Source organism: Dasypus novemcinctus, chromosome 2 (genome assembly GCF_030445035.2).
Source record: "Dasypus novemcinctus isolate mDasNov1 chromosome 2, mDasNov1.1.hap2, whole genome shotgun sequence".
NCBI classification, from domain to species: Eukaryota; Metazoa; Chordata; class Mammalia; order Cingulata; family Dasypodidae; genus Dasypus; species Dasypus novemcinctus.
This window is the reverse complement of record NC_080674.1, coordinates 46,775,995-46,848,083: the sequence shown is the minus strand read 5'-3', so window position 1 is coordinate 46,848,083 and position 72,089 is coordinate 46,775,995. Positions and strand designations below refer to the sequence as shown.

Sequence of the window (72,089 nt, the reverse complement as noted above, 5' to 3'; positions counted from 1 at the left end):
AGCTATTCTGTGGCTAGAAGTAGAAGCTCCACTTCCCAAAAATGAGGGAGAAAGAGACAGTTGAGCATCAACTTCAGCTACTGTTAAGTAAATTCAGTGAGTTAAAGTATAATCCTAAGAACAGCTAAAAGTTTGAAACAGTCCAAGTTAGAAAGAGGCCAGTAGCTGCCATTTTAACTTTGTCTCCAGCATGAGGGGAAGCAGGGCAGACTGAAAATCACAGCACTAGTAGTGCCCAGCTCCTTTCCATTCAGATTGGATTGCATCTCTAGCCTAGGTCCAAGTCTCACCTCTGGCAGGGAGGAAGCTGAGTGGACCTGCACCAGCCTCTCTAGAAAAATACAGGCCATGCAACATATGCTAGTGATCATCCTCCTCTGGCAGTGGCACAAGTCTCCTCAGGAGCTTCTCCATGGCTGGAGTTGGAAACTCCATTTCCCAAAAACAGGACAGGAAGAGACAGTTGGCCACTGACTTCAGCTACTGATTAGTAAATTCAGCTGGCTAAACTATAACCCTAAGAAGGGCTAAAGTTTAAACCTGTCCAAGTCAGAAGGAAGCCAGTAGCTGCCATTCTGACTCTGCCTTCATCATGAGGGGAAGCCCAACTGATTGAAAATCACAGTGATGGTAAGGACAGGCTTCTTTTCACCCAGGTAAGACTGTAGCCCTAACCTAGGCTTCAGTCCCACCTCTGGCAGAGAGGAAGCTAGCAGAACCTGCACCAGTCTCTCTAGGTAACTACAGGTACATTTTGCTGGCATAGACTGAATGGTCAGAAGTCTATCAGGGCAACGTGGTCATTTTGGACTCACACTGCATAGATTACTGCCCACACCTGCAGCTCCATCCCTGCCCCAGGGAGGGGAGGAAGGGAGGACTGTGAAGCTTCATCAGTCTCTCTGGTCAACTACAGTCTAGGCCTGCACAACTTGGATTATTATACATGACTGTGGCTCTGTCCCAAATGAGAAAGGTGGGGGAAGCTTCATCCATCCCTGGAGCAATGCAGCAGCTTCAGCCTCCACAGCTTACAGTACCAACTATATCCTCATCCTTGGCTACTCCTATACAACCAGCAAGGGAAAAAGGGCAAGAAAGTCCTAAACTAAAAAAGAGAAACTGCACCCAGAATAAATACATTGAGTAAGCCAGATGCCAAGACACCACCAAAAATTACAATCCACACCAAGAAACAGGAAGATATGGCCCAGTTAAAGGAAGAAAATCAGCCTCCAGATGACAAAAAGAGTTGAGAAAAACCCTGAAAAGAAACCATTCTCCACCCTCTGCCAGACCCCTCTTCTTCACAGGGAACATTTCCTCCCACTCAGTTGATCACAGTGTCAGGGGCTTTACCGAGGCTATTTGCCTTGAGGGTGGGGTATATATGCCGTTTCCAGTCACAGGGATGAGTAACTCATGGTTTTCCTTTGGCTTCTTTATCTGTCTAGTGCCCTCCTGGGTGATACGTAGCACTTCTCTGTTCCATGTATCTCCAAAGCAGCTTTCTTGGATATATTTTTGTCCTTTCTCTGTTCTTTTTTGTGAGAGAGCTTGGCTCTGCCTTCCTACTTTGATGCCATTTTCCTGGAAGTCCCTCCCAAGGAGCACATCTTTTCAAGAATGAATAAAACTCGTTTTTTAAAATATTCTCCTATAATTAGTTTGTATGTGTTTATTTTTTCAAATATTATTTTATTTTTTTAAAATGTTTTCTTTTTCTTCTTCTTCTTTTTTAAAGATTTATTTATTTATTTATTTCTCTCCCCTCCCCCCCCCCACCCTGGTTGTCTGTTCTCTGTGTCTTTTTGCTGCGTCTTCTTTGTCTGCTTCTGTTGTTGTCAGCGGCACAGGAATCTGTGTTTCTTTTTGTTGCATCATCTTGTTGTGTCAGCTCTCTGTGTGAGCGGGACCATTCCTGGGCAGGCTGCACTTTCTTTTGCACTGGGCGGCTCTCCTTATGGGGCGCACTCCTTGCGCGTGGGGCTCCCCTACGCGGGGACACCCCTGGGTGGCAGGGCACTCCTTGCACGCATCAGCACTGCACATGGGCCAGCTGCACACGGGTCAAGGAGGCCCGGGGTTTGAACCGCAGACCTCCCATGTGGTAGACGGACGCCCTAACCACTGGGCCAAATCTGCTGCCCTCAAATATTATTTTAAATCTTTAATCTTATAAAACTTAAATAATGTAATCATTTGACTTTTTTCTGTAGTGAAGACAGGTAGGTAGCCACTTTTGTTTATTCCCACCCACTACGTGCTAGCTAAATTTTACACGATATTACTGAATTGATATTTTTAAATTATTTTGAAATATATCACTATTGTATGCATTAGAAGATGCTCTTTAGTTTATTTCACATGAAAATTAAGTTCAAAATCAGTAATAAAAAATAAATGAAGTATCCCAAATATTTGGAAATAAAACTGCAATTTGTTTTTAAATACCTGAGTAAAAGTAGATGGAGTGGCAATTATAAAATATCTGTATTGAATTATAATGTGTCTACAGTCTAAAGCTTGAGAGACTTATCTAAAAGTCATGCCTACAGATAACTTTTTGTCTATAAAAAAATACCTGCAGTATGAATTGATTAAGCATCTCCGTAGCTGTTTGATATTATTGATGAATTAAAAAAGAAATATTGGATTATGTTTGTAAATTGTTTGGACTCACGTGATTAATATAACATATAAAGACATACATTATGGTGTTTGTACTTGGCAATGATGAAGAGAGTCTTACCAATTATATCTTATTTATAAAACGAGTAGATGTCTGAGCAGATAATCTCTTAGGTTTCCTTCAATTCTAAAATTTTATTATTTTATTGTAAAAGTAAAGTAACATGACAGCTAATCTGAACGTCTGACCTATATATTCTTGGACAAGAAAATTATGATTTATTTTACAATTTTTGGCATAAAGAGTCTTGGATGCTTGGAAAATTAAAGAGCCGATGTTATATAGAATGATAATTTGCTATTTGTTTCTTGACATTTTGTACTTATTTGTACTTTCATTTTTACCCTAGATTTTTCAACAGTAATGGAAATTTCTAGCCATTACTGGGGTATGCTGTGAAAGTGACCAAGATGTTAATATAGCTATTCATTGAAATTCAAAAAGAGAGAAAATATTACTAGATGTAGCAGTTAAAAATTATTGATGAATTCCAAAAAGAAATATTGAATTATGTTTGTAATCTGATCTGTACCTGTGCATGACTGAGTTATGATTAGGGCATTGAGTCCCCACTCCTTGGTGGGGCATGACAAAGAACAGTGATAAGGGTTTCTGATGTTGGAGTTTTGATGCTGGAGTTTGATGCTGAAGACTTAAGCTGGAGCCCTGGGAAGTCAGCATGCAGAGGAAAGAGAAGGCAGCCCCAGGAAGAAAGGGACCTTGAACCCAGAGAAAAGCAAGCCCCAGGAACATAGGAATGCAGGAAGCCTGAATCCTCACAGATGTCTGCAACCATCTTGCTCCAAATAGACTTTGGTGAGAAAGTAACTTGTGCTTTATGGCCTGCTATCTGTAAGCTCCTACCCTAAATAAATACCTTTTATAAAAACCAACCAATTTCTGGTATTTTGCATCAGCACCCCTTTGGCTGACTAATACACTGGATAATTAAACTATTTACTAGGTTTATAATTTCCTATTTTGATATTTTAGAGGACAATCTCGTGAAGGCAGAAATTTTAATTTTCTGTTTTCTTCATTGATCCACAAAAAAGCATCCCAATTTGTTCTAACTGGAATAGACACATCTGCCAGATATGGTTTGCCTTCTCTGCAAAGCGTCTTACAAAACTACCACTGTGGACTTACCGAATATCTTCTCCATCTCCATGGCATTCTACACAGCATTGCTCATGATCAAGGGACCCACTTCACAGTAAATCATGTGTGGGAAGGGGCACATGCTTATGGAATTCACTGGTCTTACCATGTTCCCTATCATCCTGAAGCAACTGGATTGTTAGAACGGTGAAATGGCCTTCTGAAGACCTTTATGGCACCAACTAGGTGGCAGTACCTTGCAGGACTGGGGCAATGTTCTTCAGGAAGCCGTATATACTCTAAATTAGCATCCACTCTATGGTGATGTTTTTCCCATAGCCAGGATTCATGGGTCTAGAAATCAATGGGTGGAAATGGGAGTGGCACCACTCACTATTACCCCTAGTGATCCACTAGGAAAATATTTGCTTCCTGTCCCTGCAACCTTAAGCTCTGCTGCTCTAAAGATCTTGGTTCTAATAGGAGTGTGGTTCTTGGCTGCTGGCAGATTGGGCACTCAGCAGTGGCTGTAACCAAGTCAGCCTTGGTGAGGGGAAGTCCATGTTGCTGAGCTTATGCATAACCTCCATCCCTACCACCATTGGCCACTTCATACATGAACCCATTGGGCAATGACAGGAGTGGCTGGAAAAAGAGGCTGAGTGCTAGCCACAGAGCAGATCATCTTATCCACTCGATTGTTGAAATCTTCCTCTGCCGAAGTCATTCTCTGGTAAGCATTTATGTGGAACACAAATATTTTCATGTTTGTTGTTGTTTTTTTTCCCCACTCAGAAAAGTCTATCCATATACCTTTTCCTTAGACCTCTTTGTCACCAATTTTCCAATTTTGTTCCTTTCAATTCCTTGACCATCCAGTCAAACCACTGGCAACAGCCCATGAATCAGTGTACAAATGCACATCCATTAATTTCTCCTTCCAAGCATAATGTACAACCAGGTGCACTACTCAAAGTTCTGCTCACCTGGAGGATTTGCCCTCACTACTGTCTTTCAGGGAGGTCCCATAAAGGGGCTGCAGTGCTGCAGCTGCCCACTTTTGGGTGTTACCTACAAATCCATCTGTAAACCATCTGTAAACCAGGCCTGAGTTTTCTCTTTCTCAGTCAACTTATTGTAAGGAACTCCCCAAGAGGCTATAGATGTGGGCTGGAAAAGAGAAGGTAATGTGGCAGGAGTGATGACCAGGGGCATTTGGACCACTTTCCTCATGTAACTTACTTTTGCCTTCAGGACCCACTTGAGCCCTATCTCGTATATACCACTTCCACTTTATTATAGAGTGCTGCTCTGCTGTGCATGCCCAACTTTATGGTTTTGTGGGTCAGACAATACTCAGCTCATGAGAATTATATTAGTCAGTCAAAGGGGTGCTGATGCAAAAACCAGACATCTGTTGACTTTTATAAAGTGTATTTATTTGGGGTGGAAGCTTATAGTTACCAGGCCATAAAACATAAGTTACTTCCCCATCAATGTCTGTTGCCACGTGTTGGAGCAAGACGGCTGCCAATGTTCAGCCTTCCTCTTCCTCTTAAAACTCCATGGTCCCAGCTCCTTCCAATATCAGCTGTAGATTGGGATACGTCTCCACTCTCTCCTGGCTCAGCTGCTCTGCTCTCTCCCATGTATTTATTTCTCAGGCTTCAGCTCAAACTCCAACCTCCCTACTCTAAAGTGCAGTTTCCCTGTGAGTCCCCACCCATCAAGGGGGTGGGGACTCAACATCCTCCTGACATGGCCCAATCAAAGGCCTACTCATAATTTAATTACTCCCAGAGGAACAGACCAGTTAACAAACATAATCCAATATCTATTTTTGGAGTTCATAAACAATGCCAAAGTGCCACAATAGGCAACTCAGGTCTCATGGTAGCTTGGTGGCCCATGGTTAAGCATTCAGTCTCTACTAAGCCCAGTAGCAGGCCAAAAGCTGTTTCTCAAAAGGAGAGTAGTTATCTACAGAAGACGGCAGGGCTCTGTTCCAAAATCCTAATGGTTTGCTTTGTGATTCTCCTACAGGGGCCTACCAAAGGCTCCAGACAGCATCTCTATTTACTACCATCACTTCAAGCACCATTGGATCTGTGGATCATATGGCCCAAGTGGCAGTTCAACTTGCACAGCAGCCTGAACCTGTCACGGAGATTCCTCTTGTTCTAGTCCCCACTCAAAATTAGTAGATTTTCTAGTCATTTGGTAAATGGATCAAAGTAGCACACCCATATGAGGAATATGTTGTCTCCAAAATCCAAGAGACCAAATAAGCCTTTTGTCTCATTTTTGTTCATAAGAGGGTCCAGATGCAACAGCTTACCCTTCACTTTAGAAAGGATGTCTCAACATGCCCCAACCCTGAACACTTAGAAATTTCACTGAGGTGGAAGGCCCTGTATGTTTCTTGGATTTATCTCCCATCCTCTCTAACACAAATGCCATACCAATAAGTCTAGAATAATTTCTACTTCTTGCTCACTAGGTCTACTCAGCAGGATAATATCACTAGAATGGACCAGTGTGATGTCTTGTAGGAGGGAAAGATGGTCATATTGCAGACAATATTATGACATAGGGTTGATATGCCCCTGAGGCAGAACAGTGAAGGTGTATTGCTGGTCTTGCCAGCTGAAAGCAAATGCTTCTGGTGGTCCTTATTAATGGCAGTTGAGAAAAAGGCATTTGCCAGATGAAAAAGTCATTTGCCAGATGAATAATACACCAGGGGATGTGTTGATTTGCTCAAGCAATGACACCACATCTGGAACAGCAGCTGCAATTGGAGTCACCACTGGGTTAAGTTTACAATAATCTACTGTCAACCTCCAAGATCCATCTATTTTCTGCATGGGGCAAATATGAGAGTTGAGTGTGGATGTGGTGGGAATCACAACCCATGCATTCTTGATGATGGCACTGTTCTCTGCAACCCCTCCAGGAATCTGATATTTCTTTTGATTTACTATTTTTCTAGATAGGGGCAGTTCTAGTGGCTTCCACTTGGCCTTTCTTACCATAATAGAAAACACTGTATTTTCTGCATGATTTCTCTGTAAATCTACAATCTCTCTAATTAAAAAAAAAAACAGAATCTGAACTTGAAGGTAAGTTAGTTAAAATCATTCAGTCTGAAGAGCAGAAATTAAAAGGAATGAAGGAAAGTAAGCAGAGCCTGAGGAACTTGTGGAACACTGTCAAGCACACCAATACATGAATTGTGGGAGAGGAAAGAGAGAAAGAGGCAGATAGAATATTTGAATAAATAATGGCTGAAAGCTTCCCAAATTTAATAAGATGAATATACACAACAAAGAAACTCAACAAACTCAAAACAGAATCCAAACAGGCCCACATCATAACATGATAATTAAGTTTTCAAATGCCAAGATAAAGGGAGAATTAAGAAAGCCATAAGAAGAAAGTAACATATAAGAGAACCTCAACAAGACAAAGTGCCATTTTCTCACCTGAAAGCATGGAGACAAGAAGCCAGTGGGAAAAAATATTTTAAATGCTGAAGAGAAAAATTGCCAACCAAGAATTATATATCTGGCAAAACTGACTTTCAAAACTGTGGGAGAAATTAGGGCACTTCCAGAAAAACAAAACCTTAGGGAGTTTATCACCACTAGACCAAGCCTGCAAGTCATACTAAAAGGAAATTTGCAGGTTGAGAGGAAGGACACTAGACAATAATTAAAAGTTGCATGAAGGAATAAAGACTTCCAGTAAAGGTAATGACAAGGATTAATAGATGCTGTTTACAAGAGACTCACTGTAAATTCAAAGACAGGTTGAAAATCAAAGGATGGAAAAAAACATTTCACACAAATAGGAGCCAAAAGAGAGTGGCATGACTATACTAATATCAGAAAAAGTAAATTTTAATTCACAACCTGTTAAAAGGGACAAAAAGGACACCAGATATTGATAAAAGTATCAACTCATTAAAAGGATATAACAATTATATATGCATTTAACAACAGAGTCCCAGAATACATACAAGAAACATAGACAAATTCTAAGGGAGAAATACGTGGTTCTATATTAATTATAGGTGGTTTCAATAATCACTTTCAAAAATGGATAGAACATCTAGGCAGCAGGTAAATAAGGAAATAGAAGACTTGAACAATACTATAAACCAATTAGACCTTGTAGATATATCTAGAATGCTTCATCTTACAACAGCAGAGTTCAAATTCTTCTCAAGTACACCCATATCATTCTCTAGAACAGACTATATGTAACTCATAAAACAAGGTTCAATGCATTCAAAATTATTTAAATCACATAATGTATCTTCTCTGATCACAGTGAAATGAAACTAAAAATTAATGAGTTGGAGAACTAGAAAATTTGTAAGTATGTGGAAATTAAGCAATCCACCCTTTTTCCTATTTTATGTAGTTTATTTTTAATTTATTTTACATTATTATAAACTTAAGCATTTATATAATTTTGTTATCACATGTTTTCCACTTGACTTTTACAAGATAGACTTTTCTCCATGCTGTGGTACTGCTCCATAAACACTGGGGATTTTCTGTATTTTATTTTTACATTTTTTTCTATTTTTAAAGAAGCTTTAGATTACATAATTGTTACATCAAAAATATATGGTAGAAGAGCAGATATGGCTCTAGAGGTTGGGCACCCACTTCCCACATGGGAGGTCCCAGGTTCGGTTCTGGAATCTCCTATAGAAGACAAGTGGACACAATGAGCAGACACAAGTGGACACAATAAGCAGACACAATGGGCAGACACAGAAAGCAGACAGATGAGGAAGCCATCTCAAGGGGGAGATATAGGAAGGAAACAGATGTAGCTCAGGGGTTGAATGCCTTTTTCCTATGTAAGAGGTCCCAGTTTCAGTCCCTGAAACCTCCTAAAATAAACAAACAAACAAACAAACAAATAAATAAATAAGTGCAATTCCCATATACCTTACCCTCACCCCTCCTACACTTCCTCATGTTAACAACATCTTTCCTTAGTGTAATACATTTGCTACAATTGATGAACACATATTGAAGCATTGCTGCTAACCATGGACCATAATTTACATTATAGTTTAAACTTTGCACTGCAGTTTTACAGGTTTTGACAAAATGTATAATGGCCTGCATCCATCATTTCAATGTCATGCAGTACAATTTCAATGTCCCCAAAATGTCCCCATGATGCCTCCATTCTTCCCTCTCCCTCCCCTCAGAACCTCTGGTGCCTACTGCCTTTATATCAATGATGCAATGAATAATGATAAGTCTACGTTAGTCCATAGTTGTATTCCCCCTTATGATAGTTCTTTCCTCAGTCTTGAGGATTTGAGGATGGTGATACCTCCAATTAATAGGGGGCTTATATCCCATGGGGCAGATGGATGGAACTGTCTTGCTTGCTGTTGCAGACACTCTCCAGTTTCTGGGATGGGCACTGTCCATCATCATCTTTTTGTTTGTTCTCATGGGTGAGTCCAATAAACTGGAGAGTAGGTGTTACAAGTCTGCTGAGATTCAGGGCTCACCCAGCATATGAACAGAGCAAAGATTTAAGTCTCTGGGACATGTATTTAACAAACAATAGTGCTAATTATAGGTTCAAATAAAAGGGGCGTATTAGGGAATATATATTCCAAAGGAAAGCCCACTGACAGGGTGCCAAATTCCTGAGATTGTCTGCCCTGTGTATAGTGTCTAGATGTCTCTAGAGCTCTCAGGAGCCCCACTGTTTGAGGCACTGTTTACTGTGGCAGTCAATGAGATCCTGCTGAGATGTACGTAAGTATAACCTCTGGAATGACCTGCTGATTCACTTTGAAGTCTCTTAGCCATAAAAATTCATTTGTAATTAATATTTCCCCCTTTTTGTAAAGGTTTTTTTTTCTTGATTCATCACTAGTCAGTGCTTGGTAAAAATCTCTCAGTGCTAGGGAGGCTCATCCCTGGGAGTCACGTCCCATGCCAGGGGGAAGACAGAGTGTTTATATGCTGAGTTTGGCTTAGAGAGAGGTCACATTTGTGTAACAAAGAGGTTTTCAGAAAGTAACTCTTGGATAATATATAATACTAGCCCATATGGAGACATCCAGGTCCTACACTCATGGCAGGTGGCTCTGAGTTCTGTGCCTTGTCAGTGGGCCCTACTTTGGAATTTGTGCTCCTGCATGTGATGGAGTTGGACACAGATGCAACTTCTCTACATATGCCTCTTCTGTCACTTTTACAGAACCTGTGGTTGGCACTGGGGTTGGTGTATGCCCAGGATACTTGAATCTCTGGACTGTCCATTTGCCACCTGGGCCCTGAGCCTCAGCAGAGTTGCAACACCTACTCTCCAGTTCATTGGACTTACCCAGGTCAGCTAACAGGGAGGGAAGGATGGTCAACCACCTCACAAAGGAACCGAGAGAGTCTACAACTATAAGCAGGAGAATCCCATCCATCAGCCATGTGGGATCTAAGCCCCCTCTCGATTTAGAGGTGGAGTGTACATCATCATCCCAGGGTCCTCAGGATGGAGGAATAAAATATGGATTAGAGTAGACTTACTGGTATTCTACTATAGAATTATTGTGACTCTACCAATGGAAGAAATTATATCATTGATGTGGAAACAGTGGACATGGGAGTTCCTGAAAGCAGGGAGAGGGAAAAAGAGCTGTGATATGGGGGCATTTTTGGGACTTGGTGTTGTCCTGAATGATATTGCAGGGACAGATGCAGGACACTCTATATTCTGCCATAACCCACTGAATGGACTGGGAGAGAGTATAAACTACAATGCAAACTATAATCCATGCTGTGTAATAGTGCTTCAAAATGCATTCATCAAATGCAATGAATGTACCACACTAATGAAGTTGTTGATGTGGGAAAAGTTGGGGATGTGGGGAGTGGAATATATGGGAACCTCTTATATTTTTTAATGTAACCTTGTGTATGATCTATGTAACTTTTAAAAAGAAAAAAGAAATACTAACCTAAGTTTCAATTTCACAAAAAAAGGTTCATAACTACAACCATCAATATCAATGGCCTGGCATAATGGTCTGTCTTCCTTCACTAGGTACTGTCCATGTACTCAGGGAATTCTTGCTGCTCTATTATAGAATGTAACAGGACTTACCAGGATGGGAATTCAATATTCTTTCAGTTACTGTGTGGGTTTCCACCCACCAAGACAATGCCCCATGACCCCTTGAACATACACATATATCATAGAGGCAGGCCCTAGGTGCACCCATCCCCACACATCCCCCCATCCCCAACAGCCCACACCAGTGATCCTCCCTAACACAGTTGTGACCCCTCTGCAATCCAAAACCTCCCTAAAAACAAAGTGAAAAAATTAAACAAATAAATAAATAAAAATAATAATAAAATTAAAAATTTTTCACTATGTCTTTCATCACCCTAAGCTCTGTTATCTTTTATGTACAGTAACAATTTCTTCCATGTGCTCCCCAAGTACCTTATTTTTTGCTTATCTTCAAAGAAGCTTTAGGTTACAGAAAAGAAAATACACAATGATCAGGTGGAATTTATCTAAGGAATGCAAAGGTAGTTCCAACAAAGAAACCCTATCAATGATGATTAATATGATGAAAGAAAAAAACCCCCACATGATTGCCCCCAATTGATACAGAAAACACATTTGAGGAAACTCATTACTCTTTTTCTGTTAAAAACATTTTAAAAATTAGAAACAGAAGAGTACTTCTTCAACAAGATAAATGGTATATATGAAAAACTCATTGCTAACAACATCCTCAATAGTGAAAAATTGAAAGTCCCAAATAGACAAAATCACCAGAAAAAGTACACAATTGGATGACTCCCACCTTCCAATTTCAAAATTTTTCTACATAGCTACTGTTTTTAAAACAGTGTGATACTGGAAAAAGACAGACTTAGAGTCAATGGAATAGAATTGAGAGTTCAGAAATACACCCACAAATCTTAGGCCAATTGTTTTTTTTTTTTTTTTTTTTAATTTTTTTATTTTTTATTGACTTTGTAATAATATTACATTAAAAATATATATGTGAGGTCCCATTCAACCCCACCCCCCCACCCCCCCCCTCCCCCCCCCCAACAACACTCGTTCCCATCATCATGACACATCCATTGGATTTGGTAAGTACATCTTTGGGCACCTCTGCACCTCATATACATTGGTTCACATCATGGCCCATACTCTCCTCTATTCCATCATGTAGGCCCTGTGAGGATTTACAATGTCCGGTGATTACCTCTGAAGCACCATCCAGGGCAGCTCTATGTCCCGAAGACGCCTCCACCTCTCATCTCTTCCTGCCTTTCCCCATACCCTTTGTCCATTATGTCCACTTTTCCCAATCCAATGCCACCTCTTCTATGTGGACACTGGATTGGTTGTGTCCATTGCACCTTTATGTCAAGAGGAGGCTCAGATTCCACCTGGATGCTGGATGCAATCCTCCCATTTTCAGTTGTAATCACTCTAGGCTCCATGGTGTGGTGGTTGTCCTTCTTCACCTCCATCTTAGCTGAGTGTGGTAAGTCCAATAAATCAGATTGTAGGTGCTGGAGTCTGTTGAGGCTCAGGATCTGGCTATCACATTGTCAGTCCAGAGATTCAAATCCCCTAAATATATCTTAAACCCCAACATTAACTGCACCTCCAGCACATTAGCATGAAAGTCTTATGAAGGGAGATCCCATCTGAGTCCAGATTCATCACACATAAACACCATTTCCAAGGAGGGGCCATCTGCCCTGGTAGTTAACCCCATCAGGCCAATTGTTTTTTGTTTTTTGTTTTTGAGGTATCAGGACTGGGGATTGAACCAGGGACTTCCCATGTGGGAGGCAGGTGCTCAACTGCTTGAGCCACATCGGCTTCCCTATGGCCAGCTGACTTTTGATGTGTGCCAAGTCTACTCAATAGGGAAAGAATAGTCTCTTTAACAAATGATGCAGGAAAAACTGGACAGCCACGCAAAAGAATGAAAAGGAACCCCTACATCACACCATATACCAAAATTAACTCAAAATACACTAATGGCCTAAACGTAGGTCTAAAACTATCCAACTCTTAGAATGAAATATAGAGAAATAGCTTTGGAAACTTGTATTAGGCAATGGATTCTCAGACTACACCAAAAGCATGAGCAATGGGGGAAAATTACAGAAATTTAAGTTCATCAACATTAAATATTTTTTCAACAAAGGACATTATCAAGAAACTGAAAAGACAGCCTAGAGAATGTTAGGAGAAGGAGAGCATGCCAGGACTGGTGAAAAAGACCCGCGTGTGTGGGGAATCAGCAAAGTATGATTTAATGGTCGACATTTTAATCTGGGAGTGCAGACAAAACCATCTACTCGAAAATGCAAACCGTCCCAGATCCGGTGATGTTCACGCCCAGGATTTACCTTTAGGTTCATTGTTGGGGCTTGATTCCTTAAGAGACCTTCCTTTTCCCCCTATCCGGACCAGCTTGCATCAACCCTAGGAGATCCTGGGCTGGCCTCTGGTCCAGCATCCTCAGAATTAGACTGACTCTGAGTGATGGAGGCTGCTCCTGAGTCTGTGCCTGCAATGGTGCAGAGACCAAGACACCTCAGTTCCTCCCCTGAGCCATGCAGGTGACCCCTGCTCTCTGTTCATCCCAAAACCGAGCTTTGAGATGCTAGGAAAGAGGGGGGGATGACCAAGTGTGGGACAAGTACATCCTTCCAATGGTTCAGACTCATTCTTCATTGGTAAGAAAGGCTGAAAATTGGTGACTGAGAGGTTTACCTTTTACACTTAGAAGGCTTGATTGATGTGGGATGAGAAGGCAAAGAGTCACGATGTTCTTTGTGCCAGGTGGAGGGGGGAGCCTGGACCCCAGCTGCAGCAATCCAGAGCCAGAGGGATCTCGGTGAACCAGATTGACTAAGTAAGAGAGGAAAAAATGATGCCAGGAGTGCAGAGCAGTCAGTCAGCTAAGGAGGCCAATTCCGAAAGAGCAGATTTGAAAGTCTCTCTTCCTCCAGGTTTACACTTCATCAGGTAGCCAGCTCCAGAATTTCCAGGTTGGGGGGCAAGCAATTTTCTGAGAACCCTGGACTTGAATCAGTGTTTGTGTAGCACTTTACTTAAGGTCCATAATACAGGAGCTACCCAAATACAAGAGTAGGAGGGTGTGTTGTTTTGTTTTCTTATTTTTGAAGGGTAGTTGGAGCGACTAAAGCATTTTTGAATGCTTAGGGAGGGGACCTTTCCATCTGATAGTCCCACACCTTGCTCCAATGCCTTCCAAGCTCTTTTCTCACCTAGCCCAACTTTTAGGTCTGATTTCCTGCCTGCTTTAAGGACATATTCCGAATGGCTTCTGCTTTCTTTCCAGTGTGCAACCGCAAGCCGTGTACATCCCTGCCTCTTCTGCCTTCTGTTCTTGTGTTAGCAACCGCTGCCCACCCCGACCCTTGCCTAATACAAGATCCTGAAGATATTTCTCTATATTTCATTCTAAGAGTTGAGTCTGGAGAAGATACGTAGATAAAAAAGTATTCCATTATTCTTGTGTTACTGATTTGGACTCAAAAATGACAGGAAAAATATTCAGTAGCTTTTCTGGAACAGCGCCTTGTGTGCTTGCACCAGCTCACAAGTTGGGATGGGATGACAGTGGAGGGCAGTGGGGTGTTAGGGCTCAGTGCTGAGCACGTAATCCAGAATACATTGCATGGGAGGCTCCTCCTCAAACATGCAGTATCTATCTCTCTAGGCTACACTTTTCCTTGTTGCCTTCTCCTGTCCTCCTCCTTCCCAGATTCAAAGCTGATCTCTCTTGAAGAGCTCTGTCAACAGAACCCAACATTCTCTCCCTGGATCAGCCACACACAGGTTCCTCGCCAGCGCCCGCCTTCCCTCCTATCAGCTCTGCTGAAATTCTCTACAGCTTCTTGCAGATTACAAAGAAAATCTTCACCAGGCTTCCTTCTTAGGTTTAACTTGCAGGGAAGCGGACTTGGCCCAGTGGTTAGGGCGTCCGTCTACCACATGGGAGGTCTGCGGTTCAAACCCGGGGCCTCCTTGACCCGTGTGGAGCTGCCCATGCGCAGTGCTGATGCGCGCAAGGAGTGCCGTGCCACGCAGGGGTGTCCCCCACATAGGGGAGCCCCACACACAAGGAGTGTGCCCTGTAAGGAGAGCCACCCAGCGCGAAAGAAAGTGCAGCCTGCCCAGGAATGGTGCTGCACACACAGAGAGCTGACACAAGATGACGCAACAAAAAGAAACACAGATTCCTGTGCCGCTGACAACAACAGAAGCAGACAAAGAAGAAGACACAGCAAATAACATAAGCACAGACAACCGGGGTGGGAGGGAAGGGAAGATAAATAAATAAATAAACCTTTAAAAAAAAAAAACTTGCAGAAATCATAGGTTTCATCCCCAAGTGATCCTAAAACTGACTTCCAATAGGAAAAACTGTCATTTTGGTGATTTCATTTCCAAGAGAAGAAACCAAAGAATAGAAAGGAGTTTGAAGCTGAAGAGAAAATAATAAAATTATTTCAATCACATTAAAATTTATGCAGAGGCTGGAAACTTCCTTTGCCAGAATACCAGGTCCTCAAGCCCCCGTCTCAGAGGACACAAAAGGCCTCAAACCAGCCCCCACTCTGCACTAGAAGGGATTCCTGCGCCCCTAGCTGGGAAGGAAGTGATCGCCTGAAAGGCTTTTTTATTTTAGCTCAGAGTCCCAAGGTCCGCAACTTCTTCCCTCTTCCTGTTCCTGAGTGGATGAGGCCAAAAACAATGCCTATCGTCATCGGCTGAACACAGGAGTCATTTCATTGTTGTTTTTTTTTTTAAAAAGATTTATTTATTTATTTAATTCCCCCCCTCCCCTGGTTGTCTGTTCTTGGTGTCTATTTGCTGCGTCTTGTTTCTTTGTCCGCTTCTGTTGTCGTCAGCGGCACGGGAAGTGTGGGCGGCGCCATTCCTGGGCAGGCTGCTCTTTCTTTTCACGCTGGGCGGCTTTCCTCACAGGCGCACTCCTTGTGCGTGGGGCTCCCCCACGCGGGGGACACCCTTGCGTGGCACGGCACTCCTTGCGCGCATCAGCGCTGCGCATGGCCAGCTCCACATCGGTCAAGGAGGCCCGGGGTTTGAACCGCGGACCTCCCATATGGTAGACGGACGCCCTAACCACTGGGCCAAAGTCCGTTTCCCTCATTGTTTTTGTTTTTAAGATTTATTTATTTATTTTCCCCCTTCCCTTCCTCCTGCCCTGCTGTTTTTGCTGTCTTTGTTGTCATCTCTTCTCATTTTCTTTCCTCTAGAATTCACCAGGATTTGATCCTGGAGACCCCTGTGGCCTCTCACTGCATAGCACAACCAGGTGGGCCTGTGGAGCAGTCTCATCTGCTGCAGGGAGAAGATGGCAGTCATGGTAAGAACTTGGCAGGAACAGGTAGAAAAGACCAAGGAGAGCCTAAAGAATGTGGACAAGAATATTCACAAGCTCATTGGGTGGGATCCAGACGACGTGAGGCCCAACCATGCCAGGTTACTAGCCCTTTCCAGTTCTGGTGAAGGTAGAGGACACGGTAGTTTGTGGCTGAGGCATGGATTTTCAGATAGTGGAGGAGGGTCCCCAGCCAAAGAGAGCCTGAAGGAGCAGTCAGTAGTTGGGCAGAGAGTGTGGCATGAAGAGAGAATCACATTCCAAGAAAGCAATGCAGAGGATAGTGATGCTAAAAAGCCAGCAATGCCGTCTTCACTTGTGGCTACATCAAAAGAGCATACAGGTGGAGATCTTATCCAAGATCAAAATATGGATGAAAATGGAAAGCAAAGAAATCAACAAATGTTTGGATTGTTGATGGGCACTCATCAGAAATTTAAACAAGAATCCACCTTGCTACTGAGAGGCAAAAGAGGCACCAGTGTTACCGGATTTTATTTAGGTCCTTGGCTATGCTGCAGAAATGAATTTCAAGAACACACCAGGTGAATTAGGCCAGTAATTTATTTAGGTAGGGAGGGAAGAGAAATGGGAGAAAATAACAGAACAGGGGTCCCAGGTAGAGAGGAAGGGGTTGAACAGTGATAAAGCAGGCTGATGTACAAGCTACAATTCCCCATTATAGGTTATAAATTCCTAGGTTTACTTGTGTGGCCACGTGGCAGAGGAAAAATGGTGAGAGTGGTGCACGTAGGGCAGGAACGGGTCCAGAGGCAAGAAAGCGGAGCTTGAGGGCATTCAGGCCCCTCCATCTGCTTTTTGAACCATTAATTATTCCACCCCTTTGCTAATGGCAGAGAAGGGGTTCCAGCTGTTTGCGGTTTTGATTGATTACCCCACCTATCAATCCCCCATGAGGACCCAATGATAAAGTACTGGTGAATATCTGGGGCTTCTCCTGGCTTGCAGAAGTCTTTGCTCTGAATAGCAGACTCTTGGGGGTGGGGGTTTTCCAGCAGCCATCCTGGGGGTTATTCATGTCCACGTAGACTCTGCCAGGTTCCAGATCCATCTACTGACTCCCTATCTTACTAGCAGGCTTCACCAGGAAATTGAACAGAAACTTAAAGTACAGGCAGAAGAAGAGAGAAAGAAGGTTGAAAGTGAGAGAACTGTTTGAACAGAGGCATGCTAAATGGACAAAACTGCAGCTTTTAGAACAGAAAGTTGAGCTTGTGTAGCCACAAGAATGGAATGGGCATAGCGCCAAGACAATTAAACATATAAGAACTAAGACAAAGCCCCATTTGTTCTACATTCCTGGAAGAATGTGCCCAGCTACCAAAAACTAATAGACGAGTCACAGGAAAATGCTCTATTTGAAGGTAGACATATTGAATTTGCAGGACAATAAATAAAATGGAGGACAGACCTAGAAGACAATCAATGAAGGAAAAACAGCATCAGATGGTATATTAGTCAGGGTTCTCCAGGGAAACAGAATCAACAAGGGGTATCTGTTAATAGTAAGAGATTTATCAGAGTCTGTTACATAGCCGTGGGCATGCACAAGTCCAGGTTCCTCAGGCAGGAACTCCGATGAGAGTCCAGTGAAGATTCTTGATGAGTTCTGGCAGATGTTGGTTGTTCAAAGACAAGCTGGGAAATTCTCTCTCAATGCTGAAAGACTTCCCCCTTTAAGGGATTCAACTGATTGGGTTAAGCATCACTCACTGCTGATGGCAATCTCCTTGAATGATGTAATTATAACCAGCTAGCTATGATTTACCATTGCAGTAAAGTCAATGGTGACTAAAGTCCATAAATGTCATTGTATTACAGTTAGCCCAATGCTTGTTTGACCAAACAACTGGGCACAATTACCTGGCCGAGTTGATACAATAGCCTAACCATCACAGGTGTGTGTAATGAAGCACAGAAGGCAAAACAAGAAGAGGGTAAGGTGGCTCAGGGAGAGGAAAAGTTGGAGGAGACAGCTAAGCAGCACAACAGTGTAGAAATAAAGGAAGCAGAGAGAAGGAGGAAAAGGACATGGGTATGGTTCATAGGGATGCAGAGAAAGAACAGGAGGAGGAGCAAAATCAGGAGGTGGGGTTTAAAATGGAGGAAGAAACTGAGGTAAGGGAAGAGAGAAGCAGCAGGATAGCCTGAAAAAGTTATGGATGTGCTGGAGATTGTTGAGAATGTAAAAAATGTAATTGCTGAGCAGGAGGTAATGGAAACGAATCTAGTTAAAAGTGGAGAACATTCAGAATATAAAATTAGCAAAGGAATGGAACCAGAGATGGAATTTGAAGTTAAGACAGATAAAGAACGTGAATCTCTTTCTCCTGGGAAAAAGAATTCTATTGCTCTAGAAATATTAAAAAAAAAAAAAGAAGCCTGAGGAAAAAGAAGAAAAAAGATCTGTGTCCCAACGAAAGCCTATGGCTCAACCTCAACTTCAGCCTCAGCCCCAGCCCAGCCCCAATCTCAGTCCCAATCTCAGTCTCAACCAGTACTCCAGCCCCAGTCTCTCTCTCAGCCTGAGACTTTGCCATTAGCTGTTTTATAGGGGAGTTGCCAGTAGAATCTGTTAAACTCTTTGATGTGCCAGTAGAGCTAGTCTTGACAGAAAAACTCAGAGCAAAAGCAAAACCAAAACTAGGAAGAGAAGAAGAGGTTGGACTAGAAATAAAACAAGCAAGAGTAGAAGTCAAAGCAGTAGCAGTAGTAGCTCTAGGAGCAGTTCAACCAGTAGCAGCAGTGGAAGTATTTCCAGCAGTGGCAGTAGTAGTAATTGAAATATTTCCACCAGCAGCTCTAGTGGCAGCAGCCACAGAGATAGTAACAGTGGCACTACTAGTAGTAGTGAAAGAAGACGTTGGAGTAGGGGCTGAGGACATAATAGAGATAGAAAATGCAGAAGGAAGGTGGGTCAGAAGTGAAGGGATACTCCAGGAATAGAAAGAAGTCACAAATCTTCGAAAGGTGGTTGTAGTAGAGATACAAAAGGATCAAAGGATAAGAATTCCCAGTTTGACATAAAGGTAGTCAATCAGGCAAAAGATCTTCAAGAAGTGAAAGAGACTGAAAATCAGACAGGAAAGACAAAAGGCATTAATCGAAGAAACCAGGCTTTCTTAGTCTAATCTTTGCAGAAGATTAGATGAGTAAAAGTAATACCTTTCCTTGTAAGGAGGATGCTATGCTGCCTTAAGAATTACATGTTGTAAAAACATCTTTTGGGAAAATAAAGACTTTTTTTACCAGAAAAAAAATTAATGAAGTTTTCTTGTAAAATGGAGAAAACAAATTTCTTATAATCTGAAAGACACATATTATTCAAGATAACAACTGCAAACAGTTTGACTTGTATTTTTCAGATACCAGTACCATATATTAATATATGTCCATATTTTTACACAAATAAAATTTTTTTATATCTCCATTAACCCTTTGTATCAGTATATAATTATTTTCTTCACTCAGCCCTCAGATGAACCACGCTTTATTTTTGATCCATCATACTGGATCCCAGGAAAATTTGCTCTAAGTTGATCCATAGGGGACCAAAAATAGATAATGTCAGCTTGCCCCTCCAGATACACTCAGCACCCTTCTAGCCCTGCTCTCTGCCCCAGGACCTTGACCTCTGTGGACTGCACTGGATGGCTACCTTTACACACTGTCTTCTGATAGGGCTTAGCCTTTGGGAGGCACCAGAAGTAGATCAGAGATCTGGAGGAGAGGGAGATGGTCGATTTTTTCCTCTACCTTTGTCCCAGTTGGGTCTCAGGTTGCCTGAATTATTTGGCCTTACTGTTGAGCCTCTGTTCTGCTTTCTGTAATACCATGCATTGCCTTGTCCCTTCTGATCTGGGGGTAGTTGTGATGCTCCCTTCTGGTGCCAGCTCTTCTGTGCTCCCTGACCCTTTGTTGTTTCTTTTAACCTGCTCACACTTTTCTGAATAGCCACTTTATTACCTTTCTCAATTACCTCTTCATAGTAAGCATCTCTTTTACGCTGCAAGGCTGACTGACATAGTCCTGTTTACAAGTACAAAAGTAGCTCTTAATCATGTATCAGAATCATTATAATGGAAGATATTTAATCCTGGGGTACACCAGATATGAGGCTCAGTAACAGAATTCAAGAAAGTAGACTGAAAATACATGTGTGCTCAAGTAACTATTTTATATAACTAAGAAGCTGTTGGCCTGGTAAATTGATGGCACTCCCTATTGAAAGTGTACTATTATATTATTGTCTTGCCTAGAAAAACCTCACTAAAAAAAAATAGTGAAAATAGGGAGTTCCAGGAAGATGGCATCAGAGTAGGTAGGCAGGGCTCAACTCTCTCACTAAACAATGGAAAAAGAGCCAAAAGCTATCCAAGGGACCTACCTTAGGGGTCAACAGATGAGCTCAGTGCTATACAACTCCCAGGAGGGCAAGAGACAGAGACTAAGACCCTGAAACAACAAATGTGAGTTACCAATCCCCCACTGCAGCCTGGAAGGGCTACCATCCCCACTCCCAAGATATTAAGCTGGATAAAACTCCTGGCTCAGAGCAGGAAGAAGGGAACAGATATCTTCCCCCCTGTCAGCTATTACAAGGGAAAAAGGTTTAATTTCCCTTGTCAGTGGATTTCATTCAGTGAATTTGGCCAGCAGAGCCTGCTTTGAATCTTGGCTCTGGCCAGACCAAAACACTGGGAATCTAAGACTGAAAGAAACACCTCGGGGGAAAGGTTCATCTCCAAGCACCATCTGGTGGCCAGTCTAAAATTGGTGTTGAGTCTCAACACTAACTCCTGCAAGAATATCTGCACCTCTGTTAGTGAGTCCTTGGCCCAATTTTGATAACTTAAGGCAGGAAATTTTAAAGACAGAATAAGTTGAACCTAATGTCAAAGAAGAGCTGTGAAAGAAAGGGTAAGCAAGAGACACAGATGGCAACCAGAGTAAATTCACTAATATATTCAGATGTCTAGACTTCAGCAAAACATTACGAGCCATGGTAGGAAACAGGAAGAGATGGCCCAGCCAAAGGAACAAACCAAACACCCTGAAGAGATACAGGATTTAAGAAAATTAATCAGTGAAAATCACACAATACTCCTAAATCAATTGAAAGAATTTAAAGAAAATATGACTAAAGAAATAAAGGATATTAAGGCACTAACTGAGCATAAAGAACAATTTGAAAGCCTGCAAAGAAAAGTAACATATGTTATTGGAATGAAAGACACAATGGATGAGATTAAAAATATATTAGAGGCACATAAAAGTAGATTTGAATTGCTCAAAGAAAGAATTAGTGATACAACGATGGAACATCTGAACTGGAAGACAGGAGAACAGAAAGAGAAGACAATGGGAAAAATGGAACAACATCTCAGGGAATTGAATGGCAATGCAAAACACACAAACATACACTTTATTAATATCCCAGAAGGAGAAGAGAATGGAAAAGGGGAAGAAAGAATATTTGAGGAAATAATGACCAAAAACTTCCCAAACCTTATCAAAGTCATAAATACCAATATCCAAGAAGGACAATGCACCCCAAACAATAAATCTGAACAGACCTACCCTAAGACACCTACTATTCAGAATGACAAATATCAGAGATAAAGAGAAGATTTTGAAAGCAGCAAGAGAAAAGCAAAGCATCATATATAAGGGAAATGCAATAAGATTAAGTGCCAACCTCTCATCGGAAACCATGGAGGCAAGAAGAAAGTAGTATGATGTACTTAAAGTACTGAAAGAGAAAAACTGCCAGCCAAGAATTCTGTATCCTGCAAAGTTGTCACTTCAAAAATAAAGGTGAAAAACAAACAAAACATATATATGTATATATTTTTTATTGTATATATATACACAAATATATATATATACATATATATGTATTTTATATATTGTAAAAAATATATACATATATATGTAAAAAAAATAAGGGGGAGTTCAAAATCTTCACAGACAAACAAAAACTGATAGAGTATGCTACCAAAAGACCAGAATTACCAGAGATCCTAAAGGGAGTGATGCAGCCAGAAAGGAAAAAACAAGGGTGAGAGACTTGGAGAAGAGTGTAGAATGAAGACTATTAAGAAGGGTAAATCAAAGGGTAAAACAATAGTAAAACATAGCAACAGAAAGCCAAAGGACAAAATGGATGAAATAAGTAATGCATTTACAGTATTAACAGAATATTAAGGGCTTGAACTCCCCAATCAAATAACATAGACTGATAGAAAGGATTTTTAAAAAATGAGCCATATATATGTTGTCTATAAGAGACTCACTCAGATGTAAGGACACAAGTTAAAAGTGAAAGATTGGAAAAAGATATTCCATGCAAATAGTAACCAAAAAAGAGCTGAAGTAGCAATACTAATATCTGACAAATCAGATTTCAAATGCACAACTGTTATAAGGGATGAAGACGATCATTACATATTTTAAAAAAGGGGGGGGAATCGCCAAAAAGAAATAACTATACTAAATATTTATGCATCTAACCTGAGTGCCCCCAAGATACATGAGGCACACACTGGCAAAATTGAAGGGAGAAATAGATGTCTCTACAGTAATAATTGGAGATGTCAGTACACCACTCTCAGTACTGGATAGAACATCTGGACAGAGGATAAAGAAACAGAGAACTCAAATAATATGATAAATTAACAAGATCTAGCAGACATCTATAGAGCATTGCATCTCAATCAGCAGAATAAACATTCCTTTCAAGCACTCAGGGACCCTTCTCTGGGGTAGATTATATTTTGGGTCACAAGACAATAATCAATCAATGTACAAAGATTTTGAAATTATACAAAACACTTTTTCTAATCATAACAGAATGGAGCTGGAAACCAATAATGGATAGAAAAAAGGAAAATTTATAAGTATATGGAGATTAAACAACACACTCTTAAATAATCAGTGGGTCAAAGAAGAAAGTGCAAGAGAATTCAGCAAATATCTTGAGATGAATGAAAATGAGAACACAACATATCAAAACCTATGGAACACTACAAAGGCAGTGCCAGGGGAAATTTATAGCCCTCAATCATTATATTAAAAAAGAAGAAAGAGCTAAAATTGAAGATCTAACTGCACACCTGTACGAACTAGAAAAAGAACAGCTAACTAATCCCAAACCATGCTGAAGGAAAGAAATAGTAAAGATCAGAGCAGAAATAAATGAAGTTCAGAAACAAACAAAAAAAAATAGAATCAACAAAACCAAAAGTTGGTTCTTTGAGAAGATCAACAAAATCAACAAACCTTTAGCTAGATTGACAAATAAAGAAAGAAAGAAAGAAGATGCAAATAAATAAAATCAGAAATAAGAGGGGGGTCATTACCACTGCCCCTGCAGGAATAAGATAGATTAAGAGGATACTATGAACAACTGTGTGCCAAAAAACTAGACAATGTAGACAAGATGGACAAATTCCTAGAAACACATTAACCACCTACACTGACCGTAGAAGAAAAAGAATTAAACAGCCACAAATGAAGAGATTGAAACAGTCATCAAAAATCCCCCAAAGATGAAAAGCCTGGGACCAGATGGCTTCACAGGTGAATTCTGCCTATTATTAAAAGGTAATTGAATATCAATTTTGCTCACGCTCTTCCAAAACACTGAACAGGAAGGAACACTATCAAACTCATTCTATGAAGCCAAAATCACCCTAATACCAAAACCAGATAAAGGTTCTGCAAAAAAAGAACTACAGACCAACATCCCTAATGAATATAGATGCAAAAATCCTCAATAAAATATGTACAAACCAAATCCAGAAGCACATTAAAAGAATTATATACCACGATCAAGTAAGTTTTATCCCAGGTATGCAAGGGTGATTCAATATAAGAAAATCAATTAGTATAATAATCCATACTGATAAATTGATTAAGAAAAATGATCCTTTCAATTGATGCAGAAAAGGCATTTGACAAAATACAGCACCCTTTCTTAATAAAAAAAAAAACACTCCAGAAGATAGGAATAGAAGGATGCTTTCTCAATATGATAAAGTGCATATATGAAAAACCCACAGAAAATAATAAAATATTTAGGAATAAACTTAACCAAGGACATAAAGGTCCTGTATTCAGAAAACTAAAAATCTGTCAAAAAGGTAAAAAGGCAGCTGACTCAATAGAAGAAAATATTGGCAGTCACATATATGATAAGTGTTTAATATCCATGATATATAAAGAGATACTGCAACTCAACAATAAAAAGACAAACTACCCAATTAAAAAATGGGCAAAAGAACGAAAAGACAATTGTCCAAAGAATAAATACAAATGGCAAAGAAACACATGAAAATGTTCAACATGACTAGCAATTAGGGAAATGCAAATCAAAAGTACAATGAGATTCAACTCACTTATTAGAATGGACACTACTAAAAAGTTGGAAAACTGTAAGTGCTGGAAAGGATGTGGAGAGACAGGAACGCTATTCACTGTTGGTGAGAATGTAGAATAGTACAGCCACTGTAGAGGACTGTTTGACAACTCCTAAAGAAGTTAAATATAGACTTACCAAGTGACCTGGCGGTACCATTACTAGGTATATACCCAGATGAACTGAGAACAGTGACATGAACAGTCACCTGCATACCTGTGTTATAGGCATTATTCATGATTGCCAAAAGTTGTAAAAAACCCAGGTTGTTTTTTCCTTTCACTGTTTAGTATTTTTCTGATTACAAGAGTAATCCAAAGAAATTGCACAGTTGAGAATCTTATTACATCTATTTAGAATTCTCCCTAATTCCATCTCCATGAAGTAGCCATTGTTTTCACAAACATGCACACACAGCACACCCAACACGCATGCACATATACATATACATAACAATGACTACCCCTTAGAATGGAATTATAAGGATTTTGCCTTTTAGTATGTGTTAAAAATCTTCACAAGATTATCAATTCTTTTTATTTTTAGGGGCTGCATAATTTGTGTTGAGCAGGTAATTTATATTTTACCATTCACTACTAAAGAAGACAGTTTTTTTTCTAATACAATTTCTTGGTTTTGGGAAGGATTCTGTGGGATAAATTCCTAGAAGTGGCATTTCTGCATCATAAAGTATGTATATTTAAAATGCTAATGCATATTGTCAGATTGCACTTCCAAGATCCTATCAAATTCATTAACACCAGCAGTGTCTGAGAGTCTCTTTTTAGCAACTTGAGTTATAATGAAAATGCATGACCTTTTCTCATATGTCAGTCTTATATTTCATTGTTTTAATGTGCGTGTCTTTGACATTAATGAGTCCAAGCTTATCTTTGCTGTTGCTTTAAAGAGCCTCTTCATATTTAGAAATTGCTGTTTGTCAACAATATTAAATATTTCCATGATTTTTCTTTAATTTTCATCTTAATTTATGGTGTGTTTTTTTTTTTACATGAAGACAATATATTTAACATTCACATTCATATATGAAGTGTGTCAGGCTTTTTTTCTTTGTAGTTTCTGAGTTTATATTTGGCTTTGCATCTAGAGAACTAAGGACAAGTTGGGGAAATGCAAAATTTAATAAAATGTCCTAAGATTAAGAAAAAGCATATAATTTACTGGGTATTCAAAGGTTATATCTGACAGGTATAATGCCGTCTGTGTCTTATACTTTACCTTGTTTAGTTCTCAACTGTAATGTGAGGCATAGAGAATTACCTACTCTATCTTCCTAAATTACATATGAAGTAAGAAATGGGGGGATTAAAAACCCAGTTTAGTTTAAGTTTAATGCTTTTGCCTGAGGTAGTGCTTTCTATCAAAGTTTCCATTTTCAGTTACCATCTATTCAGTCTATCAAAAGAAACAAATTCACTAATATAATTAAAGCTGCAGGTTTTGGAAGGAGAAACTGCTCAAACAGGGAGAGTCAGAGTGTGAGGGCTCAGGAGCCATATTGATCACAGCTGCTTATAAAGGCATTTAGGGGATCGTTAAATTTCCTCATTACATAGGAGGGTCTTACAAAGAGTTCTTGCAAAGCAGGAAACACATATTTTGATTAATATGATAAGCTCATCTATTCAGATAAGCTATAGCTGCTGCACTGACAATAGTTTATCATTAGCTGTTGCTTAACCTCAGCTTTATAGGATGTGGTCTATTTTCTCAGAAAACCCTACAGTCAATTCTTTTTGTCTTCTGAAAAGTCCCCGTCATTTCTCAGAAAGGAGTCACTCCCAGCAAACCCAATGTAGATGACCATTTTATTTTACTTAACACCCTATTATCTAATTATCTATACATGTTTTACGGGGAAAGGTTATAAAAAGTTAACAGGAACTTTCTTATAAGTTCTGATCATCTTTCCTTTAAAAAATAATTGGACCATAACAATGGTAGATTTTCATCATGTTCTCACTCTCCTATTCTCTTTTAAATAATCTAATAGGCACCCAAAACAAAAGCTAGATTCTTGGCATTATCTAACTATCAACAATTACAATTTCAGAGATATATGGTATCCAATCCCTACATTTAATTTCTGTCATTTCTGCCCTTTTCACAACTTTTTCTTCCTCACTCCTCATCCCACTCTGTTCTCTCTTTGAATCCTTCTTAATTGCAATCTAAAATGTTTCTGTCTTTGCCATTATTTTCCTCACTGAAAGGAAGGAATGAAGTTGGAGCACTGGAATTTACCTGTGCTCTTAGCATGCCTAGAAATCACTTTAAAAACTACTACAATGTCATTTCAGACACTCAGTCCTAAATATTCTGATTCGTTAAATCTAGGGAGGGCAAGGATATTTGCATTTCTAATAGGAAAGCAGGTTATGCTAACGTTGTAGACCATTTGAGTAGCATTAGTAGAAAACTTATATAGGCCAGAGGATTCTTTTTTTCCCAGATGATTCTTAAAAAAAAAAACAGTAAAAAATAATTCTTGAAAAGATTTATTTCATTTATTTATTTCCCCATCCCTTTGTTGCTTGCACTCACTGTGTCTGTTCTTTGTGTGCTCATCTTCCTTTTAGGAGGCACAGGGAACTGAACCCAGGACCTCCTATGTGGGAGGGAGGCGCCTAATCATGTTTTCCTCCTTGTGTCTCTTATTATGCCATCTTGTTGCACCAGCCCGTGGCGTCAGCTTGCTGTCTTGCTCATCTTCTTTAGGAGGCTCTGGGAACTGAACCTGGGACCTCCCATGTAGTAGGCAGGACCTTAATCACTTGAGCCAAACCCACTTCCCCCAAATGATTCTTAATACTGTAATTCTTTCATATTTATTCCACTAATTTTATGTTTTTCCTTTGGATTAGTTTTCTCATGGCTATGATTATCAGACATATCTTTTGCATTGAGCTATGACTCTTATTGTCAGATATTTTAACTTTTGTCCATTGAATGGGTGAAAATTGTCTATAATTGTGACCTTTTCTTGCATTCCTCTCATCACTGATGACATCTCTTCTTTTTATTGACTGCATCTATTTCCTTTTTTGTGTGAGATGCCTGAACATGTCACTAGCCCATTTTTATTAGGCATTTAACATATTTTAAAATAATTTGTATGAGATTTTATTTACTCTTTTTATTTATACTTCATTGGTTTTGTAAATTGCAAATATCGTGTTCTGGTTTGTAAATCGTCTTTCATTTTCTTTAAGGTTTCCAAAAGGAAGAGATATCCTTAATTTTTTATAGTAAGACATCAGTCTTTTCTTTATGGTTAGTATTTCTCTGACCTGTTTAAAGAATCTGTTCTTATCCCAATGACTAGAAAATACTCACCTACAATATCTACTGCTGACTGAAATAAACAGCCACCAACAGAAGCAACTCCTGGTTAAGAAATAATTTTCCAAAAGACAAAAAAATAGTGGACCTCGGGGGCTTTCCAAAAAACTGATAGGCAACCCACAGAATTGCAGTAAAGCAACACCTAGTGATAGGGCAGTTGGGGTCCATTAGAAATAGCTTATCAGAATGGACAAGTCTACCATACTAATCAAGGTATATCTACTCCCCACTTTGTTAGACATCCCTATGTAATGAACAACTTAAAGCCTGAGGTGCCTCTCCTATAAATGCCAGCCATACCTTTCCTGTCAACACTTGCAGTCTAAGAAATGAAAACTTAACCAATCAGAAACGGTCACCTTAGGAAGGGGTCTTTCCACCAGAAACAGTCCAAATGAGGCAAGGCACCTTAGCTGTCCAATCAGAATATTTCCCCACTTGCTTCCCCTTAGTTTCCTCCTTTTCACAGGTGGTTTGGATGCTGCCCAATTCATGAATTGTAAACTGCTCAAATAAACCCCTACAAAAAAATTTTCTCTAATATTTTATTGTAAGAGTACCAATGATTTTAAAGTATTGCTTATGAAATTTAGGTCCTTAGTGCCTCTGGGATTGTGAAAGGGTAAGTGGAATGAGATACAGACCTAATTTAATATATTTTCCATGTGAATAATTACTTTTCATAATAATCCTTTTTTATTCCATTGATTAAGCTATAGAAGTCATCATCTCAAATTGTGATTTTTTTCAATTTATTTTTAGGGTGTATCAGAGATTGAACCAGGGACCTTGTACATAGGAAACAGGCACTCAACCATGGAGCTACAGTTGCTCCCCTATAACTGTTTTTTAAATCTCAATTTAGAAACAGTCTTTTATTTTCTCAATTAACTAACATGTCACTTTTTAGTATACTGAATTTTCATATACCTATGGATATGTGACATGGCTCTCTGTTCTATTTGTGTGGTCTATGTATGTATTCTATACAAATATCACACTCATTAATTACTATAACTTCATAATGAGCTTTGCCACCTCACAGGGTAAGTCCTTCCTTCCTATCTTTTTCAGCCATGTTCTCTTTTTTCCCTCTTTACTCTTTCATTTAAATTTTAGAATCAGCTCATCATATTTCATTAGAAACCACTGTTGTGATTTTGATTGCGTTGTATCTGTACATCAATTGGGGAAGAATTTGCATCTTTAAGGTAGTATATTTTCTCCTCTATAGCTCTCATTGCTTTCGGTCTTTGTAAAACTCTCTTGGTAAAGTTTGTAATTTTCCCTCTAGATTTTGAGCAGCTACTCTCTATATCCCTCCCAAATATTCTTGGCTTCATTCACTGTGTTCCAACCAATTACAATGGCCAGGAATCGCTTCACTTTGCCTAATGGCTTTTGCTGAAGCTGAAGAAGGGTATTTTCCACACACAGCAGACCAGAAATTCCAGAAAATTAATCAACAGCCCTAGGAACAGACCTTAACCAAAATTGACAGGAGTTAACCCAGATGTCTTACCACTTGAGTTTCTTAAGTTGGAGTCATGTAGTTCACAAGTTTCCAGAGTTCCTTAACAGACTAAGTTCTGTACCATTGAATATATGTTATTTTAATACTTTCGATTTGTAGAGATTTGTTTATGGTTGAGCTCAGTCAATAAAAGGGGAAGTGTACCAATATAAGTGGCTTTCTATTTCCTTTATCACTTCCAAATATCCTACTGGTGCTCCTTATAGCTCCCAAGTTAACTATTTTTTTTTTTTTAAAGATTTTTATTTATTTATTTAATTCCCCCCCTCCCCTGGTTGTCTGTTCTTGGTGTCTATTTGCTGCGTCTTGTTTCTTTGTCCGCTTCTGTTGTCGTCAGCCGCACGGGAAGTGTGGGCGGCGCCATTCCTGGGCAGGCTGCACTTTCTTTTCACGCTGGGCGGCTTTCCTCACGGGCGCACTCCTTGCGCGTGGGGCTGCCCCACGCGGGGGACACCCTTGCGTGGCACGGCACTCCTTGCGCGCATCAGTGCTGCGCATGGCCAGCTCCACACAGGTCAAGGAGGCCCGGGGTTTGAACCGCGGACCTCCCATATGGTAGACGGACGCCCTAACCACTGGGCCAAAGTCCGTTTCCCCCAAGTTAACTATTTTTATTGAAACCATTATCTCAAGGTTTGCATCTGGGAAAACCCAAAACTAAGATATTAAATGACTTATTCAATGCATTTTCAAAATCACTTATTGTTTAAAAATTCTTTTGGGTTTTAAAAGTTTGCACAATTGTGTTTTCTATAAAAAGAAAAATAACTTTTATTTTTTTCCTTTAAAACCTACATTATTTTTACAACTTTTTTCTTTAAGCCACTGGATACAGCATCCAGTAAAACACTAAATAATAGTTGTAATAGTTACCATCCTTTCCTGTTCCAACCCCCAGGGTGAGTTCTCAGTATTTCACCATTAGGTGTGATGTTAGTTGCAGGCCCTGTACAAACTTACTTTATTAAATTAAGGGAGTTCATGCTTCCTAATTTGCTAAAAAAAATTTTAATTTAATGTTAAATAGAGGTTGATTTTAAAAAATGCTTTACTGTTATGATATCATTTTCTTCTTTGTTATATTAATGTGGTAAAAAATATTAATTTTCAAATGCTAAACCAATCTTGAGTTCCAGAACAAATCTTGTGATCATAACGTATTATCTTTTTATATATTTCTAAAATTAGCATACTAATATACTGCTCATAATTTTTGCCTTCATGCACAAGAGAAATGTTGGCTACTGAAATAATTAGATAGAGGATTAGAGCATGAGTGAAATGGGCTTATGCATCTTCATACTTGCTTGATATTTAAAATGGCTTGTTTATATATGTGTTTGCCCCCTCCACCAAAGACTTTTTGAATATTGGGATTATATCTTATTTGGGGCCTTTCCAAGGTCAAGAATAACCTGGGTCATTTCTATTTTTTGTAGGCATCCAGAAACTTTTTTCAATACAGGGTGGATTAATGAAGATTCTGAAAGGAAAACAAAAACCAAGACAGGTAAAGTAATCAAAGATACCTATTTTATTAGCCTGGCTACCTCAGAAAGCACAACCTGAAGTAAAACGTTATATTAGACTTCTTTATTCAGGAGCTCAATCCATTGGAAGTGGCAGTGAGAAAAAAGGGAGTGGGCAGTTACAAGTAAGAGCTGATTCAATGATGTGCCACGTGATAGGTCATGGCTTATTACAAGCATGACCAGAGGTGAAGTTACCTTAAAGCTAATAAAGCTTAAATTTCAGGATCTCTTCGAAAGACTCTGCAATTTTGTATTAAAAACTTTTGCTATTTTTCTTAAAGAGTCCTTTCTTCCACTTGATGAATCTCCGCCTCCAAACCAGAATCTTCCCCTCAACACCACTGGTTGCTTGGTTTCATGAGAAGCCACTGAAGACAGCATCTCAGGACAGTCCGCCTGGAAGGAAGGAAAGGCTGCAGTAACACACCCATATCCATTTTGTTTTTGAAGAATAAAACAATCCTGACAACAACAAAAATCGAGATAAAACACTTTATTATTCAGTAAGGATTAGCAGCTCTGCATGCATGTAAAACAGCATATAAATGACTACAAAATTAGGTCAAAATCTCACACAGTTTATGTAGTAAAGAAAAATAATTCATTTTATCACTTCAAAAGACAAAAGGGACTCACAAGAGACCTTGTGACAGTTTCCTGTAGATCCCCTGAGAAATGCTAAGCTAATTCTGGGGTACATTTTTACATATCTAGAGATTATTTGGTCCCTGACTTTGGACATATCACTGCATTGTAACAACTGGAGACTGAGTTTAAACAATCCCTAGACAGATTAATATATATTCTGAAGTTTAGAGGAAAGATTCAGATTCATTATGTTTTCAAAGATAAAAGGGGAAATGGTCCCTTTTAGTCTGTGTAAGTGGATCATTTATGGAAAAAAATAATTTCATCTATCCCCATACCACCAAATCCTATATCCCACAGTGAAATATTTATGCATGGGGAGGTTAACTTCCCACCCTTCCAAGTTGTGTATCTGTAAGAACTGAGTGGGTCTTGAGGCCTCTCATACTTTATCATCAACAGAGAAGTCCCAGGGCAGGGTACAAGATGTGTGTGGTGTGCACATGAAATGGGGTGCAGTTGGGTTACATCATGTAAAACTGAATGGAACCTACAGAGATGTGCTTGATCCTCTGTTCACCTGCTTACAGGTGAAACTTAGAGGCTCTGTAGCCGTTCATAGGGAGGTCTAATACATATTAGGTATAAAGTATTAAGTTATACAACTGATGGAAGAGAGGAAGGTAAAAGTGTAAAGGATTGGTGTTACACAGAGACCAGGATATGTAAAAAGCAGTTACAGACCCAGAAGGAGTCTGCACTGTGTGTCCTGGAGCCCAGCTGCTATAGATATGAGCCAGTGCTCTCTACCTCTGCCACTGCATGAGCCCATGCTTCTAGTCAGCCCTTATGGGAGGGCCTAATTTCTCTTTCTACTGCTGCTACAGGATACTGTGTTACAGATTCCAACAATAGTCTGCAGCGATCACTAATGCCAGAGTCTGATCAGAAAGTATCTCACCTTCTTCCTGCCTTCTAATCTCGCACAAGTACCTCACACAAGAATCAACTGACAAACTTTCAGGAAAAGACATTTTGGAGATGTATTATGGGGTTTTCAGAACTCTGTCTCTAACAATATAGAGGAAAGGCAGCAAAGGGGTTGTGTACCAAAACACTCTGACTCAGTCTACTTCAATTATTCTGTGCCCAAACATTCTATATACTCATGTTAAACCACAACAAAAACATAATGTTTCTGCATAACACGATGCAACTATCCTTTGTAATAATTAAGGTTTTTTCGCCTTTTCCCCAAATGATGAAATATAAAAATCCCAACAAATACATGTCCTTATCTTTTAATTTTAGTTATGACTCCAATTCAATATACTTTAACATAAAGAACAAAATTTAACTTTCAATTTCTACACAATGTTGCTTAGATAAAATAATAGCATAAAAGAGAATTAAAATAAATTGGTTATATCTTTTATCATGTATTTATTGCTATTACTATATAATTTGTTTTTATGTGTCTATATTTATACCTGTATCCATAGTCATATCTAGAGTTAGGAAACAAAGGAATGAACAAAACAAACTGTGGAGAAGTAGGAGCCTGTGACCACCCCCACCCGAGAGGAAAATTCCACAGCCCCCTAACCGCATATATCTCGCTCCTGTAACAAGCTTGCTCGACTGTAAAACCTTATCTCAAGGCCACCTCCTGTAGAAAGTGTCGTCAGTCCCTAGACCAACCTGACTTATAAATAACAAAAACTCCCCAACCACTTATCTCCCCTGATAGAATTCCCAGCGCTTGATTAACCGCAAACACTTGCTTCTTAACATGCTGCTTGCTGAGCTATTGCCCCCCATCTGAACCTAAAAGCCTATATAAGCAAACTCCCCCCGTGACTCGGGGCTGCTCTCCCCTCTGCGTAGGAGAGGCAGTCGCTGCGCGGCTAATAAAGCTCTCAATTGGAACTTTATTCAGAATCTGAGTCTGGTCGATATCGCTGGTCTATAACAAAACAATAACTACAATTCTCATTTCTGTATCAAGTCATAAGGCTGTAATTAATATAACTTTCTACTTCCTATCTCTATTTCATGTTCCACAGTGTTTTTGCCTTTTAAATTTTGCACCTTTCTATATATTTTATTAGCAGACATGAAAACATGATGTCCTCTTAGGAAATCCCAAGAGTTTCATGTTGTGGGAAACTGGCTTACCTATTCATTGTTTCTTGTTATTGTAAAAGATATTCTGAGTTGCCTCCTGTTATTGTAAATTACCTTATTGTAGATGTGGCAAGTTGCTTCTTATGTTGCAAGTTGCTTCTTGTAGCCCACAGCTGCTCATTAGCTTTCAAATAAATAAGACGGGGAAACTAGGGTTGAGGTTCTCAGTTTCAAAAGCTGTGAAGTCCCCAGGTCCCATCTTTGGTTCCTCTCCTGTGTCTGTCTTTCTGCCCTTTTATTTCTTCAGTTCTGCGTTGCCTTCCCTAATGCAGACCTCTTGCTGAGCTGGTCTCAGCAGTTTCATACCTAATTCTTCCTGAAATTAGGTAACAACAATTCCATTTCTTCCTTATGTTCTGGGTCAATGACCCCAGCCAGTACAAAATGGCATGTTTGTGGTCTGACTTTATGTTAATTGGAATCTTGTGATGTTCTCTGGTGGAAGCATTTCTCCATTGAGAACTAAAGTTCTTAAACCAGCTGGATATGAGGAGACAGTAATAATGAAATTTACAAGTGGATTATGAGTTGTATTCAGGGAAAGAGACATGTTTATTCCACATCTCAGTTCTCAATCCTTTGTATTCCAGCTGTGGAATAAAAAGCACTTTTTACTGGTCATTGGTTATAAACGGAGCCTGCACCCATCCTTATAAGGTACTGCCTTTCACCAATCCAATGTCCTATAAGGACATCTGCTAATGGGTGATGGGATACTTAGGTTGATTATTAAATCTATGACATTGAGATCCCTCCACCTATTGCTGTAAATGGATTACTTGGGCAGAAGAAATATGTCTTATTAAAGCAGATACAACCCCCAGATATTGGTTCCTTTGAAGGCTAAAGAGACCCATGGGAGTTATGGTCATGGCCGATGGGATTAACTACCAGGGCAGATGGCCCCTCTTTGGAAATGGTGTTTATGTGTGATGAATCTGGACTCAGATGGGATCTCCCTTCATAAGACTTTCATGCTAATGTGCTGGAGGTGCAGTTAATGTTGGGGTTTAAGATATATTTAGGGGATTTGAATCTCTGGACTGACAATGTGATAGCCAGATCCTGAGCCTCAACAGACTCCAGCACCTACAATCTGATTTATTGGACTTACCACACTCAGCTAAGATGGAGTTGAAGAAGGACAACCACCACACCATGGAGCCTAGAGTGATTACAACTGAAAATGGGAGGATTGCATCCAGCATCCAGGTGGAATCTGAGCCTCCTCTTGACATAGAGGTGCAATGGACACAACCAATCCAATGTCCACATAGAAGAGGTGGCATTGGATTGGGAAAAGTGGACATAATGGACAAAGGGTATGGGGAAAGGCAGGAAGAGATGAGAGGTGGAGGCGTCTTCGGGACATGGAGCTGCCCTGGATGGTGCTTCAGAGGTAATCACCGGACACTGTAAATCCTCACAGGGCCCACTTGATGGAATAGAGGAGAGTATGGGCCATGATGTGAACCAATGTATATGAGGTGCAGAGGTGCCCAAAGATGTACTTACCAAATCCAATGGATGTGTCATGATGATGGGAACGAGTGTTGTTGGGGGGGGAGAGGGGGGGTGGGGGGGTGGGGTTGAATGGGACCTCACATATATATTTTTAATGTAATATTATTACAAAGTCAATAAAAAATAAAAAAATTAAAAAAAAAAAAGAAATATGTCTTATGATACTGTGACTATGACTATGAATAGGATTTTTAAGACTATGAATACTGTGGCTGGCTAAAGAACTGCAAGTAAGGAAGGCAAATCCATATCAATAAAAGGTGTTTATTCCTCTATGAACACACTGTTGTTTCCCTTATGACAGAGGTAGCCAATGTAATCAACCTGTCATCAAATGGCTGGCTCATTTCCTGAGAGAATGGTGACATACCATGGGTTCATACTTCTTCCCTGACATTGTAGGAGTTAGCACCCATCATTGCCAGTGGCCATATAGTCCTTGGACAGGGGAAGCCCATGTTGCTGAGCCTATGCCAGATTTCCATCCTTGCCACCATGGCTGCTTTGTAGGTAAGTCCATTGTATAAGCACAGGAATGACAGATGAAAGGAGATAATTGAGAATCACATATGTGGCAATTTTCTTTCAGTATGCAGGGAGTCACTAAACTCCTAAAAATTTCAGCAAGATGGCCAGCTCCTAAATTTTTATGACTCTAATTTTTATGGTCCCTTAATTTTATGATCCCTACATGCTAACATATTACTTATCCTTTTTTAATGTATTTTTAATTCATTTTTAAAAGATACGTAGATCACAATATGTTACTTACCTTAATTACAAAAGTGTCTAGAGTACTTAATACTTCATCTCCACCTGATCCAATCAGCACGATGTCATCCACACAGTAGCCCTGAGTAAGTCATTCGTATGTCAAGTTCATCAAGATCCCTGCAGTTTAGATAATGGTAGACAGCAGGTTGGCATAATCCTGGGGAAAGAAAATAACTAAATAATTCTGCAATCCCTGCCAGGTTGAAGAAAAGTGCTTTTCTTAATCCTGGCTAATTGGTATAGAGAAAAAAAAACAGCTCACTAGCTTCATACCACATGTCAGGGGCTATACTGATTTTCCCCAGTAAAGAAATAAATCTAGAATAGCAGGGTTCATTGGATTCATCATCTGAATAAATTTACCATTAATCCACAACTGTTCTGCCAAACCCATCCATAATCTGCCCATTCAAGCAATTTAAGGTGGTTTAAGATAGGAATTGCCATCCTTGCATCTTTTTAATCATGAGTGTTGGAGTTAATCTTAGCAATTTCTTAATGGAGTCAGTATTGCTCTTGATTTACTATTCTTATAAGGAGTGTAAGTTCCAGTGTTTGGATAGGGACTAATGTGGGGATTATGCCATTTGCTGAATATGCCTTTTCTGACCATATATTGAGAAAGTAGGAAAATAACCACATGGGTCTGAGGATGGTCTGGGTCCAGGTAAGCTAGTCTCAGGCCAGACCTCCATTAGCTCCACTCTACATAGTGGAAAAGGTGGACCAGTGTGGCATTTTGGGGCCCCAGGACAAGCTCTGGGTTATTATCTGGTCATTCCTCCAAATCTGATGATTTTCCTTTTCCCAGTTATCCACACAATTATTTCTCATTACCTTTGAGGAAGACAAGAATAAAAACATATGTTACGCATTGTGGCAGTCCATAGATTCCTTCCTCAAGGATAGCTTGCCTCCCTCCCCTTCACTCAGGTGTCTCTGATATGGGAACTGGGTACGATCTCATGACTGTACAATATGCTGGCTCAGTTGAATCTCTGGAAAGAAGGACTAGAATTTTTCTAGGCTATATATATCAAGTAAGATACTGATCTGATTAAGGATCAGAACACTGTGATCAATCAACCATTATCAAATATTCCTATTAGTCAGAAAGTTCTGAATTTTGCTGTGACTCTGCTTTTTACAGTACCCTGTTATGTGGTGGCAAAGTACTGTCACTTGGATATCCCATCATCTCCACTGAAATCAGGGAGCTCATTTCAATTGGTGGCATCTCCTACCACCTACTGACACCTACCACCTTCTAGCCCACCTAAGAAAACCAGTACAGAGTTTTCAAGAATTCTGGTGTTCTTTTTGCCAGTGCCTTTTCCATGCCTTCATGAAGAAAGTGTCGTATAGGACTTCCCAGGGGACAAAACGGAGGATAGATGGGGTGGTCACACATGATAGAGCTACATCAATGCTCTTATATTCCTAAACTTTTTTTTCTTTCTCTACATTTTAACAGGAAAGTTCAGACATCTCAATCTCATTGTATATAGGCTCATTAAATAAAGGCCTCAATCCACCATCCATGCTTAGCAAATCCTCTCCTTTGCTTGATGTACATGAAATCCAGAATCTCTGTTATCTGCATCCATATAAATAAATTTTATCTCACCCAAGTTAAGTTCTGATTTTCTTGATTTAACACCTTTGCAATCCAGCTCCATACAAATTCCAAAGGTTTGGACCAATATAAATCAATTGTATCTTGCACTTGATTTGATATGTAAGTAATGACATCCAAATTCAGGCTTTAGAGTTGTCCCTTTGGGGTATTCAAATATCTGGTTCTAGATATAGGTTGGTAATGAGATATGATGGTTTTGAGACTTTAGGTGAATTGATATTTTCCTGAAAGCTAATTGTATCAGGTGAGATCTTTATAGTGTCTTCAAGCAAGGACAGAGGAGAGGCTATTTTTGCAAGAAAGCCTCAAAGAAATTTGGGAGTTCAAATCTTATACAGATCCATTGAAATTTACCCATTTGAATGCACTGAGTCCCATTACTTGCTAATCAGTTTCATTGCTTGCACATGGAGATGTGTCAAAACTATGAATTCACTTTACATTTTAATTGTCTTTTGCAAAGTCAAGTTTTAGGTCTAATTTTTGACTCTGTCACATCTCTGTATTTGTAAGATATGGGTCATGAAAATTCTTTCTTTGCCATACCTGGGTCCAAAAATTTAAACACGTGAGTCTGTTATTTTGTTTTCTTAAGCCCAGCAATGCACTCAGAAACAGCCATCATACCCTGTTTTGGTTTGTGTCTTTTGTTGACCCCAGAAAATTATGTTCTTAAGCTAACCCATTTCTGCACATGGAAGCCTATTTTATGCTGGGCTTTTGGTTTAATTCAGTTAAGGGAACTTTTGATTATATCACTTTTTATTTAGAAAAAAGTTTTAGTAGTACAAATTCAGTGTTTTTCTGTCAGCAAAATTCAAGAAAATATGAATTGTATGACTCAAAAGAATAAAAGATAGCATGATAAAATAAGAGCCTGAGATGAAAAAGGAGCTAAGAGGCATATATAAATTTTAAAATGAAGAACTGAGTAAGGTGGAAAGATACATATTTAAATTAATATACTCACAGAGTTTATATATGCATCTTGAGCAGTAAGTAGTAGGCAGACCTGGAACTGTAGAAATTTGAAAAAGTAGTTTGGAAGAATAACTTGGGAAACTTTTTTAGAATGTGTGGGAAATAATCTAAAAAAAGGGGGGCAAGCAGATGTGGCTCAAGTGACTGGGCTTCCGCCTACCACATAGGAGGTCACTGGTATGGATCTCAGTGCCTCCTAAAGAAGACAGCAAGCTGGTGCGATGGGCAGGCATGACAAGCTGACACAAGAGACACAAGAAGAAAAAACATAATGAGAGATCAAAAAAGCAGGGAGCAGAGGTTCCCTGTGTCTCCTAAAGAAGACAGCTAGCTGATGCAACAGGCAGGTATGGCAAGCTGATGCAACAAGATGATGCAACAAGAGACGTGGGGAGGAAAAACAGAATGATAGACACAACAAAGCAGGGAGCAGAGGTGGCTCACGCAATTAGACACCTCCCTCCAACATCAGAGGTTCTGGGTTCAGCTCTCAGTGCCTCCTAAAGAAACAAAGAAGACAAATAGACACAGCAAGTGAGAAAACAAGGAGATGGGGAGAAATAAAAATATAAATAAAATAAACCTTTAAAAAAAGAAAAATGAGTGAGAATGATCCAACCTATACCTACAGGGTGAAGTGTTTCATTATTATCAATTTTATTTAAAAGTATTCATAAACGATACAATCCATCTAAAGTGTACAGTCCATGGCATTTGGTATTGATTAGAGCACTTATGATTAGATCGTTTTAGGGCCATTAATTGGACTCTTGTCAGTGAGGGGTGATCCAGGTTTGGTCTCTGCCCTTTGCTGGAGGGTTATACAAGGGAACTCAAAGTAGAAGCACTGAGAGAGACAGCTGCCTTTTTTACCCTGCCATGTGAGAAAGGATACCAGGATCGCCAAGAGCCGCAGGAAGACAGAGAAACCCCGAGAGGCTGAGAGAAAGGCCAGAGGCTGGAGTTAGCAGAGCAGCCTGAAAAGAGTAGAAGGGAGAGGAGAGCCATGTGCCTGATCACCCACAGCTGAGCTCGTGGAAAAGTGAGCCTGGAGGGGAAGGCAGGGACCAGCCCCCATCTTGCCTTGCCATGCGGCAGAAGTCCAGGGTTGCCCTCCGCTGCAATTCAGGGAGACGGCATCTGTGATGATGCCTTGATTTGAACATTTTCACAGCCTCAGAACTGTAAGATTTTGTCCTAATAAATTGCTATTTAAAAGCCAACCTATTTCTGGTATTTGCATCGGCAGTCTTAGGAAACTAAAACACACCCATGTTTATCGCAGCCCTCAATCTCAACAGAATTGTCTATTGGAGCAACCGCTTGGACTCCTAATGCTTTGACTTCCGTAGATTCTTCATTCCAGGTAACGAAAGGTTATAACCATAATCAAGTTTAGCAAAACATATGTTTATGTTTATTTCCAGGTCTGAAAACCAACACCAATTCCATTTAATAAAAAAAAATTTATTTTCTGAAACTACTGGTATTAAGCACTCAACCTGCTAGAGTTTAGTCAGGAAAAGGGAAACCACAGCGGTGAAATCTGTAACAGGAATTTGAATACAATATTGTGGTAAAGGGTGGAGGAAAAAAAATTTACAAGGGGCTGTTTGTGCAGGAAGCTGCTACACCAGGAGCGGGCTCTTGCTAGTTTCCGCCTCTTTGCTGACACCCATCACCCAGAGGTGCTTGTGGTCTCTGCTTCTGCAGCTGCAGGAGGCCTCGCTCTCTTCAGTGGTTACAATTCTGGACAGCACAAGTGGCCCATGCTCATGAAAGCATTCAGCACTACAATTCAAGAAAGAAGACAGAAGGCTTAAATGTGGCTGAGTACAAACAATATGTAAATAAATACAGAAATAAAACCACACAGAGTAAAAATAAAATGTATATTTTAAAAGCTGAAATTCAACAATTCTCTACTTTTAACACTGAAAATTCAGTGCATTATCAGTGTACTAATTACAGGCTTACAGAATTTATAACATTTTTGTTAGGTAATACTGTTCTACAAGCAGTGAGGTCCTCTAATTGGGCACAATTTAAAATTATACAAATTTGACCATTTTCATTCCTGTCCATGAAGGTCCATGACTGTAGCTCTAATTTCGTTGGAGGGAGTATCTAACTCCTAACTTTAAAGACCTTCATGAGGGAAGCGGACTTGGCCCAGTGGTTAGGGCGTCCGTCTACCACATGGGAGGTCCGCGGTTCAAACCCCGGGCCTCCTTGACCCGTGTGGAGCTGGCCCATGCGCAGTGCTGATGCGCGCAAGGAGGGCCCTGCCATACAGGGGTGTCCCCCGCGTAGGGGAGCCCCACGCACAAGGAGTGTGCCCCATAAGGACAGCCAGCCAGCACGAAAGAAAGTGCAGCCTGCCCAGGAAAGGCGCCGCACACACGGAGAACTGATACAACAAGATGACGCAACAAAAAGAAACACAGATTCCTGTGCCGCTGACAACAAAAGTGGACAAAGAAGAACACACAGCAAATACACATAGAGAACAGACAATTGGGGCGGGGGGGAAGGGGAGAGAAATTTTTTTAAAAATCTTAAAAAAAAAAAAGATCAAGTTCATGTATTTAAAAAAAAAAAAAGACCTTCATGAGTCTGGTTTGGTCAAATGGCCCTCCGGCTGCATCCCTACTCCCTACTGGCCCCAAGTCTATTCACCTTAAGAGCTCAAGCAGGTTCTTGAAACCAGGAGCTTTGTTGAGAATTTTTAGATGCATTTTTTTTCAAAAGCAGTTATCAGAGGATGGCACTTAACCTTTAATGAGAGGAAAGATATCACAGTAAGAGACTTACATTAAGATATCAGGGGCTCCTATAACTCCATTCTCTTCACTTTTTAAAAAATCAGACTGCAATCCTGTTTCTACCTTTAACCCTTCATCACCATTTTGTCCACAAATGCTTCCTTAGTATGATTCTACTTGAAAGTACGCTTCCTTCCTACAGTAACATCACCAGTCCCCATTTATGTGCTTCAGTGACCCTGGCAGAAACTGTTATGAAATGTCTTTGTTCTGAGACCCTAGATGTTGCCCTCCATTTTCCGGGCTCTTTGCTGGACTGCCGCCTCCAGGGAAGAGCTCTCCTGTCCGTAAATTCCAATAAATAAAGCTCCTGTCTGACACCTGGCTGAGTACGTCCTCTGATCTTGCCATCGCCCTGACCCATGGCTTCAGGAGCTGGGCTGCAACACCCACTTTCACAAAATGTTCTAATTTTTTGTAGTGTAAAGCCCTACATTTCTCAGGTTTTTGTCTTCAGAAGGTGGGCTGAAGGAGGTCAGGGGAGGATGGTGAAGGTGACCCTCATTCCAAGGTCTAGGAACTTGGGAACAAGGGTGGGTATGGAGAGGGTATGTTTTTGCACCAAAACCCTTTGGAGTATGCTAGCGTTTCTATGTCTTGCAGTATTCTGTGTGCCTGTACATAAATACCGGTCTTTTTGCTACTGGATGGAAACTGATTTATCACCAGATATTACTTAACTACAATTTTGTAGGGAGTTTTCCATTTTCTCAGAAAGCCCCTGCAGCCAATTGCTTTTGTCCTCTTGAAAGATTCTGTAATTTCATGGAAAAGGATCGCTCCCTGCAATGCTGAGTGTAGGTGTCTATTTTATTTTAACATACCTTATTTGTTCATTTTTTTCCAATAATCTCACTGGAAACTTAACAAAAACACCCCTCTTACCACCATTGGTTTCTTTTCTTCTCAGATGGTAGGCTCGACAAAGAAAATAAATGTCTACTATTTGTCTAGTAGAACGACAGACAGTCCTGAAGTTCCTTTTTCCTTTTCCCTGTTTGTTTCTTTTCCTTGATTGCAGTAACGTTTGTTGGGTGGCTGTTCAATTACATTTAATTTTTTTTTTAAGATTTATTAATTTTATTTATTTCTCTCCCCTTCCCCGCCGCCCCCCCCCCCCAGTTGTCTGTTCTCTGTGTCTATTTGCTGCGTGTTCTTCTTTGTCCACTTCTGTTGTTGACAGGCACATGGGAATCTGTGTTTCTTTTTGTTGTGTCATCTTGTTGTGTCAGCTCTCCGTGTGTGCGGCACCATTCCTGGGCAGGCTGCACTTTCTTTCGTGCTGGGCGGCTCTCCTTACGGGGCGCACTTGCACATGGGGCTCCCCTGTGCAGGAACACCCCTGCATGGCACGGCGCTCCTTGCGAGCATCAGCACTGCACGTGGGCCAGCTCCACACGGGTCAAGGAGGCCCGGGATTTGAACTGCCGACCTCCCATGTGGTAGACGGACACCCTAACCACTGGGCCAAGTCTGCTTCCCTCAATTACATTTAAAAGTCTTGAAGTGGGGTTACTTAGTCCAGTGGATTACGGTCGTGGTCCTCTCTCCCAGTCGGGTGTCCAGGTTTTTTTAGTCTTGATCCTCTAGAGATAGTCCATTAATATCTCATTTTCCTGTTCATTAACTTTCTTAAGAGCAACCCTCTGTCTTGAGTGTGGCAATTTGAACAGAAACACAGTTTGTAAACAAGAAATAAAAACACATAGACTGGAAGAACCCCAGGCATCATGATTGACTGTAACTATCTGGACCAGGAAGTTCATGACTAACAGACTACTTCAGCGTAAACAAATGGTCATCGGTGTCCTTCACCCTGGGAAGGCAACAGTACCTAAGACAGAAATTCAGGAAAAAATGTACAAGACCACACCTGATGTCGTCTTTGTATTTGGATTCAGAACCCATTTTGGTGGCAAGATAACTGGCTTTGGCATGATTTATGATTCTTTGGATTATGCAAAGAAAAATGAACCCAAACACAGACTTGCAAGGTATGGCCTGAATGAGAAGAAAAAGACCTCAAGAAAACAGTGAAAAGAACGCAAGAACAGAATGAAGAAAGTCAGGGCAACTGTAAAGGCCAATGTTGGTGCTGGCAAAAAGTGAGCCAGAGATTGAATAACAGAAGGAGTAAAGATTCTTCAGTGACTCGATTGGTGATTGTGCAGAGTTTTCACCAAGGGATTAATAAAACTATAAAAACTTAAAAAAAAAACAACATATAGAATGATAATCACAGTTAAAAGCATAATTCCAAAGCATACTGGTTGTTCCCATATTTCATTAGGCTAAGGACCTAGGTCAGACATGCCTTTGTTTCCCACAAGATCCCACATGGCTGATGGATGCAATTCTGCTTGCAGTCGTAGACGTTAGACGTTCTCGGTTCCCTGGTGTGGTGGTTGACCATCCTCACCACCCTGCCAGCTGAGCTGGGTAAGTCCAACAAACCAGAGAGTAGGTGTTGCAACTCTGCTGAGGCTCAGGGCCCAGCTGGCACATGGCTGGTCCAGAGATTCAGGTCTCCTGAGTATTCACCAACCCCAGCGCCAATGACAGATTCAGGAAAAGTGACAGAAGAGGCATACTTAGAGAGGTCACATCTGAGTCCAACTCCATCACACACAGGAGCACAAATAAATCTTTAAGTAAAACTGTTGTGGAGGCAGATTGTCCTTTAGAAGCCTCTGCATACCAATCAAAGAATGCTCCCCATTTTTTTTTCTCAGAAGTCCAGGGTCCTTTCTTTTCTAGAGCACCTCTGAAATGAGAGCAGTGGACACAATGGGTCCTGTAGGTCCTGCACCTGGTCTCTTACCAGCTGCGGGCAAGGTTTCGAGTCTTCTCCAGCTCTCACTCCTGATGCCAAAAGTGCCACATATAAATTAAAGCATTAAATGGTCTACTGAGAGAGAAAAACTTCATGAGCAGTGACACTCAAAACAAAATGGTGCCAGAGTCCCAATAACCCTGTGCTCACAGCTGCTTATAAAGCCATTTAGGGAATTTCTAGGGGTGTGGGTTACAAAGGCCAATGCACACTAGAGTTCCTTATTACATAGAAGGGTTTTACAGAACGGGGCCAGGTATCCACTGATTAGTCTGCTCTGATTCGCTATCTCTACTGGACCAAAAGCAGCTCATCTCCAGGTGTGCCTTACCTGCAGTTTTGTAGAGAGCATTCCATGTTCTCAGAAAGCCCCCACAGTGGTTTGCTTTTGGTCTTCTTCACAGTCCCTGTGATTTCCTGGAAGGTGGTGGCTCCTGGCAACACCTAAAGCAGGAGGCCATTTCATTTTATCACATCTAATATCCCACCCAGTTTAAGGATACCTAACAGGGTTAACCATGAGGATTGTTAAAGGAAAACTGCACGGGCCTTGTTCAACCGGCAAGTATGACTTTATTCATAGTTACTACGGTAGGGAAGAGAAAATAAAACGCAACTCCGAGATAGGGGTGGGGTGGGGAGTGAGCTTTGAGTTTCAGAGTCAGGGCAAGGGCAGTGGAAAAGTACCAGTAAATCATCCGCCAAAAGAGCGGAAGGAGAAGGGGCAGGTTGGTAAGTAGTATCGGAAGTTGTCCTTTTTAACTTTTTTTTTTCTTTTCCCCACCCCTCTGCAGTCTGAGTTGTTTTGCGCTTCAGTCCTAAATCTACAAGGTTAGATTCTAGGTCGCCGAGGCGGGGAGGGAGCGGGCAGAGGCGCTTGAGGAGGAAGCCCCGCAACTGGGACAAGACAAAGAAATAATAACCTACCCTTGGGCAGAACAAAGGAAGGAGCCGTTCTGCAGTGGGGAGGACGCTGTCCTATCCGCGGAGGAGAAGAGCACAGGACAGACGGGGCTGGCGTCGCGGTCGCCCTGGGGCTCGAGTTCAAGTCTGAACGGGAAGCGCTGCGGCAGCGCGGGTGGGGCTGAGGCCCGGGGCGCGCGCAGGCCCCCCGCTCCCCGCTCCCCGGACTCCCGCCCGCTCCGCGCCCCGCGGCCGCGCCCGCCCGCCTGCGCCCCGCCCTGCGGCGCTGGGGCCCGCGGTCACTCGGGGTCCGGGTTTCGCCACCAGAAAGGTAAGCAGGGGGTTCTTACTCGCGAGCGGCTGGCTTGGGCGCGGCAGTGGGAGCGGCGGAGCAGGTGCCGCTGTCGCCAGCATCTCTGAACTGTTCTTGCTACAGGCTCACGCCTGTCCCGGGGCCGCGGGTTCTGCGCGGCGCCTCCTCCGCGGTTTCGCGGACCCCGCGCAGGCTCCACGGCTGGTGGGCGCGCGCGGGCTGCTGCGCGCCCCGGCGCCGCCGCCTGCTCCGGGCCGCGGCTCTTTCTCCTCGGCCCTGGGCTCGCTCGGCCGCCTGTTGCGTGGTCCCCGCTCCTCTCCTCGCTCGCTGCCGGCTCGTGCTCCGTTAGGCGCTCCGCTCCGGCGTCTTGTCCGTCGCGGCTAATCGGAAACCCGGCCGGCGCTTTCTCGGTCCCAGCACCACTAGTTAAATTTATATGGGTAAAATATTATTAAAATAAATATTTCAGAAATTATGCAAAGTTCCTAGAGTTGCGTCAATGTCCTCACTGCCCATGAGATGTTCTGGTACTGCTTCGTCTGTCATTAGACCCTAATCGTGTAGTGTTATTAGTCATGATTTCAGTTATTCTTTAAAAATAGGATTTTTAATTCTCCGAGAAGTAGGGTAGGTAGGCGAATGCAGATTTTTAGGCAGCAAGTACACGTTATTGCGCTGAAAATAAAATAGACTTTTAAAAGTGGGTGCAGAGCAAGTTGATTGAGCTACAGTTGCATTAATTCAGGTGCAAGACTAAAAGCGGTGTCTGCTCACAAGGTTGAGTTGGGAGGAGCAGCTTATGTGGCTGCTTGAGACAGACAGGAAGGTGGGGGAATGGGCAGGGGTGAGGACCAAGGGCCCGTGAGCTACAGGACCTACGCGGTGGACGTGTGGGAATGTGGACTGGTGGGGGGTGCCCCAGTTGGTGAATTAGCAACCAGGATGTTGGTGTAAGATTGTGGCCAGCAGATTTTGCTGGTGTCAGCCGGATTTCTGGGTTGCAGTTCTTCCTGGCAGGCGTCGGAGTCAGTACCGCAAAGGAGCATTGATACGTCAGCCTGCTTCAGTTAACCTCTTGTTTTAATGAATGAAATGGAAGCTCAAGCAAATCGAGATGGTTAGTGAAATAATTTATCATTCCAATTCCACACGGTAAAGTCCTGTCTGCCACTTGTTAGTGCAGCACGCTCTGATTCAGGCATCACAACTCTGGGCTTAGCTGTAACAGCTGAACAATAATCGAATAAGTGCCTGATTTAGAAGTGTTAGCATTTGGGGGAAGATAGGATTAGTTCTTGGGATGATTTGCTTATTATTGGATTTTCTTTTGGTGTGTTCTCCTGAGATCGATCTGTTCAGTGTGTGTTGCTATGGTTCTTTTTACATTTCTGAATTGTATTTAAATTTTTTGCTTTCAAATATTTTATGACAATTTTATTATTTATTTTTATACCGAGATTCTTGAATTTGTCACCACTCAGCTTTATAGTATGCGACTTGTGTTACACAGGGCCCATTTTAATATTGTTTTTTTTTTCATTTTTGAGATAGCAATTACTCTTAGAATTTTGTCGAATTTATTTTCAAATTTATTTCTTGTTTTTTAAGAAATGTTATTTCTTAGTCTTGTTCAAGTTATATTTTTCATATTTTAAATATTCATTGCATTATATGTTTGTAAATTTCAGATGCAAATATTTATAAGGTTTGTTTTTCATACATTTTGTAATTCTTTTAAAATATGTCTTATTTTTAACCTATTATTTCCTAATATTCATTATTGCTTTGCCTACTCATTACATTTCATGTTTTAAAATTTCATATCTCTATAAATACAAGATTCATTTATGTGGTTTATATCATACTCCTAAATATTTATAAGGTGTTCATTTTTGAAAATTTTATACTTTAAAATGTCCTTGTTTTTAGAAGATATTGTTTCTTAATATTGTTCACACCGTTTTTCATTATGTATCTTTCCATGCTCCTCATATTAATTTTTAATATTTCAGATATATTTGCAAATTTCATTTGTTTCGTATCCCAAATATTCATAAGGTGTTGATTTAATAACTTTTATTCTTCCTTCAAACGATGTCTTTTTTTAAAATTAAGGATGTTATTTCGAGATATTTTACACTCATGACTTGTAATCGCAGTCATAGGACTGCCAAGTTTATCGAACTTTGTTCTTTGTGGTAAAATCGCTGCATTGCCTAGGACAGTGCAGATTACAAATTCTTATTCTTGACAGGTTGGGGCGTGGTTTACTGGGGTAATGAGTCCTGCCAGTTACTTATTCTTTTGACCCCACGGTTTAGCACCGTATTTAAGATTTCTTGTTATTACTTAATCGTAACGACTTGATTTAGCTGTGCCTGCAAACTCTTCGTCTTAACAAGTCTCGGGTTGAAACGGAGCATGTCCTCGTCACCCTTAGCTGCGATTTCCAGCCTGGCTGAACTTGGGTTAGAGTCCTGAATGTGATTCTGCAGCACGTCGGGATTAAGCAGAACGTCAGGCGGTTTACAGTGCCTGCGAGGTCTAAATTGTAGTAAATACTGGTTTCTTTATCGTATGTGCACTTTAGCCATGCTTCTCAATTTTAACTCCAGTAGAAGTCGGGGCGTGCGATCAGAAGCGATTTCGTAGGCGTGCCAAGTTTTGGTTTAGCAATATCATCTCTATTTATACTTGCAATTTTTAACCCTCCTTGAAGAAGGAGTGTGCCGGTGAGTGCATTTTTTTTAGGGGCAAGAAATACCGGTTTAGTCGTGCCTGTCACTTCTTAGTGCAGGAAGCTTCAGTTTAGGCCTAATAGATCTGGACTTAGACGTGTAACAGTTAAGTGATAATGGAATGATTGCCCGATTTAGAAGTGTTCGCGTTTTATTTTTTCCTTTACAGTTAATCCCGGTAGGTTCATTTTCGTATTTTCTTTCGGTGCTTCCTGCTGAGATCGACGTGTTCAGTGTGTTTGTTTTGGTTCTATTTGCATTTCAGAATCATATTGTATTTTACTCCTTTCAAATATTCTATGTAAATTTTATTTTTAATATGCCGAATTCTTGAATTTGTCACCACTCAGATTTATGATATATGGCTTGTGTCCGCCAGGGGCTAGTTTTAATAGTGTTATCCTTTACATTTTTGAGAAATGCATTACTCTAAGAATTTTGTCAAATTTATGTTTTTATTTCTTCGCTTTTCAGAAATATTTCTTTATCTGTTCAAGATGTATTTCTCATTTTCATTGCATACCCGTTGTATTAAGTTTTTAAATTTCAGGTATATATATATATATTCAAGTTTCGTTTTAAAAATTTATTTTGTATACCTAAATATTTACAAGGTGTTATTTTTCATTCATTTTATATTTCTTTTTTTAACTTAAAATTTTAAACGTTACTTAGGTTACATAAAAAAATGTAGCCGATTCCCACACTTTCTCGCATTAACAACATCCTTCAATAGTGTGGTACATTTGTTACAATTGATGAACACATATTGGAGCATTGCCACTAAGTGTGGATTATAGTTTACAATATGGTTTAGACTTCTGCTTATTTTTGTAAGTTATGACAAGATATACTTCTTTAAAAGTTTTTATTTTTAAACATCAACTTCATTAATATAAAGAAAGCATACAATAATTTCTTAATCTTGTACAAATTATTTTCATATTGCTTTGCATACTCATTACATAACAGCTTTTTAATTTCAGATTTATGTGCAAATTTAATTAATTTAAATTTTATGCCTAATATTTATAAGGCATATAAGTTTTTAAAGTATATTTTATATATTTTTTGAAGTATGCCTTTGTTTTTTAAATGAATTACTTCATTAGGTTTATTTTTCATAATATTGCTTTTCGTTCTCATTACATTAAGTATTCTTAGTTTCATATATATTTGCAAATTTTATTTGTTTAATTTACATCACCCTAAATATTCGTAAGTTGTTAATTTTGGGACATTTTATAGTTCTTTTAAAGTATTCTTTATTAAGGAAATTCATTTTTGAAGTTCTACCGTTACATTTTTCATATTACTTTGCATAATCATTATATTAAATACTTAAAATTTTATATATGCCTATGCAAGTTTAATTTAATTTATATAGTCTACCTAACATATATAGTCTTAATTTTAGTACATTTTATATTTCTTTTATAGTGTTTATTTTTTCATATCATTGTTTCTTATTCTGGTTCAAATTATATTTCATAATATTGCTTTTTAATTATCATTACATTAAAGTTTTTTGTTTCATATATATGCAATTTTCATTTGTTTAATTATATCATGACTATTCATTAGGTGTCATTTTTTGTACATTTTATTCTTTTAAATTATGTCTTCGTTTTTTTAAGGATGGAATTTCTAGGTATTTTACACTCATTAATTTTATTATAATCCTAATACAGCAGGGTTTATCAATCCTTGCTCTTCTTTTGTGGTATAATACTGCCATTACTTAGGACAGGGTAGAGTAAATTCTTAGTATTGGTGAGTTTGAGGGGTTTATTTGCAGGAGTCACCAGGACTGATTAACTACTTCTTTGGATCCAGTCGGTTTAGCACTGTACATAAGAGTCCTTATTATTAGTCATAGCGTGACTTGTTTTAGCCGTGCCTGAAATTACTTCGTATAAACGAGTCCCGGTTTAGCAGAGCATGACCTGTTCATCCATAATTGCGATTTCTGAATCTGGTAGAAGTCGGGTTAGAACCTGAGAGTGAATTCTCTCAGCAGATCCCCATTGAAGCTGAAGAAAAGACGGTTTACCCTGCCGGCAACTTCCGAGTCTTAGCATATACCGTTTTCTTTATCGCATCTCCAAACAACAAATTTCGTTATTTATTATACACATAGTATTGGATTTGTCATCACTCGACTTTTTTTTTCACTACTTAACTTTATGATATATATAGCTTGTACCCGCCAGAACCCGATTTATTATTGTTATTCCTTTCATTTTTGAGAAATGCAATTACTCGAAAACTTTTGTCGAATTTTTATGACATATTTATTGTGTTTTTTTTTCAGAAATATTATCCCCTAATCTTCTTCATACTGTTTTCATATTATATCTTTAAAAACTCATCGCAGTATCTATGTTTAAATTTCGTGTGTGGATGCAGGTGTCTTTATTCAGTTCCTGGGTTGAGCGCGCGTGTGCCCCTGCGCTTGCGCTGTGAGCTCTGGACCTGGTGACTGGGGGCTTAGAGCCCTGTGTGGGCTGTTCCCTTCACCAGCGGCCGTTTTCAGCAGAACGAGGACGGTTTGCCAAGCCCGCGAATTCTAAGTCGTAGCATAGATTGATTTCGTCATCACGTCTCCACTTTAGCTGTGCTTGTGATTTTAACGCCAGCAGAAGTCAGCGTGCAGCGAAAACGATTTCTTAAGACTGGAAAGGTTTGATTTAGCAAGAGCAAATCTCCCTTTAGGTATGTTTGTGGTTTCTAACTCCCTGTAAGTAGGGTAGGAAGCGAATGCAAATTTTTAGGCCTGCAACTGTGGTATACTGGTTCCCGCATTTTCTTAGTGTAGCGACCTCCGGTTTAGACATAACGAGGGTGTGATTGGATAAAACCTTCAGACAATCGTAGGACTGCACGGATTAGAACAGGTTTTTTCCCCCTAGTACCTTTAATTCTCGGTTTGATTTGTTTATTTTTGAATGTTGTTTCCGTCCGGTGTGCTAAGATGGCTGGGTACAGTATGTTTTGCTATGGTTCTATTAGCACTTCAAATTGTATTTATATTTTACTGCTTGCAAGTATTTTGTGGAAATTTTGTTATTTGTTTTATACCGAGATTCTTTTTTAGATCACCACTCAGCTTTATGATATATGGTTTGCGTCGTCCAGGGCTCAGGTTAATATCGTTATTTATTTCATTTATGAGAAATGCAATTACTCTAAGGATTTTGTCGGATTTGTTTTATGATTTATTTCTTGGTTTCAGAAATATTATTTCTTAATTTTGTTCAAGTTGTATTTTCATATTATATGTTTACATACACATTGTGCTATGTATTTAATTTCAGATATGGATACAAGTTTCTTTATTCAATTTATATCGCATCCCTAAATATTTATAAGGTGTTATGTTTCATACATTTTATATTTCTTTTATAGAAGGTCCTTTTTTTAAAAGAGAGGTTTCATTGATTGAATCCGGGATCTCATTATACATAGTACGTCTTTATTTTTAAGAGAGTAGTTCTTAACCATCTTCCAATTATTTTAACTATTATTGCTATGCCTTCTCATTACATTATATGGTTTTTATAATTCATGTATATATTTATGCTAGCTTCGTTTATGGAGTTTGTCAGGTATCCCTGAGCATTTATAAGGTATAATATGAAGTAGATTTTATATTTATTTACGAGATATCTTTGTTTTGTAAGGTCAGTGTTTTGAGATATTTCACACTCATAAATTGAAATCGGAGTCATAGGACTGCGGGGTTTATCGGTCTCTAACTTCCACTGTGATCTTCCGCTGCATTGCCTGGGACACCGCGGATTACAATTTCTTACTACTGGAGAAGCCGTGGCCGGATCTTCAGGGATCATTGGTCCTGCCAGCTCCCTCTCCTATGGATCCCTCAGATTAGCATCCAATGTAGGACTCTTTCTTATTGCTTAATCATAGCACATCTGGTTTTAGCCTTAAGTGCAATTGCTTCATCTTCCAAATTCGTGGGTTTGAGCACTGCATATCCCCATCAGCTTGTACTGTGAATTCTGAACCTGGAAAAGTGGGATTAGAGCCCTGAATATGATTTGTCTTCAACAGGTCCCGATTTAAGCAGAACAAAGGCAGTTTAGCATGCCTGCGAATTCTAAATCCTAGCATATATCCGTTTCTTTTTCTTACCTCCACTTCGGTTATGCTTGTGATTTTAACTCCTTTAGAAGTCGGAACACGCAGGCAAAGCGATTTCTTAAGCTTGGCAAGAGTCGATTTAACAATAGCAAGTCTCACTTTACTTATGCTTGTGGTTTTTACTCTTTTAAGGCGGGTAGGAAGGCGAATGCAAATTTTTAGGCGCAGCTGCGGTATATTGCACCTGTCATTGTTTAGTGTGGCAAGCTCCGGTTTAGACATAACAGGTCTGGAATTAGATGTAAAAGCTATAGGATAGTCGTAGAACTGCACGGTTTAGAAGTGTTTGCTTCCCCCCCCCCCCAGTACAGTTAATTTTCGGTATGATTTGCTTATTTCTGAATGTTGTTTGCGTGTGTTGTGCTGAGATCGATGAGTGCAGTATGTTTTGCCATGGTTATATTAGCACTTCAAGTTGTATTTATTTTTTACAGCTTTCAAATATTTTGTGGAAATGTTATTTATTTTATACCGAGATTCTTTTTTGGTCACCACTCAATTTTATGGTATGTGGCTTGCATGGTCCAGGGCCCAATTTCATATAGTTATTCATTTCATTTATGAGAAATGCAATTACTCTAAGAATTTTGTCGGATTTGTTTTATGGTTTATTTCTTGGTTTCAGAAATATTATTTCTAAATCTTTTTTAAGTCGTATTTTTATATTATGTTTTTACATACTCATTGCACTATATATTTAATTTCATATATGGATAAAAGTTTAATTCAGTTTATTTTCCATCCCCAAATATTTATAAGGTGTTATGTTTCATATATTTTATATTTCTTTTACAGTAGGTCCTTTTTTTTTTTTTTAGGTAAGTTCCACTGATTGAATCCAGGACCTTGTAATACATTGTGCATCTTTATTTTTAAGAGAACAGTCGTTAATTGTTCCAATATTTGGTTTTGATATTTCATACATGGATATATGCCAGCTTCATTTATGTGCTAATACTGTAAACATTAATACGGTATAAATTGAAGTGTGTTTTTAAACTTATTTAAGGGATGTCTTTGTTTTGTAAGTGTTTTGAGATTTTTACTCACGAAATTTAATCGCAGTCATAGGACTTCAGGGTTTATCAAACTTTGCTATTACATTGGGATCACATCGCTGTGTTTCCTGGGACACCGCGGATTACAGTTTCTTGATACTGGAGAAGCTGTGGCCGTGGTCTGCAGGGATCATTAGTCCTGCCCGCTACTTCTCGTATGGATCCTTAGCTTAGCATCGGATGTTGTACTCTTTCTTATTGCTTAATGATGGCACATCTGGTTCTAGCCTACGAGCAATTGATTCATCTTCCAAAATCCTGGGTTTGAGCACTGCATAACCTTGTGAGCTTCTGCTGTGAATTCTGAATGTGGAAAACTGTGATTAGACACTTGAACGTGATTTGTCTTCAGCAGGTCCCGATTTAAGCAGAACAAAAGACAGTTTACGATACCTGTGAATTCTAAACCGTAGCATATATCGGTTTCCTTATTACATCTCGACTTAACTTGTATTTCCTTTTTTTCCCTTTCTTTCCAAGAACGGTTAATTTTGGGTATGATATGCTTATTTTTGAAGGCTGTTTGTGTGTGGTCTGCTGAGATCGATGGGTGCAGTACGTTTTGGCATTGTTCTGTTAGCACTTCAAATTGTATTTATTTTTTACTGCTTTCAAATGTTTTCTGGAAATTTTGTTTTATTCCGAAATTTTTTTTTTGGTCACCACTCGACTTTATGATACATGGCTTGCGTCGTCCAGGGCCCGATTTAATATAGTTATTCATTTCATTTATGAGAAATGCAGTTGCTCTAAGAATTTCATCCGATTTGGTTTATGCTTTATTTATTGGTTTCAGAAATATTTCTTAATCTTCAAGTTGTATTTTCATATTGTACCTTTACATACTCATTATACCATATATATTAAATTTCAGATATGGATGCAAGTTTCTTTTTTCAATTTATATCGCAACTCTATTTATAAGGTGTTATGTTTCATATATTTTATATTTCTTTAAAGAACCTCTTTGTTTATTTAACAGGAGTTTCCATTGATTGAGCCCAGCACTTCATAATATATAGTACAACTTACTTTTCAGAGAGTAGTTCTTAATCATGTTTCAATTTTTTCCCCCATTTTGGTTTTTCCTAGTCATTACATTACATTGTTTTTGTATTTCATAATATATATTTATGACAGCTTCATTTATGGAATTTGTCTCATATCTAGAAGTATTTCTAAGGTATAAAATGAAGTACGTTTTATACTTATTTAAGGGATGTCCCTGCTTTGTTTAAGGTCAATATTTCAAGATATTTTATACTCATGAAATTTAATCACAGTCCTAGGACTTCAGGGTTCATCAATCTTTGCTCTTCTATCAGGATCAAATTGCTGTTTCCTGGGACCCTGAGGATTACAAGTTCTTACTACTGGGGAAGCTGTGGCGGGGGTCCTCGGGAAGCCTTAGTTCTGCCTCCTCCCTCTTGTAAGGATCCTTCTGGGTAGCCTCCTTTGTAGGACTCCCTTACTGCTTAATCATAGCACACTTGGTTTTAGCTATAAGTGCAATTGATCCATCTTACAAATTCCTGGGTTTGAGCTCTGCATATCCCCCTGAATGAATTCTCAACCTGGAAAAGTGGGAAGAGAGCCCTGAATGTGATTTCTCTTTAAAGAGTCCCTATTTTAGCAGAATGAAAGACATACTATGAATTCAAGGTCGTGGCATATATTGATTTCTTTAGGACATCTCCAAGTAACAGGTTTTGTTTGTTTTGTACCGATATTATTGACTTTGTCTCCACGCAACCTTATGACTTATGGGTTGCGTCCACTGGGATCCTATTTATTACTGTTATTCTTTTCAATTTTGAGAAATCAATAACTAATTTTATGTAATATTTTATAATTTATAATTTATTTCTTGGTTTTTCAAAAATATTATCCCTTAATCTTCTTCATGCTGTTTTCATATTATAGCTTTCCAAACTCTTCACTATATATAAAAATTTCAGATATGGATGAATGTTTGGTTTTTCTTTAAAGAAGTTTTTTTTTACCTTCTGCCCCTCCCCCCATGAGATGACTCCCTCCTCTCTGCTCCCTGTTTCCACTTGCTGTTTGCCCTCTCTGTTTGCTCATTGTGTGTTCACTCTGCCTGTTCCCTGTGTCCACCAGTCTTCTTTAGGAGGCACCAAGTACCGTAACCAGGACCTGCCTTGTGGGAGTAGGTGACACACTGCTTGAGGCACTTCAGCTCCCCCTAGATGCAACAGTTTTATTTAGTTTATATCCTACCCCTAAATAGTTATAAGGTGTTGCATTTCATATATTTTAAACTTCATATTTTTAAGATTTTTAAAAAATTTATTTCTCCAGCCCCCCAATTTATTTCTCAGTTCCCCCATTGCCTGCTCTGTGTCCATTTCCTGTGTGTTCTTCTGGCCCTGCTTGTATTCTCATTAGGCAGTTCCGGGAACTGATCCTGGGACCTCCCAGAGTGGGAGAGAGGCGATTACTCTTGTGCCACCTCAACTCCCTGTTTTGCTACGTCTTCTTATTGTCTCTCCTCTGTGTCTCTTGTTGCGTCATCTTGCTGTGCCAGCTCTCCGCAATGGCTGGCACTCCTGTGTGGGGCGGCATTCCCGTGTGGGATGGCACTCCGTGTGAGCCAGCTTGCCACGTGGGCCAGCTTGCCCTCGCCAGGAGGCCCTGGGCATTAAATCCTGGACCTCCTACGTGGCGAATGGGAGCCCAATTGGTTGAGCCACATCCATTTCCCAGTACTTCTTTAAATGATCTTTATTTGTAAGAGAGTATTGCTTAATCATGTTCCCATTATTTTTCCTGTTAATGCTTTCCCCTCTCATTTCATATATGTATTTATGCTATTCATATATGTATTTATGTGGTTTGTCTTGTATCCATAAACATTTATAAGGTATAAAGTGAAGTACTTATTTAAAGGATGTCTTTGCTTTGTAAGTTCAGTGTTTCGAGCTATTTTACACCCGTGAATTTTAATTGCAGGCATAGGACTTCAAGTTTTATCAGCCTTTGCTCTTTTACTGGGTTCAAACCACTGCGTTGCCTGGGACACTGCGGACTACAAGTTCGTACTGCTGGAGAAGCTCTGGCTGTGGACTTCCAGGAGCATTAGACCTGCCTCGTGTTAGCATCCTATGTGGGACTCTTTCTTATTGCTTAATCATAGCACATCTGGTCTTCGCCCTCCATGCAATTCCTTCATCTTACAAATTCCTGGGTTTGAGCACTGCATATCCCCATCAGCTTGTGCTGTGGATTCTGAACTTGGAAAAGTGGGATTAGAGCCCTGAATGTGATTTGCCTTCAGCAGGTCCTGATTTAAGGAGAACAAAAGACGGTTTACTTCTAAGTCGTAGCATATATGCCGGCGAATTCTAAGTTGTAGCATATACCGGTTTCTTTTTTTTTTTTTTTCTTTTTCAATTTTACTTCGGCTCTGCTTGTGATTTTAACTCCTTTAGAATTCGGGACACGCAGGCAAAGCGATTTCTTAGTCTTGGCAAGAGTTGATTTACAAATAGCAAATCTTGCTTTACTTATGCTTGTGGTTTTTACTCTCCTTTAAGTAGGGTAGGAGGCGAATGCACATTTTTACCCACAGCAACTGCGGTATAGTCGCGCCTGTCGCTTAGTGTGGCAAGCTCCGGTTTAGACATAACGGGTCTGGAATTAGATGTAAAAGCTATAGGATAGTCGTAGAACTGCATGGTTTACAAGTGTTTGCTTTTCTTCCCCCCAGTACAGTTAATTATCGGTATAATTTGCTTATTTTTGAATGTTGTTTGCATGTGCTGTGCTGAGATCGATGGGTGCAGTATGTTTTGCCGTGGTTGTATTAGCACTTCAATTTGAATATATTTTTTACGGCTTTCAAATATTTTGTGGAAGTGTTATTGTTTTATACCGAGATTCTTTTTGGTCACCACTCAACTTTATGATATGTGGCTTGCATCATCCAGCGTCTGATTTAATATTATTCATTTCATTCATGAGAAACGCCTTTACTCTTAAGAATTTTGCCAGATTTGTTTTATGATTTATTTCTTGGTTTCTGAAATACCATTTCTTAATCTCGTTCAAGTTCTGTTTTCATATTATATCGTTACATACTCGTAGGACTAGATAAATTCAATTTCAGATATGGAGACAGATTTCTTAATTCAATTTATATCACATCCCTAAATATTTATAAGGTGTTGTGTTTCATACATTTCATATTTATTTTACAGTATGTCTTAAACTTTTTAGAGAGATTCCTTTGATTGAATCCGGGACCTTGTAACACATAGTACATCTTTATTTTTAAGAGAGTAGTTCTTAATCATGTTCCAATTATGTCGTTTTTATATTTCATACATACGTATATGTGTCAGGTTCATTTACGTAGTTTGCCTAATAATGTAAATATTATACTGTATAAAGTGAAGTAATTTTTTAACTTATTTTAAGTGATGTCTTTGTTTTGTAAGGTCAGTGTTTTATTTTATGCTCTTGAAATTTAATCGCAGTCATAGGACTTCAGGGTTTATGAAACTTTGCTATTTCATTGGGATCAAATCTCTGCATTGGCCGAGACACTGAGGATTGCACCTTCTTATTACTGGGGAAGCGTTGGCGGTGGTCTTCAGGGAGCGTTACTGCTGCCAGTTCCCTCTTTGATGAATCCCTCAGGTTAGCATCCTGTGTGGGATTCTTATGGCTTAGTCCTAGCACATCTGGTTTTAGCCTCACGTGCAATTACTTCATCTTAATAATTCCTGGATTTGAGCACTGCATATCCCCCATGAGCTTGTGCTGTGAATTCTGACCTGGAAAACGTGGGATTAGAGCCCTGAATGTGATTTGCCTTCAACAGGTCCCGATTTAAGCAGAACAAAAGACGGTTTACCATATGTATGGATTCTAAATCGTAGCATATATCGGTTTCCTTATCACATCTCGACTTAACTTGTATTTCCTTTTTTCTTTCTTTTTTTCCAATTATGGTTATTTTTCTGTGTGATTTGCTTATTTTTGAATGCTGTTTCATGTGGTCTGCTGCGATCAATGGGTGCAGTACGTTTTGGCATTGTTCTGTTAGCACTTCAAATTGTATTTATTTTTACTGCTTTCAAGTGTTTTGTGGAAATTTTGTTTCATTCCGAAAATCTTTTTTTGGTCACCATTCGACTTTATGATATATGGCTTGCATCGTCAGGGCCCGATTTAATATCGTTATTCATTTCATTTATGAGAAATGCAAGTACTCTAAGAATTTTATCCAATTTGATTTATGCTTTATTTCTTGGCTTCAGATATATTTCTTAAACTTATTCAAGTTATATTTTCATATTATACCTTTACCTACTCATTGTACTGTATATATTAAATTTCAGATACGAATGTAAGTTTTTCAATTTATATCGCAACTCTATTTATAAGGTGTTATGTTTCATACATTTTTTATTTCTTTTAAAGAACCTCTTTATTTATTTATAAGGAGTTTTCATTGATTGAACCCAGCACTTCATAATATATATAGTACAACTTTCTTTTAAGAGAGCAGTTCTTAATCATGTTCCAATTTTTTTTTTCTTCCTGTTTTGGCTTTTCCTACTGATTACATTATATAGTTTTTATATTTCGTGATATATATTTATGACAGCTTCATTTATGGAGTTTGTCTCGTATCCCTAAATATTTCTGAGGTATAAAATGAAGTACGTTTTATATTTATTTAAGGGATGTCCTTGTTTTGTAAGGTCCATGTTTCGAGATATTTTGTACTCATGAAATTTAATCGCAGTCCTAGGACTTCAGGGTTCATCATTCTTTGCTCTTTAGTCAGGATCAGTTACAAGTTCTTACTAGTGGGGAAGCTGTGGCGGGGGTCCTCAGGAAGCGTTAGTCCTCCCTCCCTTTTGTAAGGATCCGTCTGGGTGGCCTCCTGTGTAGGACTCTGCTACTGGGTAATCACAGCCCAACTCGTTTTAGAAGTAGGTGCTACTCCTCCTCTTACAAATTCCTGGTTTCGAGCTCTGCATGTCCCCGTGAGTGAATCCTGATACTGGAAATGTGGCAAGAGAGCCCTGAATGTGATCTGTGTTCAGCAGGTTCCTGTTTTAGCAGAATGAAAGACATTTTTTAATTCGAAGTCATAGCATATATCGATTTCTTTACGACCTCTCCAAGTAAGAAAGTTCGTTATTTGTTTTGTACCGATATTCTCGGATTTGTCACCACTCAACTTTATGATATATGGGTTGCATCCACCAGGACCCTATGTTTTACTCTTATTCTTTTCATTTTTGAGAAATCAGTAAATGATTTTGTCTAATATTTTATTATTTATTTCTTGGCTTTCAAAAATATTATTCCTTTTTTTGAAGACTTATTTTATCTCTCCCCTTTCCCCCCGTTGTCTACTCTCTGTGTCCATTTGCTGTGTGTTCTGTCTGCTTGCATTCTTGTCTGGCAGCACCGGGAATCTGTGCCTCTTATTTATTTATTTATTTACTTATTTATTTCTCTCCTCTTTTCCCCCCTCCCACCCCAGTTGTCTGTTCTCTGTGTCTATTTGCTGCATCTTCTTTGTCTGCTTCTGTTGTTGTCTGTGTCTTTTTGTTGCATCATCTTGCTTTGCCAGTGCCACTCCTGGTGGCCTGCACTTTTTCGGGCAGGGCGGCTTTCCTTGCAGGGCTCCTTGAGCATGGGGCACTCCTTGCATGTCACAGCACTGTGCGTTGGTCAGGTCACGACATGGGCCATGAGGCCCTGGGTATTGAACCCTGGACCTTCCATATGGTAGGCGCATGCTCTATCAGTTGAGTTTCATTCACTTCCCAAAAATATTATTCTTTAATCTTTTTTTTGCTGTTTTCATATTATAGCTTTACAAACGGACCACTATATATATACATTTCAGATACGGATGAATGTTTGGTTTTCTTTAAAGGATTGCTTTTTAAAGAAAATATTTTTTAACCTCCCCTCCCACCCCATGAGATGGCTCCCTCCTCTGCTCCCTGTTTCCACTTATTGTTTGCACTCGCTGTTTGCTCATTGTGTGTTCGCTCTGCCTGTTCTCTGTGTTCCCTGGTCTTCTTCAGGAGGCACTAAGTACCATAACCCAGCCTCCCGGGTGGGAGTTAGGCTCCACACTTCTTGAGGGACTTCAGCTCCCCCTAGAGGCAAATTGTTTTATTCAGTTCATATCCTATCCCTAAATAGTTATAAGGTGTTGCATTTCATACATTTTATACTTCTTTAAATTATCTTTATTTGTAAGAGAGTATTTCTTAATCATGTGCCAATTATTTTTCCTATCAATGCTTTCCCTTCTCATTTCATACATATATTTATGCTAGGTTCATTTATGTGGTTTGTCTTGTATCCCTAAATATTTTTAAGGTTTAAAGTGAAGTACGTTTTAAACTTATTTAAGGGATGTCTTTGCTTTGTAAGTTCAGTGTTTTGAGCTATTTTACACTCCTGAATTTTAATTGCAGTCATAGGACTTCAAGTTTTATCAATCTTTGCTCTTTTTTTGGCTTCGAATTGCTGCGTTGCCTTAGGATACTGAGGCCTACAAGTTCATACTACTGGAGAAGCTGTGGCCGTGGTTCAAGGAGCATTAGAACTGCCAGCTCCCTCTTGTATGGCTCCCTCGTGTTAGCATTCTATGTAGGACTGTTTCTTAGTGCTTAATGATAGCACATCTGGTTTTGGCTGTACATGTAATTACTTCATCTTACAGATTTCTGGGTTTGAGCACTGCATATCCTCATGAGCTTGTGCTGTGAGTTCTGAACTTGGCAATGTGCAATTAAAGCCCTGAAATGGTTTGTCTTCAACAGGTCCCGATTTAAGCAGAACAAAAGACAGTTTACCATCTGCGAATTCTAAGTCGTAGCATACATTGGTTTCCTCATTGCATCTCCACTCCAGCTATACTTGTGATTTAAATCCCTCAGAAGTCGAGTCACTCAGAAAAAGTGATTTTTTAAGCTTGGCAAGAGTTGATTTAACAGTAGGAAGTCTCTCGTTAGTTATGCTTGTGGTTTTTACTCTTTAAGTGGGGGTTAAGAAGGCGAATTCAAATTTTTAGGCTCAGCAAATGCGGTATGTTCGTACCTGTCACTTCTTAGTGTGGCAAGCTCTGGTTTAGACATAACAGGTCTGGAATTAGACGTAAAAGCTATAGGATAGTTGTAGAACTGCATGGTTTAGAAGTGTTTGCTTTTTTTGTCTATTTTTTTTCCCAGTACAGTTAATTTGTGGTATGATTCGGTTATTTTTGAATGTTGTTTGCATGTGGTGTACTGCAATAGATGGGTGTAGTATGTTTTGCCATGGTTCTATTAGCACTTCAAATTGTATTTGTTTTTTATGGTTTTTAAGTATTTTGTGGAAATGTTATTTGTTTTTTACCAAGATTCTTTTTTTGGTCACCACTCACCTTTATGATACATGACTTACTTTGTCCAGGGCCCGATTTAATATTGTTACTAATTTCATTTATGAGAAACACAATTACTCTAAGAAATTTTGCTTGATTTGTTTTATGATTTATTTCTTGGTTTCAGAAATATTATATCTTAATCTTCAAGTTATATTTTTGTACTATACCTTTACATACTCATTGAACTATATATATTAAATTTCAGTTGGGATGCAAGTTCCTTTATTCAATTTATATCACATCTCTAAATATTTATGAGGTGTTATGTTTCATACATTTTATATTTCTTTTACAGTACGTCTTTATTTTTTTCAAAGGAGGACCCATTGATTGAGCCCGGATCCTCCTAATAGATAGTACATCTTTATTTTTAAGAGACTTGTTTTAATTATGTTCCAATTAATTTTCCTGTTCTTGCTTTGCCTACTCATTACGTGATTTTTATATTTCACATATATATTTAAGCCAGTTTCATTTATGTAGTTTGTCTGGTATCCCTAGATATTTATAACGTATTTATTGAAGGGATGTCTTCATTTTGTAAGGTCAGTGTTTTGAGATATTTTACACTCATGAATTTTAATCTCAGCCATAGGACTGCAGGGCCCATCTAAACCTGATAGAAATGAAGTTGGAGCTCTGAATGTGATTTCTCTTCAAACGATTCAGTGGGAAAAAGCCGAATTCTAAGTCGTAGCCAGTACCGGTTTCTTAACCATATCTCCACTTCAGCTATGCTGGTCAATTTTAACTCCTGCAGTAGCTGGCGCTTGCGGGTAGTAGCGATTTCTTAGGCCTGGCAAGTTTTGGTTTAGAAATAGTAGGTAAGATTGTTTTCTAGCCATTCATTTTCAACCTCCTTGAATCCCTGTGTCTAAGATGTGTGTCTTGTGGACAGCATATAGATGGGTTGTATTTCCTTATCCAGTCTTCCAGTCTGAGTCTCTTGACAGGTGAGTTTAATCCACTGACATTCAGTGTTATTACTTTCAAGGAATTACTTGTATTAGCCATATTTTCTTTGGATATGTGTTTGTCATATATTTTTTTTCTCTTTTTGTCTTTTCAGTTGCTTTTACACTCTCCTCCAACTCTATCTCTCTTGTTTTTTTTCTTTCTTCCTGCAGAACTCCCTTTAGTATTTCTTGAAGAGGAGGATTCTTGTTGGCATACTCTCTTAGTTTCTGTTTATCTGTGAATATTTTGAACTCTCCATCATTTTTGAATGCTAACTTTGCTGGATAGAGTATTCTTGGTTGGAAATTTTTTTCTTTTAGTAGCTTGACTATGTCATACCACTGCCTTCTTGCCTGTATGGTTTCAGATGAGAAATCAGCACTTAATCTTATGGAGTCTTCTTTGTATGTGATGGTTCTCTTTTCTCTTGCTGCTTTTAGTATTTTTTTTTTTTTGTCTTGAGCATTGGATAATTTGACAAGACCTTTCTACACATGCCTCTTCTGTTACTTTTAATGGAACTGTGGTTGGCCCTGGGGTTGGTGTATAATCAGGAGACCTGAATCTCTGGACTGTCCATGTGACAGGCAGGCCTGAGTGTCCAGCAGAATTGCAACTCCTACGGTCTAGTTTTTTGGACTTACCCTGGCCAGTTAACAGGGAGATGAAGAAGGTTATCCACCACACCAGAGTGTCAAGAGTACCTACAACTGCAAGCAGGACAATTGCATCCGTCATGAATGTGGAATCTAAGCCCCCTCTTGATGTAGAGTGGGACTGAACATAACGATCCCAGGGTCCACAGGATGGAGAAATAGGGTATGGATTAAAGTGGACTTACCGGTGTTCTGCTGTGGAAATACCGTGATTAGTAATGAAAGAAATTGTAGCACTGATGTGGAGCAAGTGGCCACAGTAGCTGCTGAGGGTAGGGAGAGGGAAGAAGAGATGTGATGTGGGGGCATTTTCAGGACTTGGGAGTTGTCCTGGGTGGTTCTGTAGGGACAGATGCTGGACATTGTATGTCCTGGCCCACTGGGTAGACTGGGGAACAGTGTAAACTACAATGTAAACCACTATCCATGTGGTGCAGCAGTGCTCCAAAATGTATTCACCAAATGCAATGAATGTGCCACGATGGTGGAAAAAAAAAGAGTAGGTGTCTCGCTTTAGTTGTGCTTGTGATTTTTAACTTGCCTAGAGGTACTGGTGAGTGCATTTCTTTAGGGGCACCAAATATCGGTTAAGTCATGCCTGCTGCTGTTTAGTTTATCACGTTTCTGTTGAAGCTGCACAGTTCTGGGCCCTCAAGGTAACAGCTGTACGGTAATCAAATAACTGCACGGTCTAGAGGTGTTTTCATTGTTTTAGTAGGGGTAACTCTCAGTATTCGCTTATTTTCGGATTTTCTTTCAGTGATGTGTTGAGTGTATTTTCCTGTGGTTCTATTTGTATTCCAGGATTGTACGTAAGTGGGTTTTTTTTTTGCTTTCAAATATTTGATGTGAATTTTATTATTATTTTTAATACCAAAATTTTAAAAATTGTCGCCATGCAGATTTATGTTACCCAGTATTTGTCAGTCAGGGGCACCTTAAAATTGTTAACTTTTTTTTTTTTTTTGAGAAATACCCTACTATGAGAATTTTGTCGAAATTATTTTTTAAAACGTTTTTCCTTTTTTTTTCAAAAGTACTTTTTCTTAGTCTTATTCAAGTTATGTTTTTCACATTATTGGTTTGCATACTCACAGCATTAAATATATTAAAATTACAATGTTGTATATGTAAGTTTCCCTTTTAAAATTCATATCTGTCCCTAAATTATAAGGTGTTATTTTTCATACATTTTATACTCCTTTGTATGTTTGTTTTTTATGGTTATTATTTATTAATCTTGTTCAAAAATTTTTCACGTATTTGCATGTTTTAAAATTTCAGGTATAAATATATGCAGGTTTCATTTCAATTTGTATCATACCCCTAAATATTCATAAGAAATTATTTTCATTAGATTATACCGCTATATAAAACTTTTATATAGTTCATATACATGAAAGTTTGTTCACTTAATTTATATCGTATTTGTGCCTGGGATTCGTCATGTCAAATTCTGCTTCGAGTAGTTAGTCCCGGTTTAGCCACGCTTGTTTTCTTGAACGGAAGTCGAGTTCGCAGTATAAAGGAAAGTGGTTATAGAGCGTAGCAAGAACCGGTTCAGCACCGCTCGGCTCTCTTCGGTCCCTGCGTCGCTAGCTGCACCTGGTCGGTGATATCACATTCACCTATTTCGTTTTTCTGTACAGGTTGCTTAAGTTTCCGTTTTATTACGGTTCCGGAATGGCTTGTTTGGGTTCGAGCAGGCTCAGTTTGGGAGAGCATAAATACCCGGGCCGCGGGAGGAACAGCACACTGCTTTCTTTGCAAACGCTGCAGCGCCTCTGGTCGCGGATCTTCGCGATGCAGAAAAGTCTTGTTCGCTGTGTGCAGCCTCTGGCGTACGCACAGGAGCTGCCGGAGGCCCAGCCTTGGGCACCCCTGAGCGCAGAAGATTCTGGGCCGTGGCCGCTGCCTTTCTATCCGGTTCTGGGAGAGTCGCCCCGGGGCACCTGGGACTCCGGGCCGGAGCTGCTTTCCAGTCCCTGCTGGCGGCTGCGCTGGGTCTACCCGCAAAACGGACGCTTTCCCGGAGCCCAGCGCACCCCGCAACCAAGCGCCGCCCTCCCGCCTCCGGGCCTTTATTCCGAAACACCTGAAAAGCCAGAGGCGCCCTCGCGAGCCGGGGATCCTGCGGCGGACACCCGCAGACTCACGCTCCCGCCGCTTCCCTCTGCCCAGTCGCCACGCCCTGGAGATGGCCCGCCGCTGGCCGAGAGCTCCGACCGCCGCGCGCCCGCCCCCGCTGGGTGGGGCCGCCCCTGGGCGCGCGGCGGCTGCCTGCGGTGGCTCGGTCGGGCGCTGCTGCGCGTGCGGAGGGGCTGCTGCCCCGCGCTCTGCGGCGGGAGCGCGCCCTGAGAGTGCCGCGCGAGTCCTGCCCACCCTCCTCTTGGACAAGATTCTTGGCTCCGGAAATAAAAATGTATGACGATGCGCCTCCAGAGTCTGATGTCGATTTTTGGTTCTCTTTTTACTTTTCTCCTTTCAGTGTCGGGCCCCCTTTAGAAAACATTTATTTTCATTTCACTGTGCATTCCTTTTTAAAAATGATATTGGTATTCTGTTCAATTTTCAGAGGTTCTGTTTTCATATTACTGTAATAATTTGGCCAAATTCGTTATTTTAAAATATATTGCTGAGGGATATCGGATTTTCCCGTATTTGTCGTTTTCATAGTATTTTTGAATTTATTGCAATCGCTGCTCATTAATCTTCTGTAGATGTTTTTTTTGCATGACTTATGGCTCGTTCAACTTACCTTTTATCATTTTACATATTTTATTTTCCTCTTAAACATTTTTTTTGGAAAAAATAAACAAATTTTTATAAAATATTACTGCCATAAATTTTTATACCGTGTGATTTCACGGTATGAGAATATTACTTGTTTTTACCCTCTTGTCTTTTTTAAGGATAGTATTTTCTTGTATTTTACAGTCAGAATTTTAATAATTTTAATCACAGTCAAAGGACAGCGCGGTTAATGAATGTTTATTTTTTGGGGGGGGGGGGAGGATCGTGGGATTGCTAGGACAGCACGGATTGCAAATTCTTAGTTTTGGAGACTTAGGGTTAGGTTGCAGGGTCATCAGTCCTGCCAAATACTTATTCTTTGGATCCTTCGGTTTACACCATACACATGATTCCTTATTATTACCTAATCGTAGCACGACTTGCTTTAGCCGTGCCTGCAGTTATTTCGTCTTAGGAAGGCCCGGTTTAAGCAGAGGGTGACCTGGTCAGCCATAGTTATGATTTCTGAACCTGGTAGGAGTGGGGATAGAGTCCTGAAAGTGATTTCTCTTCAGCAGATCCCGATTTAAGCTGAACAAAAGACGATTTACTTTTAAGTCGTAGCAGATATACCGTAGCATATATGTTGGCGGTTTCTAAGTCGTAGCATATACCGATTTTTTAATCCCATCTCCACTTTAGCAATGCTTGTGAATTTTAACTCCAGGAGAAGTCGGAATATGCCGGCAAAAGCGATTTCTTAAGATTCGCAAGTTTGGTTTTAGCAATATCAAGTGTTGCTTTAGTTATGCTTTTGTTGTTTAACTCGCCTAGAAGCAGGGCAGGAAGGGTAATGCAAATTTTTAGGCGCAGCAAGTATGTGTAGTCCTACTTGCCGCTTCTTAGAGTAGCAAACTCCGGTTTAGACATTACAGGACTGAGATTAGATGTAAAAGCTATAGGATAATAGTGTAACTGCATGGTTTATGTGTTTGCATTTTTTTTTCCAGTACAGCTAATTACCTATCATTTGCTTATTTTTGAACTTTCTTTCAATGTGGTCTGCTGAGATAGATGTGTGGTTTGTTTAGCTGTTTCTCTTAGCATTTCAAATCGCATTTATTTTTATTGCTTTCAAGTAGTTTATGGAAAATTTTCATTTGTTTCATATCGAGATTCTTGAATTTGTCATCACTCAACTTTTTGATACATGGCTTGCGTCCAGCAGGGCCTGATTTGCAGCTACTCTAAGAAGTCTTAATTTGTTTTATGATTTCTTGTTTTTTTTCAGAAATATTTATTATTGCTCATTATATTTTCATATTATACCTTTATGTCCTCATCACACTTTATATATTACATTTCAGATGTGGCTGCTGTTACAACTAAGCTTCTGAAGGCCATGGTTTGGGGATATCTGACAAGACCAAAAACATACCTGGAACAGCTCCATTGGGACTTATGAATAGGAAAGGGTCTCTGAAGGTGGAGGTTTGGAGAATGAAGACAGTGCTCCATGACGATCAGGAAAATAAGGTGCAAAATAGAGAGTCTCCACACAAGTACATTTTGTAAGAGTTTTTGTTGGGGTCACGTGAAACACATAAATGAGGTCTGATGATGTTATTGTAGGAAGGAAATATACAGCCTTGAGAAAATTACTCTATGACACCATCTGTCCGTTGTTTTCCTTTGGGGATGTCTGTTACATTTTCACTTGTGTCCTGGAGCATGATTTCTGGGAGCTGAATTTCCCTTAGGGAGGGAGAGGCAGGTCAGGGGTCCAAGGGACCTCCACCGTCCACTCCTGTGCAGCAGCCCATGTTGGCCATAGGACACACCCTGCATCCACCTTTCACAGTAACAGTACAGCATACAACAGAATAGCAAGAGTCCTCCGTCAAAAGCTAGTCAACCTATAAAGACATGTGGCCAGAGCCAAGAGAGGGAGTTAAACCAGAATTAACAGGGGGTTAATAGCTAATTTATCAATATGACTGATGTGCTCTTACGTATGATTTGAAACTTCAGGGACATTGAGAGTGATGAGGAATATTCACACAATATTGAGAGGGTATTGTTCCATACTTTTTGATGAGTTGTATTCTGCCATGCCAGCACGGTGTTCCGTATTGTCCAATTTGCAGGAGTTAAGGTGCAAGGCATATTGTGCTGATCTAACAGTATACAAGCAACATTTCCATTAGCAGATAAAGTACCAGGTAGGGGAGTCTTATGAGGATGCCTTTAATACCATACATTTCCTCCCTTTAAATTCTTTGAGTTTTCTATGGTAAAATAAAAGACTAATTTAGGCATAAGGTTAGCCCACATAGACACACATAGGGCCTCACCTATTTGCTGTCCTGATTGGTTGCCTTTCTCTACCTTTACTTGTCAGCTTTTCGGGAACCAGTGGGGAGGCCTTTCTGTTTGGAGTTATTACAGACTTTTGAGCCTGGGACTTTCAAACGGGACCTTACGACTAGGGTCTTTGTTGGGCTTTATTTTGACCAGCTGCTTTCCCTGTTTCCTATACTAACCTGCCTCAGCATTCCGCTCAGAGAATTCATATCCTTATTCTTAAGGGGGAGCTGAAGGGTGACTGTCATTTTTCTATAGCTGCTTCCTGCTGGTTAGGGGCAGTATTCCCTGCCTGTTGGGATGTGAAATTCTCTGGCTATTCTGTTGAGGTTGAGAGAAGGTGAGTCCAGCACTGTGGTTGGAACTGGATGAAATCCCTGCATGACTAATACCTTGTTCTGGAAGCCACTGATTCTGGAAGAAATAAACAGAATTTTGAAGATACATGGTCCTACTAAAAGAATACAGGACCTGCTGTATTTGGTATAAACTGCCACCCCCAGTTCCCACATTGGTGGTTATTCCTAGGGCAGTTAGGAGAGGGATTAGGAGAAGTACTGCCTTTGACATAACCTCACAAAGACAATATAGTGTGAGATTGGAATGGTAAATGAATTTACTAACCATCTTTATTTACTTGAGCTTCTATTTTAACTAGGAAGTTATAAAGAAGAAATGGAGGTAACTGAAGCAAGCTGACATTCCAATAATCCTTTGCGGTGTTGATAAAAATGTCTACCCCAGCTTGGGAGGAAGAACTGTAACAAAGAGTTCAAACTGACACCTGCAAGGCCTGCTATTCTTCATCAGATAGCCTCAACCTTAAACATCTTGCTTGCTGATTAATGAACTGAGCCTCAAGAACATCCTGCTCAAATAATCCTACAGCCTTGTAAAGCATGGAAAACGTACCAAGCATAAATTGTGCTGCCCTTATCACTCCCCAATGCCACCCCCTATAACTTCCCTTGGTCTCAAGCAGCCATATAAGCTACTCCCCCAACTCAACCTTTTGAGCAGAAATCTCTTTTGATGCTGCTTCTGCATTAATGTAACTTTAGCTCAATAAACTTTGCTCTGCACCCCCTTTTAAAGTCTGTTTATTTTATTTTCAGCACAACAATAGGCAACAACAAGACAAGTATATGGAAAGCAAAATAAAGACAGTATTTAAGAGAGCCATTCTTTTATCTTATAGGCACATTCATTAACTACTTAGAAAATGAATTATGTTAACCAGGACTTTTAACGTGTTCAATATCATTCAATATCAATGTTATTCTATACGATCTAAAATAGAACAGATATTACTATATTCATCAGGCATACAGGTACGTATTTATCCTATTTAATGCACTAATTGATGCACAAGTTCCTCTTTGAGTTGTGATTAATAGATTTAAGCTCTAGGTTTGCATACCATACATGTCTCTCTATGAGAGCAGGCCATAATGCTAATTGTGTTTGTTTTAAGTTATACTCACATTATTGTGGTCATTATTGCTCCGCTTGGTATGTTTTTTACAGAGCCAGCATGCTGCAGCACTGTTGGCCCATGGAGGGAAGTGCCAGTGTTTCACCAGCCCAGTGCATAGTGCCCTTCAGCACTATGAGACATGGCCTGTCTGAAGGCAATGTGTCATATAGAGTCATTGCCAGTGGCCATAGAAGTTCAAAACTGCAACATATTTTCCATTCATTTCAGGAGCATGTCCAGAGATGCGGTAGATACTTTTATTGTTTAGGGGTCATAGTGACCAACCTAGCCAATAACTCAAATGGAGAGGCACTATGCAGAGTACTTGGGGCCTGGTTTGAATGCACAAGAGATTTTGACAATGCTGAAGTCTTTTTAAATTTTTATATACTTTCTAAATTCTTCTAATGCAGTGTATAAAGTATCAAATTAACTTAACTATTCTTAGTGCTTCATTTTTTATCTTTATACTTTCACCATGATTACATTAACTTACAGCTATTTTACTTTAGCAGTACAGGAAAAAATACTTTATTATTTTATAAAACCTAAGAGTCTTAATGCAATTAAGATTATTTTCCCCCATCACCATTTTAATATGCATTTTGAGGTGGCCTCTGACAGGTTTCCCTGTTATGAAGTTACTTTTTGTTATTAATCCAGGTTTCTATTTAATAATGGCTTCCTGGAATTAGCTATTAAAATATTTCATTTTAGAAAACAATTTTGCAAACTTCCTATAACCATAAGTTACTTTTACCTTGAAATAAACTTATTAAATTATAATTAGCAAACAATGAAATTTACTTTTATCCATTTAAGGCATATCTTACATTCCTCATTCTTGTTCATGAAAACTAGTCATTTCACTTTAAGGCAGGTTTATATTTCATTAAACATGAACTTATACTTCTCATTATCTTAAAGATTTAATACATATAATGCTAATTTACATTATTAGTATCCTATAAATCTAGGGAGATTACACACAAGCAAAATAAATTACAACAATTATAGTTTAGGTAAGAAATGTTTGCTTTTTTTCTCCCTCCATAGGAGGCTAAAATCTCTTTTCTTCTTCTTTAATAAAATCCCAAAATTGTGAATAACTTTAAAAGCATACTGACTGCCAGCTTCTGGAATATATATTATAATTGTTGGTTTTACTAAAAATTTAGAAAAGATCTTTCCATAGCTTTTTGTGCTGGGAGAACTGGATATTCAAATCCAAAAGAAAGAAAAGGGATCCTTATCTCTCATCTTATACAAAAAAACAATTTTAACAAATCAGTTTTATTGATCCATATTAATTTTAAAAATTTTATTGATAAATATTAATAAAACATAAACTCATCCAAAGTGTACAATCAGTGGTATTTGTTGTAACCACACATTTGTGTATTCATCACTTCATTCATTCTTACAGCACTTTCATTATCCCAAAAATGATAATAATAAAAAACAAAACTCATCACTCTCAATCTCTCCATGCTTCTCCTGCTGTACATAGCTGCTATTCTTTCTCCTCCTCTCTAGTATATTTGTATTTATATTTTATAGAAACTGTCATATATACTCAATATCATTCATATTTGTGTTATTCATGAGGTTTTAATTTCTTAAACACTCCCATTTTACCAGTTTTTAGCTTTCCTTCTAGTAATATACATGATCTTAGTCTTTCCCTTTCAACTATTGTCATATCCATATAATGGCTCTACTAGTTACAAACACCATGGTATGCTTTCACCATTTCTATTCATTTCCAAAGATTTACAAAACTTTTTTTTTTTTTACCAATTCTTCATGC

General features: G+C 39.5%; 1 protein-coding gene, 2 long non-coding RNA genes and 1 pseudogene across 6 annotated transcripts; 3 read left to right on the top strand and 1 right to left on the bottom strand.

Moving 5' to 3' along the window:
* Positions 1-16,235: 16,235 nt before the first annotated feature.
* On the top strand, positions 16,236-19,386 carry LOC101446175 (pinin pseudogene; annotated as a pseudogene).
* A 20,918-nt stretch (positions 19,387-40,304) lies between these two features.
* On the bottom strand, positions 40,305-45,534 carry LOC131280635 (uncharacterized). Its single transcript, XR_009188309.2, has 3 exons — positions 45,413-45,534; positions 44,817-44,929; positions 40,305-40,618 (listed from the first exon to the last, which is right to left on the bottom strand). It is a non-coding gene; the product is annotated as an uncharacterized lncRNA (long non-coding RNA).
* Positions 45,535-45,590: 56 nt separating this feature from the next.
* LOC131280632 (uncharacterized) lies at positions 45,591-69,889 on the top strand. Of its 4 annotated transcripts, XR_011645675.1 has the most exons (4): positions 45,607-45,719; positions 46,706-46,818; positions 67,806-67,974; positions 69,461-69,889. It is a non-coding gene; the product is annotated as an uncharacterized lncRNA (long non-coding RNA). The 4 variants fall into 4 exon arrangements; XR_009188306.2 differs by lacking the exon at positions 46,706-46,818 and having other exon boundaries at positions 45,591-45,719; XR_011645676.1 differs by lacking the exons at positions 45,607-45,719; positions 46,706-46,818 and adding an exon at positions 48,528-48,617.
* Positions 59,061-67,799, top strand: ANXA2R (annexin A2 receptor). The gene has a single exon (XM_058308543.1). The coding sequence runs from the start codon at positions 65,389-65,391 to the stop codon at positions 66,061-66,063; it is 675 nt and encodes a 224-aa protein (XP_058164526.1). The 5' UTR covers positions 59,061-65,388; the 3' UTR covers positions 66,064-67,799.
* Positions 69,890-72,089: the final 2,200 nt, after the last annotated feature.

Bases quoted from the DNA above. Each gene is read 5' to 3' on its own strand.
- ANXA2R (XM_058308543.1), top strand. From the start codon at position 65,389: ATGGCTTGTTTGGGTTCGAGCAGGCTCAGTTTGGGAGAGCATAAATAC.